The sequence below is a fragment of the Saccostrea cucullata genome, unplaced genomic scaffold (genome assembly GCF_032062105.1).
Source record: "Saccostrea cucullata isolate Sc308-1 unplaced genomic scaffold, CSIRO_AGI_Scuc_v1 ctg754, whole genome shotgun sequence".
In the NCBI taxonomy this organism is placed as follows: Eukaryota; Metazoa; Mollusca; class Bivalvia; order Ostreida; family Ostreidae; genus Saccostrea; species Saccostrea cuccullata.
Window position 1 is genome coordinate 81353 of NW_026927699.1, and position 72089 is coordinate 153441.

Here is a 72089-nt window from a genome sequence, read left to right on the forward strand (position 1 = left end):
ATAACACTACTGAAAGCAAGCGTTTTTATAACTGTATAAATACAGGTACGGGGTCAAGAGGTCATAGATGTTCGTATGGATAAACGTTCGACGTAATTTCTCTGTGACGTCATAAAGGGTCGACGCGCGGTCAGTGGATTAAGTACATGCCGTTGGGTTTGAAAAATAATGCATTTCACATGTTTTAAAAGTCACAATCAGGCAAGTTTAAAGTATGAATAAGTCACAAATGTAAATATAAGTAATAAGGTATCATTTTTTGAGTGTTATTGGGATGTAAAACGGGTTGGCACATGATCAAATCTTCCATAAAGCCCTTCGGGCTTTATGGGATTTGATCACGTGACCAACCCGTTTTACATCCCAATAACACTCAAAAAATGATACCTTATTTCTTAATTAAATTCAAGACACGTGGTTTAGGTTGATCTATTAAAAGGTTATAGGGTAGAACCGGTTTTATAAATAAAATTGGCAGTAAACATGATAATGTTATAGCCTGTTTCTTTTGAAAACATGTCCTGTAATAAATGTTTCCAGACCTTTCTGAAAGACTTTCATGATTTTCAACTGACAAATGGTGGCTAAAGGAGGGGGTGTTAAAAAACAATATATCTTATACTTTTCGGCGAAAATTAGAGCTCACTAGTGACCGATTCGCTGGTAAAAAAAAATGTGCATTATCATCTACACTGACAAACCTTTGTTTGCCTTATATGGCTATTGTTCTAAATGCGCATTGAGGATCTTAACACGAGCAACTGATCGTTGAATGAATAGCAACGTTTATGCCAATAGATGTTTACATTTTACTTCGAACACGTAGTTCAGGTCAATCGACGATCATGTTAATGGACTGCAAAATAAAAAAAAGTGTTCTTACGAACAAAATTCAAAAGATAAGAAACTATAAAATATGTTACGAGCGTTTTTAACTTGTTGTTAAATGGAAAAAAAGTTAAATAAAATGTAGTTTGTGTCTAATTGAGAACATCAGCGGTTCAAGGATAAGGAAAACGAGCAGCATTTAACAGGTCTGGACGATTTCTAAATATGGAAGTCAAGAACGATAACTAAAAGTTGCTATAAATATACATCAAGTACACGTAAATATTTTTCTGTCCAATCAGACAGCAGCATTTTTACACACCCCAAAACATATTTTCAAAGAACAAAGAGATAACACGTGCTTTTGTTTTTTTCCTCAAACAAATTTTTTAACAGAAAACCTTTAGATGTAAGATAAACACTTTTGAGGAATACGGTATTCCCCACATATTTACCGTGAACAACATTAACATTTTTATCTCGATAACGAAATAAAAAATAATGCATGATACAATGTAATTGTTTACGGAGGAATAAATCACACTAGCAAGTTCTTATCAAGTTCAATTATAAAATTTACCAGAATAAACTATATGTTGGAATATAATTTTGCTTAGCCGTCCGATTTTCATCGATGATGCTTGAATTCCATGTCTATAGATCCACTTGACACTTGTAAGTGTTTATCGTATGGACTACACATACGGTAGTTTAAAAATATCACGGGTTTCATGAGCGCCGAATGTTTATTAAGCTATGCAGCCTTACGGCACCCATAAGGAAAGACGTAAAACATGGAGGAAAGAGAATAATTATACATGAACGCGACTTATCCCAATATCTTACCTCGCATATGAGAAACTGCATATGGACGATTTTGTAATAAACACTCAAAAAAAAATTAAGACAATCATCCATTCAATAAGATGTTTATGTCAGGCTAAAAAAACTGTAAAATTTCCGTATTTATATCAAATTTTTAACGTTAGATTAACTTTTGGGATTCCTATCTCCTTTAGTGACAGATTTTTAATAACACCTAAAACGTATTCTAAGCTTTAGAGTCGTGTTTGTTCACGGTAGAATTGTCATAAATATAATATCATTCTTAAATGTGCATAAATTTTACAAAGAGTTTGTTCTAAAAAAAATCTTTTGAGCAAAAAACTTTAAAACCACGTGTTTTTTTTTTTTTTAATTTTTTCATGGGTTTGTTTAAATGCTGTTATTTGATTGGTCAGAAGGACTAGCACCTTGTTTACTCTGTGTATTTATAGCAGTTCACGGTTATCGCTCTTGACTTCCTTATTTAGAAATCGTCCAGACCTGTTTAAATGGACAAAACTTTGTTTACGTTCTCGTGATCATGTGTTCGGCCAGGAAATTCACTTGGCAATTGTATTCACCGATAGTACAACAAAGGATTAATACAGACACAAATCGCTTTTGCAGTATGACTTTCAGAAACCTAGACTTCCGCCGTTTATTTAACAAATAAATTGTTTGTCGTTATGAACATGAAAATAATATTTTTAAAAATGCTTTTCATTTACCGTAAGATTTTCTTTGTTTTAAAGCGTAAAATTCCTGTAGTATTTGTAGTAACCCATAATGCAATACTCATTCAGCTGATTGGTCAGTTAAAATCATGCTGGTGCATCATTTGCTAATCTGACGCCAAAAAATATAGTCCCGGTTCCCTTGCAAAAAAATTTGTCCAAAAAAGAAATTTTAATTCATGATTGCAGAAATGTGTATCATAGAGAATACTTATTTAAGTTTGAACGAATGTAAAAGAGACCGATTGATTGAAGTACATTTCTGCAGACATTATAAGCTGATTCTAGGGTGGTGAAAACTGAAACGCAACATAACTTTTCTGTTTACCATGCCCCCACGTGCTAGTCACTTCCTAGCCACATTTCCGTGAATAATTTACCCTATCTCGCTGAAGTCTCTCTAACTCTCGCCAGAGCCACTGCCAGAGCTACTCTGAACTCATCGGGTTTTATAATTTGCAGAACATCGAAAAATAAAAGGTTTCGAACACATTAGTAGGGATGTACAGGGGGTTGAATATTATTAAACCATCTGAAAAGAATAGGCAAAGATAAAATAAGATAATGATGCAAAAATGTCAATAACGAAGTTCTGATATTGAAATTTTGGGAAGTGTTCGTATTTCTTTAAAAAAAAAAAACTACTGTGTTTTTTAAGCATACAAGATAATCTAAAATCCAAGGGCGAGGGAGCTTTCAAATGTTCACATCTCAAGAATTTGTTAGTTAATTTTTCTGCTTGTGTCAAATCATCCAATACATCTACTTTGATTAGTCAATATAAAGAGTCGGCCGTTTTTTGTGAGTGTGAATAGGTTCGAAAAGTTAGTTGTACTAAACTTTTTCATTGAGTTCAGGATAATAATATGCTAACGACTATTTCCATAACTTTTTTTTATATCGGCCAAGTATCACAAACATTAGATTTTTACTTTTAGAGAGTTGTAGTGCGGGAGCTAAGCTTTAAACTGTTACCTTTCTGCTCTATCAATTAAACAAAAATTGTTCTTTTGTGTCCAAATATTGTAGAACATCTATGTTTAAAACTATGAAGAAAATGCATATTACAGAATGTATTAAATGACCTTGTGTTTTTTTTTTAATCTTTGCAAATCAGCATTTACTGATTTTATAATTTTTATCTGACATTGCAATATTGAATCCTTTAATAATTTTAAAAAAATATCAGCATTTTTTGGAGAGGTGGAATTATCTTCGAAAATCTAAATAGTTTTATGTAATAAATCGTAATTGTACACCTATCTTTGATGAATATATAATTTCATAGAACAATAATATAAAAATAACAAACATTAACATGTAAATTGAAAGCAAAGCAAAATCAAATTTACAAAAACGTACCCTCATTTTTTGGACCATGAGTAATGGCAAACAAATGCTAAATCATTAGGGATATTTTCAGAGCTAAAAGCATTAATTGTCGTATAACAATTTCCATATCAATGATGACATAGGGATTTAAATCTAGAAATAAAAAAGATTAAGGAGACTAAATTGAATGCTCATCTCAATCTTTGTTTCAAATGTTCTAATTTGATAAAAATTGGCTTTTTTACATATAAAAGCAGTTTCAATTGTATGAAATTCCACGTCTCTTTTATAATTCAGAGCATCATAATGAGAAGGTTAACTAAATCGTCCAAGTTTTTTGATATCTTGCATTGTCTTCTTCTTTCAAGTGTAGAGCTCTTTCTGCATCAATCGGTGAGTTCTGATGCATACACGTACATGTTTTATTTTTTTCGAGAACTGTCTTTCATTAATGGATTGCCTAAAATGTCTGTAATATGAGAGAACAAAGTAAAAAACTTTAATTTTTTTAATGCCAACAGTCAGCAAATAATTTATGCACGAAAATATTTCTTTCAGTATTCAAATTAAATTTTATTTGAGTATAATATAACTATAGATGTTAACTACTGTAAATCACTTAATTTTCGCGACACCTTATTTTTGCGAGATAATCATTGACACTTAATAAGCGAGACAAAATTTTCACGAATTGTAGTTATTGCTCTACACAATTTTAAGTATTACTAATATACACAAGAATTAAATTTTCGCGAGCAAACTGTCTCGCGTAATTACGCGTAAATAAAGTTCTCGCGAATAAAAAGTGATTTACAGTATTTAAAAATGAAGCCATTCGCACCAGAAGAAGCAAGACCTTTAAGTTAAAACTGAATGGCACATACCTTTCAGTGACATTTCAGTTGCTTTTCAGTCAAATTTCAGGTACTTTAAAGTCACTATCCAGCGGACACGTTTCCGTAAACTTTCAGTCACCTTTCCGTCGACTTTCAGTGACTTTTCTGCCGTCTTTCATCGGTCTTTCCGTCACTTCTCAGTGACATTTTAGTCTGTGACCTTTATGCTAGAAATAGCTTTTTTGTTTGCAAACTTTAACCTTCGCCAAAACTTTTGAACCATGAAAGATATAGACCTCATATTTAGGATGCGTACTCCACTATATAAGCTCTTTCAAATGACATCAAGATCAATGATTTTGTGCCCTTGACTGTAACCTATATGCTTAAAATAGATTTTTGCCATGACTTTTGAATCATCAGAGATAGAGACTTTATATTTGGCATGCCTACTCCATTAATCAAAATCTATCAAATGACACCAATGTCAATGACCTTGTGACCTTGACTGTGACCTATAAGATAAAAATAGCCTTTTGTCGAATTTGGTGCCTTCGGGCGCATAGTGTTTCACAAAAAACATCTTGTTTTATCATGAGTTAACATTATGTTAAAAGAGAAAGGTTCATTTTGTATATAAAATTGCCTTATGCATCACCATTTTATTGAATATGATCCTTTGTCATATGTCCATCACCAAGATAAAATAACGACTTAGGGTATTCATTTCCTGCAGTTTCGACTTGAAAAATAGTTAATGAATTTTTTAAACAAATAAAAGAAATTTTGGTTTCTTTATTCGCCCGGATCGATAGATCTACATCTTTGGTGTGCTTACTCACTAATTAAATTCTTTCAAATGTTACCAAATTCAATTACCTTGTGACCTTTACTGTGACCTATATGCTAAAAATAACTTTTTCAAACTTTCGCCATAAAATTTAAACCGTAAAAAATCGAGACTATATATTTGATGTGCATACTCCACTAATTAGTTCTTTTAAATGTCAGCAAGGTGAATGACTTTGTGAACTTGGCTGTGGCCTACATGCATTTTCTAAAAAAAATAGCTTTTTCGAACTGTGTTGCCGCCGGGCGCATAGTGTTTCACAAACACATCTTGTTAATTCTCAAAAGGAAGACCTCATTTTTATGTATGTTTTTTAATTGTTATGTGTATATTGTTTTTGTCATGTATATTTGTCTGTTTGTCTGTTTATCTGTTTGTCTGTCTGTCTGCTGTCAACTTTAACCAACTTTTGAACCATAAAAGATAGAGACTTCATATTTGGTATGCATACTCCACTAAAAAAGTTCTTTCAAATGACATCAAGGTCAATGACCTTGTGACCTTGAGTGTGACCTATATGCTAAAAATAGCTTTTTTCAACTGTTTGTCATAACTTGTGAACCATATAAGATAGAGATTTCATATTTATTATGCATACTCCACGAATAAACTTCTTTCAAATGACATCAAGGTCAATGACCTTGTGACCTTTACTGTTACCTATATGCTAAAAATAGCTTTTTTAACTTTTTGCCATAACTTTTGAACCATAGGAGATAGGGACTTCATATTTAGTATGCATACTCCACTAATAAAGTTCTTTCAAACAACACCAAGGTCAATAACCTTGTGACCTTGTCTGTGACCTATATACTAAAAATATCTTTTTCAAACTTTGTTGACGCGGGGCGCATAGTGTTTCACAAACACATCTTGTTCTATATTCTTTCATATTTCTATATATTTTTAAATATGAAACCTGCTTTGAAAATTTTTGTATAAAACACACATATCTTTGGCATAAAATGATATTTAGAAAATAAATTCCAATCTTAAATTACTTCAGTTACAAAGAGAGGAACACTTGGTGACATTTCATCTTTCCCTATCATTCAGAATGAGTTTTATAGTAGATTTGAAATATAAAAAAATGTAATTGAAATTTCTCCCGTACTAATTTAAATCAACACATTATCAATCTTAGTAATTTGATCAAATTGTCACTGACAGGTCTGAATTAGTCACTAATTTGCATCGTTATGCCCTTTAGCCCCCTTTCAGAAAATATTTAAGCTTTCAATTAACTGAATAGCCTAGTAAAGATTCATTATTTACTTAAATATTGTAATTGTTTTCTTAAGAGCTTAAAGGTCTTAGTGCACCTGTTTCCTGCTTATTTAAAATAAAAGACAACGTAACAGAACGTTTACTAAACATTTTCTGTTCAATTGTTATGCACGTATTTAATTTTTACCGCAAGAAATTAAAACGGTTGGTTGAGCCGCTTAATAGACCTGCATTTGCCTCAAACAAGCTTGATCTACTTCCTTGCAACAGTTTTGTTAATAATTTGCCCAATCCATGCCTAGCAAACATAATATTAGTTTACTTAGGTCTCGTTTAGTTTTAAATAAACCAATCAACTATTATTTATGATAATTTAGGACATGTAACTTTTTAAACATATTCTAATGAGTGCAAGGGCAGTATAACATTTCAGTAAGTGTTTACCCATGTACATATTTTTTGTCATGTGAAGGGTATGCATTTTCTTTAATCTTAAGTTGTTTGTTTGAACGGTTTTCCATAACAAGGGACTGTTGCCTTATTCGTTCGCACAAAAAAAAATTAAAAGTCAGCGACTGTTCAAACAAGGAAAAATTTTTTCAGATACCGACCTTGAGAATTTTAATTACATTTCTATCTTTACTTAATTTATCTTCAAAATAGGTTCGAGGATAACCAGTTACGCTTGGCTTAAGTAAATGTGTTTCTGTTCATAGATTATATATAGGAAAATACACTGTATTAACCGACATTTTGAAATCAAACATTTATTTTTGGCCTTATTTTGGATGACTGCAAAACGTATGCAAATCCAAATATATATTTTATTATGATTAAGACTGTTTCAGATTTAGTTTCGCAAAACAAAACTTTTATTATTATACGATAATAAAATAAATCATACAATGATATAAACATAAATCTTTTGGTTTTGAAGGTTTTTTTAATTACGAAAATTAAGACTATGTTTAGAGGCTACATAAAGCAATTTCTAGCATTTTATCTGTATCAGGTCATGCTTGAGTATGAGTTTTTAATGAATAAGTCTTACATTTTTCCTCATTTAAGTAATATATCTTTGCTAGTACACACTGAGTTTTAAAAATAGGTTAACTTGAAATCATAAATCGACAATTAGTAAAATGAAAAAAATCTTGTAAGGGAAGTTTACAGGTTTGAGGAAAAAAATATTGATTTGCGGGGATTTGACTTAGCGGTTGAAGAATGTTTGGTAGTGATCTGGCAAAAATAAATTCTGTGGTTTCTCCATGCCTCGATAAGAACGAAAATTAAACCCCTAGGAAAATAAGTTAATTGTCAGTCATCGATCGAAAATCTTTGAAAACTCTTAAAGTAACAGCTAACATACAAATGCATCTAAATTAATTATACTTAGGAGATTGGTAATGTGAGCTAAAATTAAAATTATAATTTTGAATAGAAAATTTTAGTTATTAACATCTATATATTAAAGAAAGACCAATCAATTTTTAGAAATATAAAATAATCCTAAATAAATACTGGTATGCGTATATTATATGAAACAAGAAGATACTCTTTATCATTAAATTATATTCTGAAACCTACCTGATGCATAAATTACTCCAGTTGCTAAAAGAAACCAACCCGAACGCGTGGGAGCCATCAAAGTATAATGTTACACATGTATGACTCGTTTCCTTGTCGTTTTTTAACGGAATCAAAAGTGCTAAAAAACACTGTATTTTATCAGATTTGATAGCTCAGTGATAAGAGGACTGATTATGCAAATTAGCCATTACATATAGCTGTTGAGGTAAAATTATTAATATACAGAGAAGTTTTAATTCATTTCCGTACATACATTCACTTGAAAAAAAGTGAAAAAAACATGGAGGCCAGTCGAGTGTGATCATTTGTAGGAAAGTCTTAAACAACTCTAACAACATGGGGATGAACAAGCTGAAAAATAACTAACGCAACGTAAAGATGTATGAGCTCATGCATATAAGAGGACCACTGATGTAAAAGAAGATGACCATCTCGCTAATCGAAGTCTCTTAAACTTCATTCTTTCTTCTTTAATTTTTATAATGAATGAAGCGAAAATGTTTGATTTTTGCAGTTTTTCATTCTTGATAAGATTGAAATATATATATATATTTTTTTATTTTCAATACAAATTATTTGTATTTTAATGATACTTCAACATTTGGAGCTTTGGAAATCTTTTGAATAGAAATTTAAAAAAAAAATAGCATTAGCATTAAATATCTTGGCGTTCCATTAAACGTAGAGTTTTCGTGACGAATATGAATTTTCACGAACATTCCGAATTAAGAATTTAAATGAATTGATTGGATATGTTCTTGCAGAAGATAAAATGAATTATTGAACTTATATCAGTGAATGTTGGCAAATGTTGGCTGAAAAAAATATTTCTCGCAAGCTCGTGCATTTAAACAGCAAACTCATACAAATATTCCGCGATATACATGCACGGTAATAAAATCTACAGTATAATAAATTGGATACATAATTAATCATGTTACTTTTTGTAAATTAAAAAAAAAAGATTTTTATGTCTGAAAATCCTGAGAAAATAAATAAGTAATCTATTGAAATTCATATGTACCACACAAATAATTTGTGCAAGAATAATTTTGACTCGGGATAAAAAAAAAAACAACAAAATAATAGATTGGCATGAGCAATGGGCAGACCTTTGACGATGGACATGGACAAGAAGGTAATTGTGTGAAAATTAAAAAAAACAAAGTTAGAAAAATAAAAGTCAATGCAACCAATTACATAGCTTCATATAAAACAAGAGGCCCAGGGGCCCATCGCTCACCTGAGCAATTGGCTAGGAAAAAGCACATATCAGATCAGAACTGAAAGTTTACTGAGGGGGGGGGCTTGAATTTTAACCCCCAAGGGGGTCCTGATTTGAACAAAATAGTATTTATACTACCTGAGGATGATTCCCTATGAATATCACGAGGCATGGCTTTGAAGTACTTGAAAAGAAGATTTTTAAAGGTTTCTCTAATCCCTATATATTCCTATGTAAAACTTTTATCGGCCATTTGGCCCCACCCTACCCGTAGGGGTCATGATTTGAACAAACTTGAATCTGCACTACCCAGGGATGATTCTACAGGAGTTTCGTCTTTCCTGTCTCAATGGTTCTTAAGAAGAAGATTTTTCCTATATATTTCTTTTTTAAAACTTTGATCGGCCATTTTGGCCCCATCCTAATCCTCGGGGGTCATGATTTGAACAAATTTGAATCTACACTACCTGAGGATGATTCCACATGAGTTTCATCTTTCCTGGCCCAGTGGTTCTCGAGAAGAAGATTTTTAAAGATTTTTCCTATATATTCCTATGTAAAACTTTGATCGGCCATTTTAGCCCCACCCTACCCCGGGGGTCATGATTTGAACAAACTTGAATCTAAACTACCAGAGGATGATTCCACATGACTTTCACCTTTCCTGGCCTAGTTTTTTGAGTTGATTATTTTTAATTTTTTTCCCTATATATTCCTATGTAAAACTTTGATCGGCCATTTTGGCCCCACCCTACCCCCAGGGGCCATGATTTGAACAAACTTGTATCTACACTACCTGAGGATGATTCCACATGACTTTCATCTTTTCTGGCCTAGTGGTTCTTGATAAGAAGATTTTTTAAAAATGCCATTAATTTTTCTCTAATTCATAATTATCTCCCCTTGGAAAAGGGCGTGGCTTTTCATTTGAACAAACTTGAATCCCCTTTTCCCAAGGATACTGTGTAGTTTGGTTGAAATTGGCCCAGTGGTTCTTGAGAAGAAGGTGAAAATGTGAAAAGTTTACAACGACAACGACGACGACGACGACAACGACAAACAACGGACAAATTTCGATCAGAAAAGCTCACTTTCGATCAGAAAAGCTCACTTTTTTAGCTCACTTTGGCTCAGGTGAGCTAAAAAAACGAAAGTTAAGCAGGATCTGTGATAATACAATGAAGAAAAAAAAATTAAATCCTTATTGAACTTTTGGTTGTACAAAATATCCTAGCAGAAAGAATGTTTACATTTTAGATGCTGCCAGTTTCTTCATTGAAATATTTATATATCTTTTCACTTCCATGCAACTTATTTTAGTTCCTATTGAACAAATCAGAAGCAACGTCTTGTGTGAGGTAGTTAAGTATTGGCATAAACATTGTTCATATTCAGAAAATCACAAACAGCTCTTGAACAAAACTCATACTCCGCCTGAAAATAAAGACAAAACAACGGCATTGTAATGTAAATTGGAGTATATTATCCTTAGCAATATCTTGTTATATCGTTATTCAAACAGATGTTTATACAATTTAATATAATGATTAAAATGTATTTCATTCCATACAGTATGTACCAAAATATGTTGTTCATTTTATACCTGAATCCTTTTGAAAACAAAACTAACCGATTAAGCTATTTTAAGTTCTTGTCTTTATTGAAATATAATTAAATCCTCAAATGGAAATATTTTTTTCAAAAAATGGAAACATAAGTCTATACCTTGGTGGCAATCATTTCCGGTCTACGGCATTGTATCTGTTGTACAATGGAACAGAGATCTATCTCATCATCTTGTTGTAGCTGTTCTATTGCGTTATACACAGCAATAAATACTCCACAGCAGGTAGCTCCGTCCCTGTAGTGAGAAGTCATAAAATCAGGTATCATGGACATACAATATAAAGATACGAGTGTTATTCTTTCTGAAATAGATAAAAATTATGGTTCATTATTTGATAAGAGAAAAATCACATTGTTTTAATCTAAAGAAGTATTTGTTAACGTCGTTAATTTTTTAAAAGAAATAATAAAGTATCTTTTTTTATTTTTGTCAAATTAGACACAATATAAATTGAACTCAATATGAAAGAACTTTGTACCACTAATTGTAAATTATTGTTTTTCACCCTGTGATATTTTATATAGAAACAAGAGGCCGAGGGGCACCATCAATCACCTGAGCACATTAATCAGATCAAAACTGAAAAGTTACTGAGATTGGGATATGGGTAGGGAGGGGGCTTGAATATTCTAATACTACTTGAGAATGTCTCCACATCAATACTGCATATAACTTCTTGAGAAAAAAATTATTTTATTCAACATTTTGTGTGGATATATCACTTTGTAATAAATTGAATTAGACTCTCCATTGCTTCCCTCCCTACACCAAAGGGTACTCATGATTTGAACAAATTTAAATACATGTATTCAATGCATGAGGATGCTTACATGTCAATATGACTAGACATAGCTTTTTCTGTTATGGGGATTTTCCCCCATATTTTCCTATGTAAAACTTTGATTTGCCATTGAGACCCTTCTTTACCCTTGGAATTTATGATTTGAACAAATTTAATTCCATACTCTCTGAGGATACTTCCAAATGGATATCACTAACCATGGCATTGCTATTCTATACAAAAAGATTTTTAAAAAAATATATTTTAATGTAAAACTTGGACCCCCATTGTAGCCCCACCTTATCCCTTGGGGTTGTGATTTGAACAAACTAGAATCTACAGTACCTGAGAATGCTTCCTTATTAACATCACTATACATGGCTTTGCATAATTGAGAAGAAATCTTTTCAAGATTTCCCTATATATTCCTATATAATAATCTAATCAGCTATTGTGATCCAACCCTACCCCCTGGGGTCATGATTGAACAAACTTGAATCTACACTACCTGAGATTTCAACATGAGTTTCATCTTTCCTGTCTCATTTGTTCTAGAGAAGAATATTTTAAAGATTTCTCCTATATATTCCTTGGTAAAACTTTGATCGGTCATTGTGGCCACACCCAACCCCCGGGGTATTGATTTGAACAAACTTGAATGATCAGTATCCAAGGATGATTCAACATGAGTTTCATCTTTTCTGTCCCTATTGTTCTTGAGAAGATTTTACAGATTTTTCGTATATATTCTCATTTAAAACTTTGATCGGCCATTGTGGCCCCACCCTACCACAGGGGGTAATGATTTGAACAAACTTGAATCTACACTACATATTTACCTGGGGGTGATTTCACATGAGTTTCATCTTTCCTGGCCCAGTGGTTCCTAAGAAGATTTTTTAAAAAATGCCATTGATTTTTCTCTAATTCATAATTATCTCCCCTTGGAAAACGGCGTTGCCCTTCATTTGAACAAATTTAAATTCCCTTAAACCAAGGATACTTTGGAGCAAGTTTGGTTGAAATTGGTCCAATGGTTCTTGAGAAGAGGATGGAAATGTAAAAAGTTTACAACAACGCTACCGACGCCAACGACGACGACGACTACGACGACGACGACGACAACGACGAACAGACAACAGACAGATTTTGATCAGAAAAGCTCACGACTTCAGCTCAGGTGAGCTTTAAAAGCAAAAACAGACGTTCGTGCCTTCAGATTGACACGTCACCAATTTGAAATGCCGCACCAAGCAAAATGTTTGTTAGTTATCATTATATTGAATCATATACGTACTTCGAAATAACTGTCACCGGTCCATCTGGTTCCGATTTGCGGTCAGAACTAAACTGCTTGATTAAATTAATCAACGAGGATGTATCAGCAGGAAGTACGTTATCCGGGCTCCAATCAAGGCATTCAAATATATGTACTTCATGGGATAATTTTTCCTTTGAAGACAAAAATTTTTTTCAGTGAAATTTATTTAAATATACATGTATAAAGCTAGATAAAAAATAATGTAAACATAAATGATTGTATTATTTAACATTCGTACGTGAGTTTGAAGTACAAGTATGATCAATTACAATAAATTGCCAGTGTTTAAAAGTAGTCTATTCAATACCTTTACTTCGATGTTAAGAGTTGTCTTTCTTATCCCATTTAACGTTGACTGAGCGCTTTTGTTAATTTCGTATGGTTCCAGCAGGATTTGCTTTACATTTTCATCAACCCATTTTTTCATCTGTGCAGGAAACAATGCAAAATAATTTTCAGTTAACTTGGGTATATATTCAAACCATGCAAACGATACATTTGATCTATATTGAAATTGAGTATCCTTTACATGTCACTTGGCGTATAAATTATTTCTAAAATATATGTAAATACAAATACACGCATTTCTCGAATATTATATACAAAAGATTTTCAGAGATACAATACTACTTACCTCATCGATGTTTGCTAAAGGGTTTAAAGAAATAAGGAAATTAGACTCTTGATCAACTAGCAGGCGAACCAAATCAATGGCAGCACCAGTTACCGGAAGTTGTGCAGAAATGAACTCCTCTGCTTGGGTGAAAGACTGCATGTATTTTGAAAAAAAAGTAGTATTAGCTGTTCTATACATGTAGTAAATCGAAAGGATGACATTGTAGCAAAAGAAAATGTTATTCCCCCCTCCCCCTAAAGTCTTAAAGAATGAGTATCCTTATAACTACGCATTCATCATTTTATTGTTTAGTTGAAAAGATCGAAGCTTTATGAAAATAACATCAAGGTAATAAATTTGTTTCGACAACACGTTCAAATTATGCAATTAGGGTAAAAAAAGCAAGATAATTTCTTGAGTTTTAATCTCAAAAACGCAATTATTTGTTAAAATGTCGTCGTAAAAATAAATTAGTAATAATATATATCATAAAGAATTTAGATCAAATTTCATTGAGTTTGGTAAGTGCATTTTCAGGTCTACTGTGACGCTTTGGTACTTAGAATTTGAACATGTCACTAAGACTTTTATGCTTCCATTTATAAGCTACAACTAAAAAATGATACTTTATTTCTCAAATAAAATATAGTGTCATTTTCACATAGAGTCTCAAGCATTTAGAAATACAAATATTATAAGGTAGGACCCGATAGATACGCCAACGTTTTCTTAAAATTAAATTTTTCTGAAACTTTGATATTTTGTTCTAGGATACAAAATCTCTCTTTATATAAAACTATGAAAGAAATTCAACCAAAATATTCTTGCCCACATAGTTTGACCCCTGTTAGAAGATTGTGAAATATAGCATTCAACATGCTTAAAATTACCAAATGATCTATTGCAAATCGTTTAATACTGTTTAAAAAAGATAACCTTTTTGTTACTTAAACTCAGTAAGTTATATTGATACTAATATAATATATGAGTAAACAATTACATGAAAAAAGAACATAAATAGCGTCAGAATTGACAAATTGAATTTACATGAAAATGTCCTACACTTGTTGTAAAATAAATATGTGATTATAATTAGTTAATTATAATATTTATTTATTGTTTGGCCTGTTATCACACCGCCGAAACACTAAATTACCGTCGGATCTAAGTGAAAACAGGGTTTGTGGCTTGATGGGAGTCAATTTTTAACAACAAAAAAATTTACAAAAAAATAAAATTATTACAGAATAAAATGTTTAAAAAAAGAGAAATTGAACCAGTGGTTTCAGAAATTTAGGCAATTGAAAAAATTGTATGTCATGGCCAAAAAAAAAAACTTCAGATATTTAGTAGATTATGTCACAATATTTGACCTTTGACCTCTTGATATGCCCTTAACCTTTATAGTATAGAAAGAATGGAGACTCCTTATACATGTAACTATATATTTTCAAATATAAGCATTCTACTATTTATGGAACACAGGTTACACTACATTTAATAAAAGGCTATTACATGCTTTTTTATTGCATTTAGTTAGCGTAAACACGTTCTAAAATGTAAGCTCCCCAAGTACTTGTAAATAGGATTCTCTGATATATTTCCACAAAATATGACGAAAAGATGCAAAAACATTTTATTTTTCTTATAGGGAACATTCATTGATTTCAATATTAGTCTTTTTTCTCAAGTAGTTTTTAAGAAAATGAGTTTAAAACAATCCACAGGTATTTCGTTCACCATTAAATCAAGTTGGTTTGAAATCTTTCTAAATAAAATTATGGTTGATTTAAGAAAAAAAAAATAGAGAATAAGTGTAAATATACCGAAACAGTTACTGCATTATAGTAAGCATCTCTCCCCGAAACGTGTGAACTCAAAGACACCAAATACTGCTCCACTGCATAAAAAAATCGATTATAATTATACTATTATTTTAAAATTAACCGTTTCATAAATTATCAAATTCTTTTTACGCACATATTAGTGTGGCTTACCCGGTAGTACTGACTGAGTTTTGTTCAGATGAAGATGATTTATACCAGTCGTAAAATCTTCCGAATCATAGACTGGCTTTAGTGTGGAAAGTTCCTAATAAAACGGTTAAAAAATCGTAATTTACCAGTCTTTTTGTTATAAAATAAAAGACAGATATATGAACTCACTCACTCTACATATAAATATAAATGTTGCTTACATTGAATTCATTTGTTATTTCCTTCATTGTTTCTCGATTCGCACTACCACAACAGACATTCAAAAAACCTTCTCGTTTTATTATTCTGCCTTGGCGCCTGAAGAACTCAAACAACGCATGGTGCAGGAAAATGTATTGCTCCTACAAATATATTAGCATTTAAATTTTTGTGCTTGAACTGCAAATGAAAATACAACTTATTGTTAACAGAAACAAAAATCGTCCCGTTTAATGTTTGCCCTATTCGTCCTACTCACCGGGGGGCAAATTAAATTAAGACGGGGCAAATCAAAAACCACAGTATGATTTCTTTTAAAAAATCTGTAACTGGACGGATTTAAAACGGGACAAAATATTTTCTAACAAAGGAAGAAAAAATATCTGCCTTCAGTATTCAAAATGTCTTGCATTATGAAGAAAAAAGTTTTATTTCTGCAGGTAAACACACATACATACCTCACCCCCCCCCCCCCCCCCCCCCCCCCCCCCCCCCCCCCCCCCCCCCCCCCCCCCCCCCCACAAACACACACAATTACAAAAATAGGACACATACAAACGAACACACAAACCACATCCAGAAAGAGATAAAGAGAGAGAGGTTTCAATGATAATCCTGACCATTTTCAACAAAAAAAACATACTACATTTTGTATCATTGTCATCCTGTCTTTACGCATGGTCTTGACATACTCTATGACATTGACCTTGCCGTTGTCCTTCCCATACCTTGACAGAACGTCAAGGCCAATAAAGGTACCTGTTCTTCCTACTCCAGCACTGAAATATTATGTTATGGGTACACTATAGAATAGATATTTAAAACAGATAAAGAACAATGAACAAGTAGAAGCAAATTGAATGATGTTTTCATGTATGTACTATTCCTAACTTTTTTTAGGGAAAAACAGGCGTAAAAGTACGCAGATGAGGAAATGTGGAATCAGAAATCAACTCTCTAATTCGAAAAGTTGTTTTTTAAAAGTTGAATAAAAGTCAGTATCAGATTGAAAGAGCAAATGTGGACCGATGATCTTGTATGAACATGATAAAATCTAAACTGTGATAAGTAAGGAAACATTTCCAAAGACGGAAAATCTGCTGAAGAACTTTCTTTATATTGATGACTTTCACAATTAAAAATTGTTCCTCTTTTTCTCTCTCTATAATTGGTTTCATTAGTGCTTAACACCTGCAACCGGGCATATATTTAATGTGCTCATAGTTAACCCCCCCCTTTTTTAAAAATTATTTTCATATTCTCTGTTTTACCTGCAATGCACGAGAATCGGACGCTGAGTTGGGTTCACCTTGTGTCTAAAATGTCTGTGAAAAATGACAAGATCTAGTGGATTAGGAGTACCATGATCTGGCCATCTAGTATAATGAAACTGCAAGACCCTCCTTGACCCAGTTACCTAGTGAGTACATAAGAAAAGTATGTTGTCAAACACTTACCTTGTCTAAAAATATCCTTGTCCTCTTTGATATCATATTAAACAAACTAGTATAATATAAAATAGGGAGTCGGGATAAAATTGACTTTTTCTGCTGCTCACTCCCATTCACTTTTATTTGTGAATAAAATTTTGTGTAAAAAGAAAAGAATCTACTATAAGACGTGTACTTTATTTTTACTTTGAAATCTGAAGGAAAGAGCTGTTTTTCTACTTAATATAATAATTATATAAATATAATTTATTAAAATTAAATTGGGCAGGTGTAATTAATTAGTACAAATACAATAAAGAAGAAATGAAGGAAACAGTTTAATTTAAAAAAAATGTAAGAGTACAAGTATATAGCACCACATATAAAACATGTACTTACTTCCCTTTTCTTTAAATTCAGAATTCTGATTACGTAATATGCATACACCTTTTCCTCAATTAGGGTAACAGAGAATGGATCTAGTTCTAATTCTTCGTCTTCATTTGACCAATACCGATGACATTTTTTCTGTGAACAAATTGAATTTGATATTTTCTATTTTCGATGGCTCAAAAAATAAATGAAAAATGATAATTAAGATAAGAAAAAAAATAGATAATAAACACCGTATAGAAATAAACAAATATTTACATAAATCAACTCTGCAAATTGTTTCATAATTTTGATAAATTATAAAAATGTCAGACTGCAATTTATAACTGATACGGGGAAAGAATAAACAGAATGCTTCATTTTATTATATACCTAATGTGTATCGCTCAATTTTACTGATGATTTTATGCGATCACGTGACGTCGTTATCCGACTTTCAGGATCACCATACGGTGGTTTTCTGAATCCATATCACCACTTTCAGAAACTGAAGACGTTGTACGCAGAAATATAACGTTATTTTTCTTGCGCGTTAAAAAGTCCCTTGTTATTATGCTTTGTTTAATGGATTAATATTATTAAATTAATGTCTACAGGTTAATTTCAATATATTTAACTAGTTATAAGATGGTATATAATAAATTAAATATCATAACAGTAACTTGATCCGAAGGGTTGTATCACGTCGAATTGACAGGCGCGGATCATCAGATCAAACTCGAAGCTAAGCGTCTCATTTAATTCCATGATCAGCGCCTGTCAATTCGACGTGATACGACCCTTCGGAGCAAGCTACTGTTATAATAATACATGTATATTTTGTTTCTGATTCATTCATAAAAAAAAAGGAATTTAAAAAATCAAACCTTTGGTCCCTCAATAAGATTCGTCAGCATGACAATGTATTCAATATTCTCTTGCCATATCATTCTCCAATGGTCTATCAAAGTCTTTTCTTTCGGTCCTGTATGTACATTAGTCAAATCAAAGTTATAAATAAATACAGAAATGGTTTCCTGATTTATATAAGATACATTAAAATAAATATGCAGTCGTTTGAATAATCCAAAAATTTCCCCCTTTAGAACATCTTATTGGGACATTGATTTCTAAATATTTCTGAACACGAGTTTTAGTCTTCTAAATGCCTGAATAATGTAGACAATTTGCTTGAGAACTTAAGCGTTTAAATGATAAAGATTGACTATTATCTGACCTTGACTTGCAATGTATTCAAGTTTTCGGTCCAAATTCTGAAATAAATACGACAACATGCATTTTTTATGCATATTGAATTTAAATTGCCTTATATATATATATATAATTATAATGGCCGATAGAGCGGAGATTATTATTTTAAATTACAATACGATTCTGTATGTGAAATGGAGAAAGCAATGTCAAGTCTTTCCTGATTATTCATGCTAAGTATACGTGATAAACGTAAATGGTTACTACTTTGAGTCTTTTTTTTTTCAAATTTCAGGTCAACTATCAACAATTATCAGTACTTACTTCTATGTAATTTGCATTTATATAATCAGACGTAAAACCATCTTCTAAAGATAATTTGACTCTAGAATGGTCATCTGAAATATTATAAAAAAAATCATCAAAATGCATCAAATTATAACAAATTTTAAAATTTTCTTTGTTCATTGTACATGTATTTTTAATGGATAACCTTATATTTATTCTTATGAATGTAACAACAGAAGTTCTTTTGAAAATTAATAATTGAATATTAAACCATTTTTTCTTTAATCTAAGGAGGCTGGGGGTCAACAAATTAATATCAAATTAACCACCAAGTACAAGTTAAATTTTTAGATATGATATCTTTAGCTGTCAAGTATCATTTGACTTAAAAAAAATTCATACATATTAGTTTTAAAATTTGATAATTGTTTTATATCTTTAGCGCTTCTTCTAAAGGAGATCGAAATAGTCTAAAAATGGCCACGACCACCCAGCCCCTTAAAAAAAGTCTCTTACAAGGAAAGGTTGATTTATATCTATTTTTGGGTTTATTCTCTTGCAGTCTACCAACTCTGCAGCTAAATGCTTCTCCTTGAGGAAGACTCTGATAAATTAAAAACAAAAATCAATTTTCTTTCATTAAAATGATTTTAAAGAAATAATGAAAATATATTTCCCCGTTTTTAACATTTTTTATTCAAACTTTATTATTTATTTATTTAACTAATATGACCTTAAATTCCTCCATGAAACTTTTATTCCGACTTGCTTCGTTGTCTTTGATCACACGTAATAGGTCAGTTACGGTAATGTCCTTAACAAACGAATTATTCCTAAATACAGATACATCTGGAATTTCTACTTCCGGTTCATGTTTTTGATCCCCAAGTGCTACGATAAGGATAGATAATAAACAATCTAATGAAAATTAGATGTTTGATCTGCTCGTATACTCGCTACACTAACATCTAACAACATCCCATTGAGGGTCACGTCAAACTTTATCAACCATTCAAATCGTCGCCTGCAAAATCAACGTACATGTATATTGTTGAAGCGAATGAGTCTATAGTTGTTCCGAATTTTACCTCTGACGTGACCCTGTATGGGATGTTGTTAGATGTAGCGAGTATACGAGCGGATCAAACATTTAATTTTAATTAGATAGGGTAATAAAAGATCAGTTCTTTAGCTAGACATTTTTTATTTGACATAAAATGACTATTGCAATTAAATTCATGATTAGAATTCTTTTCAAAATGTTTTTATGTAAATTACATTTGTATGAGCTCAGTAAATCAATTTACTAGTCTTATTTTGCTTATTTGTAGTAAACAAAAGAAAGTCATGGTCAACATGTACATTTCTTTTTACGCAAGTTGCTTTGTTGCATTTCTAATTCAAAAATAAGATTTGAGACTTAAATATAGAGAATTTCTCAATGATTAAACCTTGCACCTTTTAAATCTCTCTTTGAAACTTTGACATCAACAATCATTGTAGAGTTCGATTGCTTTTTTCTTCTCAACCTTGAATTAAATATAATGACACATTAAAAAATCGTTTTCTGCATGCTTCTTCATGTACGAACCGAGACTTAAGTATGTGCTCTTCTAAATACTTTGCTCATTGCTGTTCTTTGATATAATATTCCAATAAAACGTGTTAATGGAGCATATATCGTTCAATGACAAGCTCGAAACATTGATGAAATAATCCTTTAATACGTATAATGAAGCTAGATTGAGCAAGGTACAATACTTGTTTTTGTATGGAAACGAAGTAAAAATTACTAATTTCACGTCGTTTTTGTAATGTACAATGTTTTTTATTTCAAATGGAAATCTTATCAATAATGGTTGGACATGTATTTCAGAAAATCAGATATCAAAGAAGCATGCAGAAAAAAACTAGGAATGACTATTGTTCACTTGGTAATTAGGAATCCTAATTCGAATATTGACTTTGCCATTAAATCAATGATACAATACAGTGCAACAACTCGTAGATATGAAATAGTGATTTTGTTGTTTCTTATAATGAGCCAACATCAGTCAACGTCTTTCATCATCAAAGAACATAGGTATGAAGTTGAAAAACTATAAAAGCTAACGGTGCATCCAAAAACCGTTATAAATGTTATTATAATTTGTAATGATGATTGCAAGTTAATGTTCCTGATACATATGATTTTTTTACACAAACCTGTGAACAGCAATTGCACCAATAAGCACAAATATTAGAAGCAGGAATACCCCGATGCCAACTCCAATATATGGCGCTTTATTTGTTTCTTCATGTGACTTGGTCATTAAATGATACTCTAGGATTAGAAAAAAATACATTTTGACATATTTAGACGTGAATGAATGCAGGATGCTTTATTTAAAAAAAAATCAAATATCAGAATACAAAAATAAAAAGGAAAAGAATAATATACCTTATATGGTACCATCATTTAGTAAACAGAAATATTATGATTTCAAATTACATTGTAAATGTAAGAAGGAGGTGAGGCAAAAACATTTCTTTTTTCTTAATTTTTGAAAATTCAACATTTCTAAAAACAATAAATATGAAAAGAATCCCTCCTTAAGTAAAAGTATGCATTGTTCATTTTCTATGTTCATATTGACTTTCAATGCAAGTGTACTTTGTGAAATGTTTAGATAGCTAAACATCATTTACTTCCTTTTAACTGTTATTGCAGATACTGATTTTAAGTCATGTAAAAATGGACAATATCGTCTTTCTTGAATAATTTACCACATACCTGAATTGCATTTTGGGTAAACAAAGTTTTCGACACACCCTAATGAACACGTGCCATTGTTTGCAAAGCAAGTGTTATTTATGCAGCCTTGACCACAAGATTCTTTGCAATTTTCTCCATAATGGAAGGCATCACAAACTTAAATGTTTGAAAGAAATAAAAGTACAACAAAGGCTTATTTTTACATTCTATGTTAAAAAGCTTAAGTTATAATATTTCGATAAATGTTATACAATTATTTAATATTTTCTGACGTAGAAACAATATCCACCCAGGTAATAATCATCATAACTGTTGTCCCAGAAAGAAAATGAAAAAAAAATCGTATTTATATGCACAGACGTATAACACATACTGCTAACATGAATAAATAACAGGCCTGATAAACTGATTACAAAAGAGAATTACGTTATAGTATAGGTATCTAGAAAAACTTCTTCAAATGTAGTGTTGTGTTGCTCATGCAATTGATTTCTGAAACATATTTTTAAAATATAGATCATTTCAGATCGAGATTATCGCAACACAAGTGTAAAACAAATTTTATTTAGAACGAATAGATTTAGAACAATAAAATTAATTATCTACATTTTATGTCTATCAAGACATTATCAGAGAAAATGTATTTTAAACATACCTTCACATTTTTCTCCATCAAAATTCCCTTTGCAGCCATTTACACAACTACCATTTTTAATCTCACAGACATCATCTGCACAATTGGTACTGCACGTCAAATTACAAAAAATACCCCACGTTCCATTTCTGCAGCCAAAATCACAACTTCCCGTGGTTCTATTACATATGCCTCCATTGCAATGATCAGGACAGGATTGAATACAGTTCTCTCCCCAAAGATTTGTATTGCATTCAGCACAATATCCGGTCGTTTCACATTCTCCATTGCAGTTAATGCTGCAACCTATTATGTATTAATTTCTTTAATGGTTATGCTATGAATGCGCATTTGAACGTTTGACATGATTGTTGCTTCATGCATATGTCGATTGGAGAAAAGATCTTTATAATTCATTCTTACCAAATATCTCGATTTCACAGATTTCAAGAATTGGTCCTGTTGAATGTGTGTCATTACCAAAATAATCATTCTGTACAATGACATATCTCGCAACGAATGGACAAGTTATATTGATTATGCTTGGAGGTAAATCGGGGACCGTTGTATTGTCCTGGTAACATCTTTTCCTATCAGTGGTTGTTGACCCATTTACAGAAGAATTGGACAAATCAAGGTAAAAATATCGAAAGCGATATGGCCTCCAATAACCTTCTCCTAAAATTGAAAAAAAAAACTTTTATTTTAGAGCTATGTGTACTGTCGTGTTTTCACCCGCAGGTAAAAAAAAAATATATATATATATATATATATATATATATATATATATATATATATATATATATATATATATATATATATATATATATATAGAAAAAATATGGCCATTTGTATTCTGGGTGTGGAATTAGGATAGATGCATTCTCTTATAAATAATGTTTTCATGTTCGTCAACTTCTTTTTTAATTGTTTAAAGAATAAAACCAAATTGGAAATATTTTATAGACATATACAAAAATGAACTTTTTCACCGTTGAAATTTTGGGCCTTAACCAACACACAGTGAATCAATCAGCTATATATCGATCGAAGTTTTAACTGTAGTTTATCGAAGTATTTTTAGTATGAATTTCAAATTGCTCTGATTCATGTTTATCAATTAATATTATCATACATTTTTGAACATAAATTGATACATGTACGTAAATAGTATGAGAGTTATTGAAAAAAAAAATACACAGACTATGTTTCTCCTCATATTATTTTTAGAAGAATATTAAAGATCAACCCATTTTCATACATGTATGTAAAAAAAATTAGTGTGTCAATACGTGAATGCTATTTGGCTAAATGAAATTTGTGTTTGCAACAAGATGTGTTTGTGAAACACTGATGCCCCCGTATGGCAACATAGCAAAGATTAAGCTTTTCTTAAATACAAATTTAATTAAATGGTACCAAGAGTAGGTTATTCTCACTGGAAAACAATTGTGAAATTTGAAAGTAAGCCAATGTTAAAGTTTTTTAATAAGTACAAAAATCTCCAAGGTCAAGGTCAAAAGGTCATGTAATTAGTATCAAATGAAGGTCTTGCCACATAGAATACTTATGTAGAGCATGAAAGCCCTAGCACTAAATGTTCAGAAGTTATGACCAACGTTAATTTTTTTTTTAAAAGAAGGTCAAACTCCAAGGTCAGAGGTCTTAGCCAACTCCTGAAGGCTCAAGTGAGCTTTTCTAATCAAAATGTGTTTGTTGTATGTCATTGGCGTTTTAGTCGTTGAACATTGTTGTCATCGTAAACTTTTCACATTTTCATTTTCTTTTAAGAACCACTGGGCCAATTCCAATAAAGTATCCGTTGGTAAAGGGGATTCAAGTTTCTTCAAATGAAGGCCACCCTTTCTTCCAAGAGGAGATAATTGAACTAGAAAATAATGAATAGCTTCTTTTGAAAATACTCTTCTCAAAAACCACAGGGCAGGAAAGATAAAGGGGTCAAAGTTCTTGTTATCAAATGAAAGGTCATGTCATAAGGATCAAATATGTAAAGTATGAAAGTACTAGCCCTAACTCTTTAAAAGTTATTGTCAAGGTTTGTTTTTTTTTAAGTAGGTCATTCTCAAAGGTCAAGGTCAAAGGGTCAAAGTTCTTGGTATTCAATGAAGGGTCGTCTCACAAGGATTACATATATGGAGGATGAAAGCCCTATCCCTATCCCTTACCGTTCAAAAGGTATGGCCAAGGTTAAATATTTTTCCACAAGTACGGAAATCTACAAACTCAAGGTCAAAGGGTCAAGATTGTTGGTATCTGATGAAGAATCGTTCAACAAAGATTACATATGTGAAGTATGAATGTCCTTGTGTCTACTGTTCAAAAGATATGGCCAAAGTAAAAGTTTAAAATTTTCATTTAAAAGTGGATCAAACTCCAAGGTCAAGGTCAAAAGGTCAAATTTGGTGATACCCAAAGAAAGGTCTTGCCACAAGAAATACACATATGAAATATGAAAGTCATAGCTCAACTAAATCAAAAGTTATGGGCAAGGTTAAAGTTTTTGCGGACAAACAGACAAACAGAGAGACAGACAGACAGACACCACAAAAACTACATAACCCCGAAACTTCGTTTATGGGGGCATAAAAAAATTTAAAAGCAACCTGTATTGTGACAACGGAGCAAGGTTAGCAACATTGTAACGTCAAAAAAAACAATGTCAAGAAAGTTTTTTCAAAATTACTCTTCTTTTCATTTTATACATGGTTTGAGGCGACTGCTCCATTTATTAAATCATATCTATAAAATTGACATCTAGTTTGCTAATACTTGTTGCGTAGCGTAAGATTAATTAAGCTAACGCGCGTTATTCAATTTGTTTGCACACACCGTTGCAGTTATGAGACTATATCTTTCAAAAAATAATGATTCATTCATTGCTTATATTTACATTTTTGAACTTTCTACCTTAACTGCAAAAAATGTGATTTCTATTTAAATACATATGTATTATCGTTCGTGTTAGCTTCAGTGAATGGATCAGCCAATGTAACAGCTTCTTGTCAATTTGAGCGTTATTTTTCGATTTTCGCTTGTGACGTTGCACTTCCTCGGCGTTCAACGATTATGAAGTTAAACTAAAACACATGCTTTTACCTCTTGGCACCCTGTCTGTGCTATTGTGTTTTGAATGCAATAGATTTCACTTTATATGCAAAAAACATATGTAATGTTAATATTTATCAATGTTTTCAAATTCTTTCCAGCTTATTCCTGCTTTCTGTAGTTCCGCAACATTGACGTGCACATCACATTTCATGACGTCACTAACTCTTTTGATAAGACTTTAAATTATAATCCTTTTTTTCCGGAGACCGTCCCCGTCTGATTTAAAATATCCACCACGGCTCATTTTTTCAAAAGGTATATGTAGAGGTTTCCCGAAAACAAAACATTTTTTTTTGTAACTCGCTACCCCATGACATCATTGTTTTTGACTCTTTTTAATCAAGTCAATCTTTAGAAACTGATATCTTTTAAATGCATATAGCTACCTTTTAGATTCTGATGAAATAGATCAGTGATAAATATAAAGATTTGAATTTTATTTAATTTAAGCGCAAATCACATGTATTTAAAGTATTGCTATATACCTTATAAAGTTTATAATTAGTAAATAACCCAAGTTTGATCCTGCTCAGTTATCCCATTTTTGCCATCTTAAATATCTGATACTTTTTATAAATATCGAGACATAATCCAATTTTTTACTCAAATCATTTGAATCTGTTGTTAAAATGTGTGTCCCAAATTTTGTTGCAATATGACATTAAATAAAAAAAGTTTTGACAAAAGTCTACGAATTTTTGCATGACCCTCATACATATACATATTTTTTTTTCCGAAATACATAATCATTGTCGAATTTTAACAGTAATAAGCTTTGATTTTAAAATTTCTTTAATCTCATAGTTAACCATAGAAATAAATATATTAAGTTTAACAATTACAATAACTATAAGAAACTGTAGTAAATTTTTCTAATTATTTGCAAGGATTTGACATCAAAATCAATAAAAGCATTAAATCGACCTGAAATTCCTATTTAAAATCTCAATGAAGAAGTTTCGTTTGGAAATAAAACGGTTTCAAACAGACAGATTTTATTTATTTATTAAGTTAGCCTTTGAATTTATGTGCTTTTAAAAGAAGTCTCTTTCAAACCCATTAGAAAAAATGATATAAAATGTCATCTAACAAGTATAGTTAACTTAGTAGTAAACGTTAAATGTATTTTTACAGGGAATATTTGAATCTCTCTCAGCTACATATATGTTACGTTTATTCCATGTTTAAACAAATTAAATTTTAATAATCTGATAGTGATGTAATGAATTTATTTTATTTCATCATTTATAGAAAGGGTTCAAACCGCAAACCTGAACTTTCTTCAGCATTTTTCATTTATGAGCATGCCCAGATACGTATAGGTCAACCATAGCTATTAATTTAAAAAAATATATATATAATGGTCGTTAAATTAAAATTTTAAATAAACCAATTCTTTCTGATTGAGAGTGCCTAAACTGAATCTCGAAAATAGATGTCTCATGCCCTAATCATTATATCCCGAAAAAGAAACTCATAATACTTTATACAAACCCGGAAACTGTAGATGTTTTCTAATACCATACACTTCGAATGGCACTGAAGAACGGAAATATGACATTTTTTCAAAAATTAAAACTAAGAGTTAAGATAACTCCTCACGTATCCTTGAAATTTCATAATTTCTTCGCCAGGTAAAAGAAACTTTTAAAAGAGTCAATTTTTTTAACGCACAACCTATGCTGTCTTCCTGCACATAGTTGGAGTGACATGCGCGACCATAGTAATCATACAATCATACAAATCCACATAACAAATCTTGTGAATTGTACTTCTTTATAATGTATGCAGTTGTAGTAAGTAGTCTGGACCTTGCTTCCTCTCACTGATCTCTTATATCACGTTCCCAGTATTTTAAGTCACATGCAAACATTTGTTTTTGCATAGAAAACATTTTTAAATGTAAATATCATCATGGTGTTATTGACTATGCTCGACTTAAATTAATGATGCACAACAGACCAAAGGGTTGTAGAAGTAGTAGTAGTAATGCTAGTGGCTGTGGTGGTAGTTATGGACGAAGAAGAAGAAGAAGAAGAAGTAGAAGAAGAAGAAGAAGAAATAGAGGTAGTGAAAGTTGTAGTACTAGCAGATTACTGCTTGCAAAAGCAAACTTTCTTGTTTTTAATTCTATTGATTTTATATAACATTACCTTCATCTCTGTAAACTATCCTTATGGTTTTAAGACTAAAAGGTTCTCCTAAATCAACTTGAAACCAAGCCTCCGATTGGTTAACAGCTGTGTGGGCACAGAAATATTCCGTTTGTGTTGTGATCCCGTCTATTCCATATTTAGCAGTTTGATTTCTATAGTCCGAACTCTGTGACACGGATGTCGCATTTCTTCGACTTAAGTTTTCTGTCAAGAAATCATATATTATTCAAATTGTGTACTGAGTCAATTGTTTCTCTCTCTCTCTCTCTCTCTCTCTCTCTCTCTCTCTCTCTCTTACAAAACTCTTGTTATTGTGTCCTTGATAACATTTTTTCTAGCCTTTAGAAACGCAGTCATTAATGATAATGGTAACAATAATCTTTAGTAAAAATTCATTGAAACAAAACGAATCATGTGCAGAGCAAAAAAGAAAAATAAAGTGCCATAGACGAGAAAATATCAACGCCATTTTTATAAATTCATGCAGAGAGTGTAAATGATCGAAGAATGAATGTTGATCTAAAAGAGAAAGATTCTCTAGTCTATATTCTGGTCATGCATATTTAAAATAAATTAAATCATTCAACTTGCATATACTAATAGATCGTAATGCTCTTTGAATAAAAACGATGTATGAATATATAAGTTTTGTTTGCAATTGAAATTGAGTATAACGTTCTGATTTTGTTTCTACGACCGCCGAAACATGGCTGACAAATTGCCGATTCGGCGTTAAACAACTTTCAATCAATCAATCAATCTACAAAAAGACCATTTTTTTATATTAATGAATAGATTATGAATAATTTATAAAACCAAATGAATTAATAAAATTAATTTACACAAAAAATCTTAGATAAAGCAAACATTTTTGGAATTGTGAATTTACTTTGTTTTATTCGCACTCCAGTAATATCCATAAAACAAATGTGATACATTAGTATATTATCCAATTTTATACATACATTCATTTATCTAATTGATGGTTTTGTATTTACTATAATAACGTAACACACTTGATTGTCCAGAAAGTGCGGGATGGAAACAATAGCTGTATTGTTTAACTTAATGGACAGTGTCAGGTAAAGTTAGATTTAAATGATAGCTCACTTGATTAATGACCATGTAAAGCTTCCTGAATTAAGATGTTCTCATCAGATTGAGTAAGAAATACATATTTTAAATACAGGCCAAAGGGTGGATAATATTCCAAAGTACATGTAGGTAAGCACAAGCAAAAGCCTGTAGATATGCTGATTCTGAAGTTAGTGTTCAAGTTTTACAAAAAATATCGCAAAATTTTGTGAACAGATAGGATTTAAGGGACGCTTTACGAAACATTTTTTTTAGAACAACAGCAGCGACCCGCTTGTATGAAGCTGAGATTTGGGAACAGCTAATTACAGAGAAAAGGGGGCTGTGTGCTCATTGTCATGATCAGGAAATAACGGAAAAAATCCGTCGTCAATTCAGTGTATAAATAATGGACTAAAAATTGGTATGAAAAAAGTCAGTCAGCACTTGACTCAGTGATAAATTGTATTTGCTGACAAGGTCATTGTATCGACCATTGAACTTACGAAATGATGACTTTAAACGAAACTGCTGATATTCTTGTTTCATCAACTTGTTTGTCAATAATTTACCTCGTTTTAGAAATTATTCATACGTAGAGCATGATCTTGCGTATCGAATCAACTGAGATATATACTCCGTATGCAGGTGATGAAGGTATATTGCTGCATAAGTAAGGGAAGTTCAGGATAGAAAAGTTAAAGTCATCGTGGGTGTTCTATGATATACTGTTGAACGTTTCATATATGAATGATTGATATTTATGGATATTTGTGTATATAAAATTTTTAAAAAGTCATTTGCCTGTTTTTATAACTGTTGAATTTCAGAAAAAATTTTGCATTTTATCTATCTTTTTCAACATTTAAATACTGTTCTTAAGTTACATGTAATTATACATTAAGTTGACAAAAAGCTGTCGATTGAGTTAAGAATTGAGAGTTTTGTTAACTTTATGTACGGTTACAGGTGACTTTAAAGATTTTAAATATCCAATTTTTTTTAAACTATATAATGATCTAAAGCACAAAGGATTACATAACAAAAATGTTTTAATTTTAAATACTTACCATGCCCTCTGATGATGTTTACAATGTGCAACAAATACACCCAATACATCCAAGAATTCAACGTCATTTTCACAAATGAATCAGAAAAAAAATACTTCTAGCAACAAGTAGATTCGGCAATTCAGATTTTTTGTCGCATATTGTAAAATTTACGCTCAACAAAATAAAAAATTAAATTCTAAAAATATACGCAAAACACCATAATTTAAAGTTCATGCTATTAATGAAAACGGAAGCAGGAAAAAAACCAAATTAGTTCAAATAAAGTAGCAATGAACTCCGCTTCCTGTGCCTGCATATATCTGTAACAAATCTCCCTCATACTTTCCTTTTCGTCCGCCTTTGATTTTTGGGCTTAAGCATATTCATCTGATTGTACATAAGGAAAAAGGACAGCTACTTAAAGACCCAATTTTTTTACCGTACGGTTACCTGAGAAGGGGGAGTGGTCTTAGTAGTACTAATGTTATTTACCTGGAGACCCCCAATACTCAAGATGTCAAAAATCTATATACACGTAGCATTACACAGGAAGTCTGTGTCTGGTGATCAGGGTGAACATTCCGTGTTTAGTGTCTTAATTTGAATGAAACTATTTGAAATAATTGAAATATTTCAATATAAAATTTATTTATTTATACTTTCAGCGATATCTAATGAAGAAAATAAAATTATAAAGAAATATCGTTTTAAGGATGTCCGATCCTCAGCCAGGAAGGATAACTCAAAAAACTCATATTTAATTTAAAATACATCAAAACGAAGGTTAAAAAATGATTTTTTTCATGCAATAATTTTCATTTTATTCATCTTAATAAGATTCAAGGTTTTTGGAAGTCTTAGAAAGGGTCTGATAAAAGTTGACATTTGTACCCTGTACAAGGAAAAAATAATACAGTTCTAGAAAAATGTTTTCTTTTATCCAGCCTTAGATACCAATGCTTATTAGCAAGATATGAAATAAGAAGTGATTTGTGGTGTCTTGCAATGCTAGCAAAAGCCTTTTACACTATGTATTAGAGAATACATGAAGGAAATAGAGGACAAAAATACCATTAAGTGAAAAAAATCATGACAATTTCTCTGTTGCCTTGATACCTATTGATTTTTAACCTAAAATATATTTGTTGATCAATTTGCAATAAGAAAATGCATTGCTTATATTCCTATTCGCTTTCTCTGCAAAAATATTGGAGATTTGATAATTTTTCCTATAAAATATGATTAACATTAATTTTTAACTTTCAAGAAATACTGTGAATAAATTTTTATACCTTTGTGGATTCAGGGATACTTTTATGAGTATTTTTGATTACATAGCTGCTTATTTTATAAACCTGAGGATCGGACTACCTTAATATAAAAAAAAAGAAAGTAAAATTAAAGATAAGAACACAGAGTAAAACTACAGGGTATTTTTAATTAAACTTGTGTAAATATCAAAATTAAAAAATAAAAATTCCGTTTATAGGTCTATCCGTCGTGTGAACATAAACAATGAACCGCGATAGGAATTGCCTACGTCTGACCAACAATAGTGTCGAAAATATTCACCATTTCCGGATGTTCGCATGTTTAAATTTTTTTTTATTGTTTGCAAGATTTCTTTTATACTTTTAAGAATTGATCTTATACTTTATATATTCACTTTTTAATTTCGAATATTGGGTATTGACAGACGTTAGGAAATTCGAACTAAAAGTTACAATCTCGAAACTCATGTTTCTGACATTTCAGAACATGAAATTTTTTCTCCATGCCGTTTGTGCAATAAATATCTTTTCTTATTTATCATATTCCAATTTTAATCGGCAAATAGCGCTTCTGTGCACGGACCGGTCTAAATTCCACAGCAGAATTGGACGACATTTATCGCCTAAAATACAAAATAGCTGTTGAGATTGAAAGCAAATATTTTATGAAGTCATGTTTTAATTTTCTACTCTCAATTGTTTTTGAAATAAAATTTTACCAAGTTTTTTTTGACCCCCGTGTATACAAGGCGGCTACATGAAAGTGTTTGACGCGTGACCAGGCAATCGTTTTCAAAACACACAAACTCAGACTATCAGGTAGCACGGGTACCTGGCCTGTCAATCAAATCAGGAGCTATTGTTTTTTTAATGATTGACAGGCGGTAAATGATTGATCTTGAACCAGGTAGATTTTGGGGGCGTTAACATAAAATTGGCTGTTTAAAATTAAAATGAAGAAATAAATATATGTTTTTGTTTTTGTTAATATTACCACATATTGTATGAATAACTGGGCTATGTGGCCGTAAATTATTAAAACTGGTAAGATGTGTATTTTGATGACTTTGCACTAATATCGCTGGTCAAAACTACTAAACCATGAAATTTAAGGCGCCGCATGGAAAAAGTGATAAAAAACGCGTGCACATTGATGATGACAATTTTGTGAAGAAGCATAAATATTTCGGAGAGCTGATGTATCAATTATTTTAAACAAGTAATGTTTGACATTGATTGGAAGAAAAAAGGCGTTTCTTTTGAAAAGCTGTTTAGAGCTTAAGTACCCATTCTCTTATTTTGTAAATGTTCAAACGATTTGTGCTTGATGTAACATGAACATACTCAAATACAGTATATTTTATTGACTCTTTTGAATTACATGAAATGTGACATCAATATTTTCCTACATTGATCTAACAAGCTGTCATGAAATACATCTAAATGTACATGTATTCAAAAAGCAAATAACAAAAGAAAAATAATAAAACCAGAGATTAACTATCAAATGATTTCTGCTTTATTTGAGTATATGCCAAGTGTAAGTTTTTTTTATATGTAAAAATGGAAATATCTGTTTAAACAGACTGTAAATAAGAAGGTGCATATTGACATAATATGATAAAGATTCTGTGAAAGTCACATTATTTGTAACTCAGTATCAATAGTGTAAAAGGAGATATTAGTAGAAAATGGACGCTTATAATGATTTGTTTGTTGTTTAACGTCCTTTTCGAGATCTATTCACTTTTATGGAGACGCCATCACTGGAAGGTGGAGAACTGGAAGTTTGACATATACTCGGCGCTCAGAGTTACGGAGCGGTAAGGGATCTTTCTCTTGAAATCACCTTCAGCTACTCTGAATCTTGGATTATAAGGTATCATCCAAAGGACAAGTATTAATGTCCTATAGTGGGATCCGAACAAACGAAGTACGGATTAATTACTATCCGTGCGGCACTAGAGCAGATGTTTTTACATGAACCATTGCGACAATCCGGTAAACCAACAGTATTGTAAAACAATGGCGGTAATTATGTTTTGTTAGGTCAAACGCTTTGTCTTTTCTGATTGATATATGTTTCACAAAAATTCTTTGAAAATCCCATTAAATTCTAGTTGGGGCATAGAAAGAGTAATATTAAAGATAAAAGATAACGGATATTAGGGTTGACGACACATCCATATGTGTTTTTCTATGGAAAGCCCAAAAAATTTGTTCAACGAACATATAAGCAAAAGCTACAAAATAGTTTTAAATAAAGAGCTTTTGTGATTTAAATTTTATTTAATGGAGAAAGACAAGACGGATACCGACATACTTTACAAAGTAAAGCTATACCCAGAATTAACTCGGATACCCCATATAACTGTTCCTGCATCGAAATATAAAAAAAAGTTCACAATAAAACGATGTCTAAATGATTCTGTGAAATTATCACTAAATTTTCACTCTCTGTAGAAGAAACAGAAAATATATACACGCAAGTTCCTTCAATTGAACAGAAGGTTTGGTGGGAAATAACCATTTTTGCTTAACCCTTCCACGCCTCTCAAGTGGGAAAGTAGAAAAAATAAACAAATAATAAATTTATGCGACATGAAAATTGTTATATAAGCCTTAGTTTTAACTGAGTAAGAAATACTTATTTACAATTATCATAATTATGTCTACATTTCAAGGAAACAACTATACCAGGTACATGTATTCTAAGTAAGTCGACTTGGCATTTCACAATAGATGAGTATTTGCGAGTTTTAGGTATTTGCGTACACACTGTCCATATTCAGATAATCACATACAGCTTTGAAACAGAACTCATACTCTTCCTGAAAGAAGAAATACACGTACTTAATTGGTCGCTTGTGATAAATTTGTTTTGATTTTTTAAAAAATATGTATGCAAAAATTTCTTCCTTACATTTTTTTTCTAAGAGCTGTTTATAAACACTTTACACTCTCAATTGTTTATTTATTTATTTAAGCTTTGCTTCTGTATATAGTTTAATGATAATCGAATTGAAATGACGCATTTTTAAGATAAATTAGTGAATATTGTCTTGAAACCATGAATTTCAAATGATACAGTACAATTTTTATAACCAAAACATCACTGTTTCTAAGGTAAATTACCGGATTAGATAAAGGTACAGATGAGACCAGGTACAGATGAGACAGATTTTAAAGAATCAATTTCACTGCATGGGGTTTTATGTTTATATAGAATTAAAAAAGACTTCGCAATAAACACGATCCATATAAGAGAAGATTGGCTGAACAAATCAAGGTCGTAACCTTTGTTGATATCATTTCCGGTCTCCGTATCTGCAGCTGTTGCACGATGGAAGGAATGTCAACTTCACCGTCCATCTTTAGTTGTTCTATTGCGTTATATACAGCAATGAAAACACCACAACAAGTGGCGCCATCTCTTTTTTGAAAAAAAAAGAAAATAAAAGAATGAACAAATATTGCTATATAAATCATATGGAGAAGGATTTATTGACAAACTTGTATCTGAGATTAGTTACACATTTGGTGTAGCCTTCATTTTTAAATAAACAATAGATACTTCTTTTCATATGTCAACTAGATTTATTCCAGTGAGCTTGAAAATAAAGATATCCAAGAGTCTGACGCTTCCGTTTCATTTGGATACTGTACTAGAAAAGACATTAATGGTAACCTAACAATTCATCTTTATGATAAAGGTGATGACTTCAATGTTTCAAGAGCTACCCTTATTTATGCAGTATTCTATTGTCACATGTAGGATTTATGTCTCTAAATTGATTCGATACGCAGGACATACTATATGTATGGCCATTGCTTGAAAAAAGACAAGCAAGTTGAAGAAACATTAATGTCAACGAAGAAGGTGATGAAACATGGATGTCAACCGTTTTGTTTGAAGTCAACATTTTGCAAGTTTTCTGGTCGATACGATTACCTTGTCGGATAATAAAACCAATCAAAGAGACTACTGACTTGAAGTTTTCTTCTTTTTCAAACCTATTTTCCATTATATGCACTGAATTGTCTGAGGATTTTTTTTTCGTTTGTTCCTTATCATAACAAAATGAGCATGGTTGGTGAGACCGGTCTGTATGGGATACTTTCTTCTCCATGGTACCTGAACCCACCTCTGATTGTTACAAGGTCCGCGTTTTCTCTGCTACTGATTTGTACTTTAAGCTTGAGAACTCTCCATAAAATTACTTAATAGAGAAGTTTTATTTGTCATAAGCAATATGAATAAAATTAATGCTGTGAAAATGTTTGATTTGTATGTTTGTTGAATACAGAAACTTAAAAGGGTAGTGGAAGGGAAAAATGATATTTTGTTTGCCATCATTTTTTATATGCGTTATGAGGTGAATTAGTATCAAACATGATTCTTACTTCGATATGACGGTTATTGGTCCACCAGTGTCAGATTTACGATCAAGGCTGAATTGTTTGATTAAATCTGTCAATATGGACGGTTGAGGTGGAAATTTGTCAGTGGTCTTCCAGTTGAGACATTCAAAGATTTGCAGTTTATGGGTCTTTGAGTTTTTCTGAAAATGAACAAATAAAAATGCAATCTATTCTATTAATTATTAGTGTTAATATACATGTTCACTTTACTTTAAACATTCCAATGGATATGTAAGCGATTAAACTGGTTATGGAGATATGTAGTAAAGATATATACCTCTTGTCTTTGAATCTGCACGGTAGTTTTTCGCATTTCTTTAGAAATTGTTCTCTGCTCAATCTTTGCGATATCATATGGATTTAGTTTTAAAGTTTTGATATCTGCTGACACCCAGTCTTTAAGCTTAGAAGGCAAAATAATCATGGAAATAATTCTTATATGTAAAAATTTTGTTTATTAGATACCTTATGCAATGAATATTATTTTCATTTTTTTCAATTTTTACAGTATAAGATGCATAAAATTCTTGAAAAAAAAAAACTTTCTGAATTACCTCATCAATATCAGCTAAAGGATTTAATGAAATCAGGAACGCTGATTCCTGATCGAGCAAGAGTCTAACAAGATCAATTGCAGCACCAGATACCGGATGTTGCGCAGAAATAAACTCCTCGGCTCGACTAAAGGACTTGTTTTTAATTTTAAAAAAATGAAAATAGACAAATTGAATTTTTACTTTCAATTAAATGACATCTGTAAAGTTTTTAGACTTGTGTAAACAGGTAAAAAAAGTGAGAAATCACAAATTTCTTTTAAAAAAATAATTGTTGAGAAAAATGTCTACAAATTATGAAAAAAATGTGCATGTACAGAGTAAATATAAGTACCTGGTATATCACAAAAATACGTACTGATAGAGATACTGCATTATAGTAAGGTTCTCGTCCATGAATATGGGAAGTCAAATACACAAGATATTGCTCAACTGCAAGACATAAATATTCAGAAAATTTATTTCCAAAATATTTCTTGTCTTGAAGAATTTTTTTTATTTTCTTTTTCAAATATATATATTTTGTTATAATTTTGATGGCATACTGCATATTATAAAATGCGTGTATTGAATAGTTAATGTTAAAAAAAACAAAACATTTTCATCTCTTAACACCCAACTCCACAATACCCCCTCCGACCCCCGAAAAAAATTCAAACCTGGTAAAACTGCCTTCACTATGTTCAGGTTTTGATTTTTCTTGCCTGTTTTAAAATCATTCTCATTGTAATTTGGTCTCAAAAGTGTCAGTTCCTGAAAAATACAGTATAACTATGTTTCATGTTGATTGTTTTACAATCAAATGGTGTTAAGCCCGTCAATTGAAATGTTCAACGGTATCCGATAAGTCTTACGGTATTGTTTTTTTTTTTTGGGGGGGGGGGTTACTTTCTGAGTCTAATATGGAAAAAAACATAAATGAGCACTTTTCTGATAAAAAAAAATAGACTAAGTATTACCAAACAAGTTCCTACATTGTACGCTTGTTTGTATTTCATTGCATTGACAATTTATTGTAATATGTAATGAAATTTCGTAAAAGTTATTTTGCTCTTAATAAAATTTCTTGAAAAAGTTTCCTCAATAAAATGATAATATCTCTTAAAGAGAAATTAAAATGTTTGTAATAATCTTAGTGGTTACAAAAAATAAATATATATATATATATATATATATATATATATATATATATATATATATATATATATATATATATATATATATATACCGTATAAGTAGAATTTTTAGCGAGGATTTAATTTTGGCATTATTAGCGAGGGTGCCGAGATCGCTAAAAATTAATTGCAAAACTACGCAATCCAAATTCAGGGAAAATCTCTTTAAATACTAAAATGTAGTTCAGGAAAAGTTGGGATGTGGACGACATGGTTAACATAAATTATATTCATAAATATAAGTACATTTATATGTCTTTTTGAAATATAAAATAGAAGATGCTAAAGGCCAATCTGCAGTTAAGATTTTCTCAGATTTGATTAAAAATTATTATAGAAGAGTTATAGAAATGGGAAAATTATCAAATTTAACAATCGGTTAAAATTATTTTCATTTTTATATAAAATTCGTACATTGAACTCATCTGTAAATCGTTTTCTTGTTTCCTGTTTTTCCATATCTCCATATAGCTGAACGAAATCACCTTCTCCTACAAATTTCCCTTTTCGACGGAAGAACTCGTACAAGGCATGATAAAGGAAGGCATATTGTTCCTACAATCATGATATTGCTAAGTCTCATGATTATTACATATTGTTATGCATGTTCTAATTACAATTATCATATGAAAATATGTACATGTATTTGTGCTTTTTCAGGAGAGTATCATCATTATGACATACTGAAATTGGAATATAAATAACTAAGAAATTTAAATTTTCCAAACACTTGTTGATTATTGTTTTGCAGATGAACTACTCACTGCATTTTGAATCATTGTCATTCGGTCTTTTCGCATAGCTTTAACGAACTCCACAACGTTGATTTTTCCTTTCTTCTCACCATATCTTGACAACACGTCCAGAGCTATAAATGTACCTGTCCTACCAATCCCCGCACTGAAATAATTAAAAATGACATATTTCCTCACAGACTTTGAAAACAAACCCAACCTTCACCTCTCTTGAAAGTATTTTTCTTCAAAAAAAATTTTAAAAATCAATTTTTAATCCATTGGTCACAATTTATCAGAAACAAAAGCCCCGTGGTGTACGAGTTACACATTTTCCGCGGACCCCCTTGCTTGTCGTAAAAGGCGACTAAATATAAATGATAGGTATATAGGCCCCGTGTCAGAGCAGCTGTGGCATGAAAAAGATCTCTACCTGCTCAAAGGCCGTAAGTGACGAGCATAGGCCTAAATTTGCAGCCCTTCATCGGCAATGGTGACGTCTCTATGTCAGTGAAATATTCTGGAGAGGGACGTTAAACAGCATACATTCAATCAATCATTCAAACAGAAACAAAATGATGCCAACATGAAAATTGCTACAGTTAAAACATTATTTGATTTGAAAACTTATATTATACCTGCAGTGTACAAGAATAGGGTGGTTTGAAGGTTTTATTTTATGTCGGAACTGTCTGTGGAAAACAACCAGATCTAATGGGTTAGGGGTTCCGTGATCCGGCCATCTTGTGTAGTGAAACTGTACGACCGTCCTTGACCCTGTGACCTAAATAATCTTGACATATTATTATCTTGACATGAAATTCTAAGATTATCATGCAGATCCCTAGACCTACCGATGTTCTTTGTTAGAAATTTGTTTTAAAAGTTTGTCTCCTATATTTAATTTGTACATTTACCTTTGATGAGGATATCTTAAAGTTACAAGTTTTCTATAATTTTTACACAAATGTCAGATTAACAAAATATTGAGTAATAATAATATGATACATACTCTCTTTTTTCGCAATGACATTCTTCTAATCACAAAATATGCGTAAACTTTTTCCTCAACAAGAGTTACAGAAAATGGATTAACATCAAGTTCTTTGTTTTCATCTGGCCAGTACTGGTGGCATTTTACCTATAAAAAGAATGTCCATGTATATTTGAATATCTTAACTTTTGGGTCTATTTCATGGAAAACAAAATTATACATAAAGTTATCAACTATAGACGCCACACAGCATAAATTAGATCATTTCTTTTCTCACAGTGTTTTGTTGACTTAGATGTCTTAAATATTATATAATGCCCTTTATTCTATTACATTTCACTATATATACGTTTTGGTCATTGTTGAATTCATAACTACATTGAGATCATGTAATAAGACAAACCACCAGGAAAATAATATTGAAAAGAATATGAATTTTTAAAAGATACAAAAAAAGGTTTGAATTAATGTCTGGTATTCAATATTCTGATTAAATTGGAAATGATTTTTACAATGACTTTTGAATAATATTTGAAACATAGTTCAGTTTAATTTATTAACTTTCTTTTTTTTTCTCAGTTTAGTTTCATATTATGAATATACAATAAATAAATAAAATGACAATCTTACATAGAAAACGCTTATCCTTATATGATTATTACATCATATCATCAAATCATTTCATATCATTCAGAAATATGGTACCCCCCAAAAAAGATAAACTTTAAATCTGTCTGGGTAAGTTCAAAATTTAAATCATTCTTTTTTCAGGAGATAATCAGAAAATTTTATATATACTTGAAAATTTGGACTTGCTTTTTGTAATAAACAAACAAACAAAAAAAAAAAAAAAAAAACGAGGTGCCACATAAAACTCATACTACTTTACAATATCCACATTAAAATCTAAACGGTATTACCGACTTATCGACACACAGACTGATGTATAGCAACTTAACGTAAAAAGAGTTAAGATAAATATAGGGAAATAAAAATGATTCTTGCAAATTTTAAAACAAACCTTTGGTCCTTCTATAAGATTTGTAAGCATCACGATATACTCAATGTTTTCCTGCCAGATCATTCTCCAGTGATCAACAACAGTGTTGACACGAGGGCCTGAAATGGTTAAAAAGAATTATAAAATACATGTACAGAGTTAATTTTCAACCAAAAAGTGGTATAATCGTTGGTCTATGTATACCCTATGTCCACAGCAATTTTAATTTTTTTCCTTTCATTTTATTCATGTTAAAAATGAAAAGTTAAATCATTTTGTTTTGTCGAAAATAATACTGCTTGTTTGCTACGAAATTTTACATTTATCCTCATTAAAAATAGTGTTTACCTTGGCATGCGATATATTCACGGTGACCTTCAGAGTTCTACAAAGGAAAAATATATTATATTTTTCACAAACTATATGATTTAAACTCACATGACATGCTTAATACATCGGCTTTATACCCCAATATAGTTCGCATTGATGTAGTCTGATGAAAAGTCGTCACTTGTTTCCAAAACAACCCTTGAGTGATCATCTGAATAAAAAAATGAATTCAAAAGCAATTTATAAATTTATTTTATTGAATGTTTTATGAATTAGATTTAAGAAAGAAAACAAAACAACAACAAAGAAACAATTCCTGTGCGTATAAAATGCAAACACAATTCAAGCATCAATACTTCTTACGATTTCCTTTTTTAAAAGTCTCATGGCGTTTTAAATATTCGGACATATCTTAATTACTGATCTTTTGTCTAGTCCTTTAGACTTTTTTTTATACATAAAATGCATTCAATTCATAAGTGTGTGCACCCTGTAAGATTTAAAGTATATTCCTATCATTAAAAAAAAACTCACATGGAAAAGTTGTTTTAAACCTGTTCTTCGGCATATTCTCCGCCAGTTTGGCCGTGTGGCAATCAAACCTTTCTCCGTACGGAAGCGTCTGTATAAAAGATGCTTCATTTATAACAACTCCATGAACAAAACTATAAATCATTTTAGTGAAATACACATGTACATTGCTTGAGCATCTAAAGACAGGTTAAATTGCAACACTTGTTCATAAAATGCAGAAAATATGTTTTCTTTTTATGTATTTTGTGTATTTATGTAAGCAAAAAGCTATTTAAGAGAATCTGCATTACCGCTAAAAGAAGAAAGAAAATGTTTTGACCAGGGGGTAGAGTGGTTGAAGGGATACTTTAACAAGGGTGGGAGGGCCATACTGAGCTATGATATAAAATTTGATTTAAAAAACCCAAAAGCATAATGAAATATCTTGTGTAAATGAAAGTTTTGAAAACTCACAGAATGTTTTAAAAAACGACCTTGACCTTTGACCTTTTGACCTCAGAATAAATAGGGGTCTTCCTTATCATTAGGCTATAGATGATTCTGTGTAAACTTCATTGCAAAAAGTCATAAACTTCTCGAGATATTGCTTTGAAACAGACAAACAGAACTACAGACGGATAGCAAGACAAAATAACAGATAGATCAAAATGAATACCCCCCCCCCTTTTCAGAAGGAAAAAAGAGAACCTTGAATTCTTTGATAAATCCTTCATTTTCATTGGCTTCTTTGTGTTTTATGATGCTGTGGAGGTCAGACACTAATATGATATTGCATATACATTTTTATATGTAGAAATCTGAAGTAAAATTGTCATACCATTATTGCCTTGTCTGTATGCAACGTTTTGATGATGATTTTCTTCTTTAGTTCGTCGAACCCTTATTACAATAAGAAAGAAATTCTTCAGATTTTCAGATAAACATTAAAACTTCTGAATAAAAAAATGCCTGAAATTTGATTTATTTATGCAATGCCTCATTACCTAAACATCACTACGACGATGATTACAATAAGAGCAACGACCACAACACTACCAACTCCTGCACCAATCATAATTGTAGTAGAATCCTCTTCTTTTAACGGGTCAACATCTGACTTCTCAGAGACTTTTAAGTATACGTATGTGTGTGTTTAATAATAAGAGTTTTTTAATCATTTTTATTCTGTAGATTATTCTTTTTCATTTTATAGTGAAAGATAAAATATCTAGATTTTACAGGATGTATATTTTCAGTGTGAAAAAATTAAATTGTGATGCTTGTTTCAACAGAATCTAAATAAGTTTAATATAGTTTGCACCAGACACATTAATTTCAATATTCAGACTTGTTTCACATTTTCCACCACGTTAAAGAATATACGACCAATCAATCACTCATTTTCCACCAATAGCTAACAATGAATAAGGGATTAATAAATTTGAGATTTAAAATAAAATTATTACTAGTATCTGAATTTATTTGCTGGGTTTAAAGTTATGTTATTCTTCGAAAGTCTTTTAACGCAGTTATGATAAGGCTGCCCGAAGGCTTAAAATGCCTAAAAAATATACATTTTTTAAAACCTAGATTTTAATTTCAATGTGTAATCCTTGATTGAAACTGCAGTGAACTTAAGATAATAGTTTAATCAGGTATTATAATATAGCATTTTTGTGATGTCACATGACTCTGTTGATCACGTGACTGACATTTAAGATATTCTTAAATGTTACACAAAAATCTCTTCGGCAGAAGTGCAAAACAAATTAATTTATTGTGCAAATTTTGTTGCATAGATCAATTCATCGTGATCTCTGGTACATAGAAAGTGCTGGGGGCAGGTTTAATTTTTTTTAGTAAGAAAATATTTTACGAGAAATTAAACTTACCAACATAATAAGGGGTATTTTCCATTCTTTATCGCGGTTTAACAAAACTGGATAAACTACACACAATCCCCCAGCAAAATTCAGTTAGAGGACTAATTTCTCTTGTAGATTCACACCGAATATCTTCAATTTATCCTTGTTTATCACTTGTGCCAGTCGAATGTAAACACGATTCGTAAAATCTAACTCCGTCCACAGACGTGTAAGGGGAACGTTTCACATATAATTTTAGCTATTATTTAAATTTGTCATATCGTACAAGCGAAAGGAACAGGGATATCTAATTTACAATTGTTCAACATCAAAACAGCAGACTGGAGCTTAAAATACAATCCCAATACTTAAATTAAACAACAACGCCCCAAAAAATCAACATGCCATGTAAAAATTATGATACTTTCCCTGTCATGTAAGCTCAAGTATGCAGGGACTTGACGTCATATTCTATTATGACGTCATATCTTGGAAGTTCAGGGAAGTTAGTACAGTTTGATTGGTTTGATATTTTACGGACAGCCTTATCCTAGCCGCGAATGTCCATACTTTGGTCCGTTTATATTATTAGAGAGGTTATATCAAAGTTCACTTTTTAAATGTTTGCAAACGAACTAATGTCCATAAGCAGTAAACATTTACTAAACATACATTTAAGCTTATTCAAGTACAACAACCTCTTATATCACATGTAGTTCGCCATAAATGGGAAAAAATGTTTCATTTTTAAAGCAAAATTAATTAGATTAATGAAATTTTAAATGATGTTGTGAAAAAGTTAAGATTTTCTGTTGGAAGATAATAAAAGGATGGATATCTAGTTAAAAATATATTAAACATATACATTATTTGATATTACTTACTCGATAATTTTTTGTCATTATAACAAATACGTAAAACATATTTCGAAGATAAAAAAATAAAAACTTTACCATTACAGTATGGCCCTTTCCATCTAGCAACACATTCCTTCTCACACGTCCCGTTCAGTTGATGACAAGTGTTGCTTGAACAGTAAGCTGATATTAGGCAGGGCATCTCACATTTATTTCCAAAATACCCGCTCTGACATCCTTCTGTGCAGATCCCTCTGTCTTTATCACAAATGTGATTTTTACAGTTCGGAGGACAAGGTTGGGTACAATCATTGCCATAGAACTTAACAATACAACCATCGTTGCAGCCTCCATCTTCACGAGAACAGGACTTTCCAAAACAATTAAAGCAGGTCCTATTACATTTTTCTCCGTAATACCCTACTTCACACCCTTGATCATCACAATCTCCAGTACCGTAAAGACACTGTTTATTAACGCAATGAGGACTGCACGATATATTACAAAATGTTCCATAAAAACCATTTTTGCATCCACTGATACAGCTTCCATTTTGACGGCAAGTTGCATCAAGACAATTTGTATTGCATTTTATACCACACATTTTCCCATAAAACCCCTTTTTGCATCCTTGGTCACATGAACCGTCGTTCCCATTACATGTGTTGCCGAGGCAATTTTTACTGCATTGAATGCAGGAGGAAGGTGAACCATAATATCCATTTGGACAAACTATTGTGTGAAACAATGATTAGGGATAAATCTATTCTATGAGAATAAAAGTAAAATAAAATACGTGAAATCATTATTGAAAAAAAAATTAATGTTGTTCATGTAGATCCTGCAGTATCTACACATTCAACAGGACTATTGAAATACATACATGTAACTCAGTATGATAATACACATTCAGTATTTCTCTGCAGTCTACGTATGTGCTACTAAGCACACGTTATGAGAATATTCCCTGATTTCGATATCTTGAGGTAAAAAAAAAATGTTTCAAGATAAGGCATTCTGGTGTTAAAAAGTTGAAAACTTACAACATCCAAGTTCAATATTGCAGAATTTGCAGTTCCCACATGATCGACAATCAGGACCAAAATGATGAAGTGGACATCCTGAAATGAAAGATTGAGTTTTATAGGACTAAAATTTATTTTATTTTAAAATAACCCGAAAAATGCACTTTGCGAATAAACATCCTCCACAAATTGTTGTTACGCTATTCAGTTTAGCTCCAACGTATAATAAATCTTCTTACCGTAAACTTCAATTTCACATATTTCCAAAATAGCTCCAATTTCTGTATCATTAGGATAATCATAAATGGTTTCCACGATTACATACTTTGCCACCTGATTGCATGGAATGTCAACGACCGTTGGAGGTATTTCATTACTTGGAGTTTTATCCTGATGACATTGATATCTGTCTGTAGTTCCATGTAATGAGTTTGCTGCAGATATGTTTGCAACATCTAGATAAAAATTCCGGAATCTATAAGGTCTCCATGTATCTGGCCCTAAAATTATAATTTCTTATCATTTTACTAGCGCAAATAAAGGTAATTTCATCATCAAAACATCTTAAAATTCAGAAGCTAGTGTATATAAGCTAGTGTATATAAAAAAAATTTATTAATATCATGTCATTCATTATTTTCTTATCTCAACTAAAGACAAGATAAATTGAACAAGAATCAGATCATTATAAAACAAATCTTGCAAAAGTAGATAAAAAATAAATAATGTGTATTTTGAAAATATTTTTTTTAAAATCATTTAATCATACATTTTCTTCGATCATGCAGATGAATTTAATTATTATTTTAAAAAGGTAAAATGACTGTTTTTCTGTAACAAGATTGTTTACATATACACGTCACTAATTCTTATTATGAAGTGTCTTGCAATATTTGTTTTTTTTGGTTATAAACAATGTAATCAACTCATACATTCATCTCGGTATGTAATTGTGATCCATTTTAAGCTATAGAGCGCGTCCAATTCGACTTGAAACCATGCTTTTTCGTGTCCTGGAGATGTATGAGCACAATCCGCTTCTTTTGTTCCGTTAAACTCGTCGTTTGCTTTCTCTGCAACTCGATACACATGCAGGCCATTCTTCGTAAAATTGTATGTAGAGCTCTGCGAAACGATAGTAGCATTTCTTACACTCAAATTCTCTGTAAAGAGAAAAAAATCAACAGAAATTCTATAAAGCCACTTTTCAGAGGAAGCGCTTTGTCATATTTTAAGATTAATCGATCAAATTGATTTGAGAAAACTGAGAATGAAAATCTGACAAAGTTAATGTCATTTTCAGAGACAAATCCATATTGAAAGTTGGTGTGTTTGCTCCTCTGTCGTCCACTTTTGGAATATTTAATGCTACAAGACTAGCCGTATCAATGCGCATTGAAATGAAAATAACCCATTCTACACGTAGAATATACAAAAAGAAAAAGAAAAAAACAAGTATTTTTATCAAACTCGTTAAACCTGTTTAGGATATCGTTAAAGAAGGAAGTAAATCACTTTAAAAAAATTTCAGCATTTTCTGTCTATTCCTTTATTATTTCTGCGCTGTAGAGTTCTAAAATTTTTATCATAGACCCTCTTGAGAATTATTACAATGTACTACATTATTTGTACAAAGTCTCAATCAAAATATTTTGTAAAAATATAACCGACGATTTGTTTTCACCAATTATAGCAGTTGGAATTTATTTGTAATGTTATTTGTAAATAAAAGTGCACGTTTAAAAAAGTATAGAATAAGCTGAAGTTAATAATAAAAGAAACAGTTACACACCATAGCAAAGATTACATTTAAATACAAGAATCCAACAAATCCACCAGAGTAGATCCATTTTGAAAGAGGAAGTAGAATAACTCCTTCAGAAAATATTGAACCTTAAAAAACCGGAAAGCAAGGGTATTTAAAAATTCTGAATGTCTATAGACCTTAATAAAAAAAGCACCACAGCGTTTACATTCCTTTTAAATGTAAGGACGAACACGTAAGATATTCAAGCCATGACCTGAAAAAAATCATCAGCTTATTGCAATTAAATTAACCTCGTAATTCTCGTATCTGCAGTTTAAAAAAAAATCTTTTTTCAAATGTTGCCTTAGAAAAAGTTAAACGTCATTGATATTTTTTTTATTTCGAAACATAGTATTTTATTAAATCTGTTTTAACAAGAGTTAAAGGATAGTGGAATGTTGATTACTAGAAATATAAAGGTCCAAATTAGAGATTTCTGATGTCTTTGTGAGAGGATAGCTTAGCCAATTTCAATATCAAACAATGTTTTTTTTTTTTTTTTTAAAGATAGGAGATATATGTAATGCTTTTAAACAAATCGGCACAGTGCCTAGTTCATAAGAACATTTTCTAAATTATCCAATTTGGTTACAATAAATATAAAAAAAAAATTCTTGCTTTTTGATATTATTTGCCAGATCAAGGGAAAACTGTTCAAACAGATGGTATGCAACTTTATTACATACAGGCAGAATCATGTATATTGGCATGTATGTTATGCTAACTTACTAGTAGTTCAGATGAAGTTTCTTAAGTTGATATTAAAGCACACTCAGTATATAGCCATATACAGTATATATGATATTGTATAAATAACAAAAAAATAACTAACAATGCAATAAAGATCCAAGATTTAATACATTTCCGAATACAACATGTGAAGTAAATTGGATGTATCTTACATATGTACCTGGAGGCGACTTTAACTCTAGGACAAATGGTCTACTTAATACATTTCTAAACTCCAAAAGATAAAGCTTGACGTATTACGTAATCAAAATAAAATTTTGAAATGGTACATATGTAAATTGTAGCTTACTTTAATTCATTTTTTAGTAATACCTCTGATTTACTAAATTTTTGTCTTACTTTATTCCTGATATCTAATTCTTTAAAGAGCATTTTTCTGAAACGTAAAATCTTATGATACAAATTATATGAACTTTTCCGATTGGCAGAAAGCTTTCTATATATTAATAGTACTGTGTATAATAATGGTACAAAATAAATTTCTACGATAATAGAAATGAACATAATATTATTGTCTCTTCAACTATTTCCTCCTTAAACTCTATATGTCATCAAAATTACGCAGCGGAAAGAGCGTCTGCTCTTGAGTCAAAATTAAGTTGATCCTCACGTTGCAAGATCGAATCCGCCGCGGGACGTGGAGACCGGTGTCTCATTTTGAGTAAAAAAAATCTTAAGAGGTACGTTAAACAGCAGACAACAAATTCTGCAAGTCAATTTTGCATCTTGATAAGAATTATGGGGACAATGAAAACATCTAAGACAAAGGAGAGAATTGATTCAATGTTTCAAGACCCGTGGGCAAGTCATATGCTTAAAGCCATAATCCATACATAGATCTTCTACTTTCAAGGGTTCATTCCGTGATCCGAATGTCGTGGATTAAAACCTGGCTGCTACGTACTTAATTCGATGAAACATAAGTAGCAAATGATCCTTCAGAGCTTGTCCCTTTGAAATGAATGTTGTGGTCTTTCTGATGAGACCTTAAAGGCTTTGGTCCTTTTTCACAAATTAAAAGATCACTCACTCCCAAATGGCTCTGAGTGCCGAGTTAAGGTCAAAATTTGAAGCCCATAGCCCATAAACTGCTGATAAATATATGTGAGGATAAAATATCGAATGCGATGTAAAACAACATACAACCAACCAAGCAATCCACTTCACTAGAACAACTACAGTTTACACCTTGAATTAAAGCTTTATTGTAAATGTATGTCCAAAAGGACATATAGAATGAGAGCCCCAAGAAATAAAAATAATAAAAGCAAATTAATTTATTGATGAAAGAAATTAAAGCATAAATACTAATAAAACAGAGCATGAACAAAGATAATTAAAAGCTCACAACAAGAAAACTGAATGTTAAACATATCGGAAATAGAAAAATGTAATTTTTTCAAAATATATAACTAGTTATACAATGCATAAAAAAATTTTTCTCTGATTTTCAAAACCATAATTGTAGAGATTCAAAGTAAAGTATCACAACATAGGGTATTCAGAGATTTTAAAAAATCAAAGAAATAAAAAAAAAAAAAATGAATAAAAACAGAAAAATAAAACAGACAATATGGATACAAAAAAATTTAGAGATGATTGATATTAGTTCCATAGAATTTGATCAAAATATTGTACAAAATGTGACAAGAACTTTTCATTTCTACGAAAGCCCAGAAGGCTCATTCGAGATTCAAGTTTCGAAATGCGATATTCGAAATTTGAGATTCGAAATATATATATATATATATATATATCAAAAGTGGGTTCAATATATATATATATATATTTTTATATATATTATGAATATATTTACAACAAATCTATCATTTGCTTAAATGATAATGCAAGAAAAAATGTTTTATGTATTAAAACGAAATAAAGTTAAATTTGGATTACAATTTGAAAAATACATATATAATCTTATTTTTCTCATTTAACAAAATAGTAAATACGTATATATTTAATATTATATGGTCTTATCGTTGACTTGCGGAACAAGTAGGTGAACTAATTTTATTTCATCAGATAATTGCTGATGGAGAATGTTGTAATTGATTTAAATCAGATATGAAATATTATGAATCGTATCTACACTGCACAATAATTCAAGGGTATATATTTCATTACATTTATAAAGGGTACATTTGTGCAGTGAGACTTGACTGCGGAATCGAACTGTAGCGTAATAGAAGGTTTTATAAGAGTATATTTTAGTCTCTGGCCATAAAGCTATGGTCAGAGACTAAAATATAACACCATAACGCTATATAGTTCTGAATCTAATTTAGACTCATCTACTATTTGATATAAGATAAAAAAAATACGCCGCATTTGTTTTAATTCATATTACCAAGCTGTATTGTAGATATAATTTTTAATTAATTCAAAAAACCAATTCCTTAGATGAAGAAAATTAATTAAATACTTAATCATTATGTATTTCCTCTATCAGGAAAACGAACGCGATTTTTCTTTAGTCAATACTACGTCGTCTTTCAAGTTTCAAGCCTTTCAGTGTGTTTGGAAAAATGGGCAGGCGGGTGGGTAGGGGTGGGGTTATTGTTAATCTGTAGACCTTGACACGCATTCATAACTTTATTTATATGCCATCAACCCCGTAAACAAAGTTGACAGTACAAAAATATATATATTTCTGATAAATGTATTCTATTTAACATTTAAGAAGCCATAATATGAATTGAAGTATATCTTGCTGATCAAAAGTCAAATGATTATATAAATTTCCTTCAAATATATATAACACTTTTTCTTGCATTCAATTTAATTAAATGACTTATTTGTTATTTATATATTAAAAGATTTCTTGATAGTAAAATCAAAATAAAGGGGAGTAATCAAATCTTGAATCTGCTTTTGATTGGTTAATCTAGATCTTGAATCTCGAAATTCGAATCTCGTATTTCGAACCTTGAATCTCGAGTGAGCCTTTTGGGAGCTTTTGATTGGTTAATCTGGATCTTGAATCTTGAAACTCGAGTTTCGAATCTCAAATATCGAATCTCTTATTTCGAACCTTGAATCTCGAATGAGCCTTCTGGGCTTTCGTACATTTCTCACTAATATATTTTTAACCTTGATATACATAATTATATATTACATTGTTATTTAAATTCCAGCTTAGATAACACACCATTTAATTTTATTACTTGTGCCATAAAATGAAAAAAACATACAAGTAGCAACAGATATTGTCATTCAACAAACAATAAAACATTTCTCTTTTACTTCTTAATTTCAGTTTTTACGCTTTTAGATGAACAATTAATTAGACTAAAGACTCGCATGTACCATTTACATGTACCTAATGTTGAAATTACCCCAGTCATAATGTACCCCCGTCTCTTTAAAAATAAATATTTCAAAATTATACGACCACTTCCTCCAGCAAAAATTATGTTCAATAGATCAGTTACCGTCTTTATTAAAACGTATTCAAAGAGTTTTTTGTTAAATTGGAAACATATTCTCATTTCACTTGTAATATGTAAAATAACACACATCAAGAATTGATACGTACACATTAATAACGTGAAATAATTGAAATGTCACTTTAATTAATTCTTGATGTTACTAGTAATAAAATTTTCTGACAAAGAATCAATGAACAAAAATCAACATGGTCAAGCTAACGCTAAATGCGAACTTTAAGTCTGATTAAAACATACTCCTATAATACCTTATTTATAAAAAAAAAAAAACCCAGGAAACTAGGATAATCAGTTAGCTTTTGATAAACTATAAAATATACATGAATATGCTTGGATACAATGATTAAAAAAGGAAAACATAAATCAAAATGCTGTATAATAAGAAAATGCACAGCTCAGTAATTATAAATAAAAGGAAAATCTAACACATAATATTATCCTTTAGACTAGTTTTATTGGTTACCGTAAATCGTATGAATAACTTTCTTACAAGTCAAAAAAGACCAAGCTGTTTCAGGTGTTGGCGTAAACACTGTCTGTATTCAGAAAATCTGAAACTGCTTTGTAACAAAATTCGTACTCTTCCTGAAATAAGAAATAAGACAAATTATATCCTAATTTTCATCATGGATTCAATTCCATGATACATTATAAAAAAAAATTATATAGAGTTTGTGTGAGAGAAAAAAAAAATAAGTCCACAGATTAATGCGAAAGGTTTTTCTTCCGCTTTGAATTTAAACAATATTTATTCAGTAAACTGAATAGATTTCTTCCGCTTTGCTTCAAATTACGATTTTCTGAATGGCCAGCGCATCTCATTTTATGTACATTAACATTTCCACATTGAACGATAAGTTTACCGTTGTAAACAAAACCGTATTTTTGAAAAACTGAAACAATGGAAAAATGAGTACCGTGACGACTCATAGGTCAGAAGTGCCCCATTTATTGTAGGAAAACGAAAAAAAAGTGTTCAAAACCCAGCCCATGACAAAGGAGGAAAAGTCAAGAAAAAATTGAAACCCTTTGAAATTGATAAAAATTAACGCAATCTTGATTCACAAATTATGTCATTGTATATGCACCATGGCAGAAATGTCAATCAATAAATATTCCCATTTTATGAGTTAAGTGTAAAAATTGTTTTCTTTGCATTTGCCATTATTTATTAACTGGACAATTCGTACTTTCGTAATCATATATATGATATGTTAGATGAATTTTTGAAAGGATGTCATTCTATATGTAGGGTAATTCCAAAATATGAATGAGAGCAATTTTTAGACCATTGGTGAAATTGAAAAAAAAAATCTTTGAGAAAAAATACAAATATTACACAATCATCTGTTAGTACCTTTGTATATACCATCTCTGGTCTTCTACACTGTAGCTGTTGCACTGTGGTAGATATATCAACCTCATCATCCTGTTGTAGCTGTTCTATAGCGTTATACACCCCAATAAATACTCCACAGCAGGTCGCACCGTCCCTTTTAAAAAGAGGAAGGCAATATGTAACAAAGACTCCGATAAATATATATACCCAGAACTAATATAAAGAAAAGAATATCGTAAAAAATGAAAAAAACAAGTTCTGAATGGACGTGTCTTCTTTAAATTCAAGTTACAAGTGTTATATGTCAAATCAGAGAAATGGCTTAAAACACGTGTAAAAATGGATTTCTTTTATATAAATTACATTGCAGAACACATTAATCCTTAATGCATATGACTCCTTCATTCTCGCTAATAATCAGTTACATGGGTAAAATGGTATGCAAGCGTTTGTAAAGAACACATCTATTCATGCAAGACGTAGTGTCAATCTTAAGGGAGCTGGTGATGCCAGATAGAATTTTTTTTTACCTGGCACCAACCGGTTTCAGTAAATAATCTTAATTGGACAAATCATTAAATGCTTCTCAACACATACACATGAATTGTATAAGAAAACTTGTTTATATGAGAATACAGTACATACTTCGACATAATAGTTATAGGTCCGTTTGCGTGAGACTTGCGATCGAGGCTGAACTGTTTTAGAAGGTTTGTCAAAGAAAACGTTTCTGCTGGAAGAACATCATTGGAACTCCAATTCATGCATTCAAATATCTGTACTGCATGGGCCTTGTTGTTTAACTGCAGATAAAATAAGAGCAAATTTGACAGTTATAGAGAAATCTGTATGCTTTAAATTTTATAAACCATTTTAATGCAAGTAATTCCTTCCGATAAAAAAGTATTGTATTGCAATTCAGAAAAAAAATAAAGTAAATACATTGATATTAATGTCTACAATATCTGAAATCTATATGGAAAATACTTTGATTTTCAGTAGTAAAAAGTTTTTTTAGTTAGGTTTCAACTACTTTTCAGTTAGATAAATAGTTGTTATTCATCCTTCCCATATAGAAACATTTCAGTATGACAATAAGATAAATAGGATTATCAGTTCAATATGCTTACCCCTTTCTTAGATATTTTTATGTTTGTCTTTCTGATCTCGTCGGACAGCGTTGTCTGTTTCTCTCGGACAATTGTGTAAGGATTGAGCTTAACATTGCCCGCTTTTCCTTCAACCCAATTTTGTAGCTGAAACAATGACGGTCACCATAAAGATAACAAACAAGCGATATTCACTGAAGGATCAATAGCATTTACCAATCCATGGTTATAGAAACACAAAAGCAGAATTTTTCTGAAATATGATTTATAAAAGAAAATATTGCTTCTTAACGTTTTTTCTCCCATGCTAATATTTCTTTGATTTGAATAATTTTAACTTGTAAGTGTCCAAACACTTTTCGATAAGACTGGAATGAGAAGGACATATATCAATCAAAAAAATTTGAATTAATAAAAATGCATTTGTTTAAAATGAATTGATTTTTTATGCCCCCGTAAACGAAGTTTTTGTCGTGTCTGTCCGTCTGTCTGTTTCTCTGTTTGTCTGTTTGTCCGCAAAAACTTTAACCTTGCCCATAACTTTTGATTTAGTGGAGCTATGACTTTCATATTTCATATGTGTAATCCTTTTGTCAAGACCTTTCTTTTGGTACCACCAAATTTGACCTTTTGACCTTGACCTTGGAGTTACCCACTTTTACATGAAAATTTTAAAATTTTACTTTGGCCATATCTTTTGAACAGTAGACACCAGGACATTTGTACTTCACATATTTAATGTTTGTTAAAAGACCTTTCACTGGATACCAACAACTTTGACCCTTTGACCTTGACCTTGTAGATTTCCATACTTGTGAAAAAACTTTAACCTTGGCCATAACTTTTGTACAGTCAAAGATGGGGCTTTCATACTTCATACAAGTAATCCTTGTGAAAAGACACTTCATTGGATACCAAAAACATTGACCCTTTGACCTTGACCTTTGAGATTGACCTACTTTAAAAAGCAAACCTTGACCATAAGTTTTAAAGAGTTACAGTAGGGCCAGTGCTTTTATACTTTACATATTTGATCCTTATGACAAGACCTTTCTTTGGGTACCACCAAATTTGACCTTTTGACCGTGACCTTGGAGTTTGACCCACTTTAACATGAAAATTTTAAAATTTTACTTTGGCCATATCTTTTGAACGGTAGACAACAGGACATTTATACGTCACATATATAATGTTTGTTAAAAGACCTTTCACTGGATACCAACAATTTTGACCCTTTGACCTTGACCTTGTAGATTTCCTTTCTTGTGAAAAAACTTTAACCTTGGCCATAACTTTTGAACGGGAAGGGATAGGGCTTTCTTACTTCATACATTTAATCCTTGTGAGAAGACCCTTCATTGAATACCAAGAACTTTGACCCTTTGACCTTGAACCTTGAGATTGACCTACTTTAAAAAAGCAAACCTTGACCATAACTTTTAAAGAGTCAGGGATAGTGCTTTCATACTTTACGTATTTGATCATTATGACAAAACCTTGCATTTGATAACAATAACTTTGACCCTATGACCTTGACCTTGGAGTTTGACCTACTTTTTAAGGAATTGAACGTTGACCATAACTTCTAAACGGTTAGGGCTAGGGCTTTCATGCTCTACAAAAGTATTTTATGTGGCAAGACCTTTCATTTGATACTAATTACATGGATCTTTTGAACTTGACCTTGGAGATTTTTGTAATTATTAAAAATCTTTCACATTAGCTTACTTTCAAAGTTCACAATTGTTTTCCAGTGAGAATACCCTACTTTTGGTACCAATTAATTAAATTTGCATTTTAGAAAAGCTTAATCTTTGCAATGTTGCCATACGGGGGCATCAGTGTTTTACAAACACATCTTGTTTTACCTCTTTCACCTCTGATAATGGATTCATTGAAATAAGGAATGCAGACTCATGATCTACAAGCAGACGAACAAGATCTATGGCCGCACCAGACACAGGAAATTGTGCAGATATAAACTCCTCAGCTCGAGTGAAGGACTATGTGTAAAGATATGTATAACAAATGTTGAAGTAAAGAATTTGGAACAATTTGAAAAGTTTAAGGGCGTCTGTATAGGAGAATTTGTTGATTTACTATTCTAAGCATTTTCTATATATATTTTTTAACGAACCAAACATCTATACATACAGAAACATGAACTGCATTGTAGTAAGGTTCTCTGCTAGATACATGAGAAGTCAGATAGACCAGATTTTGTTCAACTGCATAAGTAAATAATCAAACAGACATGTATAAGACAAACATCCTCATTTAAACGTACACTCTACGTATAGAAGTTTCTTTAAAAATAGCATATACATGTATCATAGTCATGCATTTGAATTTCTCAAATACACTATCCATCATCAGTCGAAAAAGAAATAATAGGAAAAATGACAAAATTAACATAGATAAAAAATACAGACCTGGTAAAATGGATTTGGTGAAGTTAAGCTGTGAATACTTTTTTCCACTCTTAAAGTCACGTGCTTCATACCTTGGTTTTACATTTACCAATTCCTAAAAAGCCAATTATGATAAAAAAAATTGACCTGTTTAGACATATAATTTGACAAAAAGTCAATTTCAATTTTTTTGTGTTTCAATATATGACCCGTCGAATTGCTTTAATTTAGAATGTACAAATTTATGTGTAAGTCAGAGAAATAAACAAGCATTAAGTCGTTATAAATATCTTTAAAATCCTATAGATTCTCACATTAAATTCATTTGTGAGTTGTTTCTGTGAATTTATTTTGTATGTATCTCCATACAGACCGCGAAATTCGTCTTTCTTCCTATACTGTCCTTTTCGTCTGAAGAACTCGTACAAAGCATGGTACAGAAAGACGTACTGGTCCAGAAATATTATTTAAAATATATCTACATTTTGTATTTTTTTTTTTTTGAATGATTTACTGAATTTCAGATTGTTTCAATACATGTCGATTGAAACCTTATTCCCAGTAATTTACAAAAAGGAACCCACTTCTTTTTCTCTATTTACATCTCTTTCTTACAATTTCACTTTCTCCTTTCTTTCTGAGTTCAAACTTTTTTTTCCCTTAACCTACATTTTCCTGTTAAATAAACATTACTTCAGGTATTGTAAATTTTAACCGAATACAATCTCTCAAAATATTCCTATTTTCTACTTGCCTGTATTATAAGAAACATCTCTCCCCCCCCCCCCCAATCCCCTTTGCAGATTAATTTCTATATCTCTTTAACTCTCCAATTCCAATATTTTGCATTAAAAAATAATAGTAAATTAAAATACATGTAAGTAAGGTTCGTTTATTTGTCTTATTTACCACATTCTGTATCATCGTCATCCTGTCTTTACGCATCGCCTTGACACACTCTATGACATTGACCTTGCCCTTGTCCTTGCCATATCTGGACAAAACGTCAAGGGCAATGAATGTTCCGGTTCTTCCTATTCCGGCACTGTAACAAATTTAGAAAAAAATATATTGTTTTAGTAATACAACTTAAACACGTGTTTTATCGTATCAGTAAGGAAATAGAAAATTAATTGATTGATTGATTGTACATGTATACTGTTTAACGTCCCTCTCGAGAAATTTTTCACTCATATGGAGACGCCACCGTATGCCGGTGAAGGGCTTCAAATTTTGACCTTTACTCGGCACTTAGGGCCATTGAGCAGTGAGGGATCTTTATCGTCCCAACACCTGCCGCTGACACGGGGCCTCGGTTTTTAAGGTCTCATCCGAAGGACCCGCAACTTTCACTTCAAAGTGTCGAGCGCATGGCGAAGGAACAGTCGCTACCTATTTTAACGACTAGGTCAGTCGCGGTCGAGATACGAACTCACGTCTTCCCGATCTCGGAGCGAGCGCTCTACCGACTTAGCTACCGTGAACAGTAATAGCAAATTGAAGGAGCTTCTACAGTGATGCACTAATAATGAAAAGATATATCTCTTGAATTACTTTTCCCTTTACTGTCTTTTTAATCTGAATGCTTTACTTCTCTCAAATCATTTTCATAATAAGAAATGAAATCAATGCTACAATCTAATATAATATACTTAATTAACAGATAAAAAAAATTCCCATTCCGAAAACTATTATCTGTTTTGTTTAAGTTTAAATAAACATCTTTAAAATCTCACTTTAATGAAGTAACAATCTTTAGTGGTAATCCAAATCCCAATAATTTACTTTGTATATCGTTTTGTTATTACCTGCAATGGACAATAACTGGGTGTTGGGAAGGCTTGATCTTGTGTCTAAAGTGTCGATGGAAGACTACCAAATTCAGAGGATTTGGAGTCCCATGATCGGGCCAACGGGTGTAATGATATTGCACGACCGTCCTTGACCCAGTGACCTAGTTTGTAAACAAACGCTGCAATCAGCATACAAATGACAACAATCATATCCTTTCCTACTTATTTAAATAAATAATAAAGTTTCTCAAATATCAAAGCTATATGTATATCTATTTAAGTACCCTCTTTTTCCGCACTGTCATTTTCCTCTCGACAAAATAAGCATATGCTTTTTCTTCCACTAAGGTTATAGAAAATGGATTAATGTCCAGTTCTTTTCCTTCATCTGGCCAGTATTGATGACATTTGACCTACAAATTAAATGGAAGCATTAATCAAACTACTCGAGATCTGAAAAATGGATTTCTTATTTTCTTCTAAATTACAGTTTAAATTTTGCCTGGATGATATATGTATATGCATTTACATGTAGGTGTCATTATGATCCAAAATGAAAAAAAAATCTTTAGTAAAGAAGTGCAATATCAAAATTCTAATTTTAGTTTTCATGAAAAACCATTTCTTAAGATCCCAAAGTACAAGGATCACGTAGGGCTGTTTTTGGCCTTGTGTATACATATGAAAGATGCCTTATTGAGTTGTAGTTTATATAACATCAATTGTAATTTTAATCTTTGGAACTTGCATCTATCAAAAATGTCGTTAAATCTCCTGCCTTCTTGATGGAAATTGACATCATTAATAGCGTCATTTACCACATACCCTTAGGATTTCTAAAAAGGCATTTATTAACATTTAGAGCTATTTTTCGATATTTCATATTCACGCAATTTGAAATATATGAAATGTGCGACTTTAAAATGATACAACAACTTTTTGAGGAGAAAAAAAAACAATTTTTGTATTTTAGTTTAAAGAGTGCACTCATATTTTTTTTCTTCTTTGATAATATACTGTTACCCTAAAAGAGCATTTCTATTTCATAAAGCCAGTTTTCCATACTTGAACTTTCAGGGAAAATGATCAATGGAAATTAAAACATTTGGCATCTATATGTTCTTTATGTTGATGTAGAACATAGAGCGTTTGTCAAAATATTGGTAAAGTCTATAGTTACACGACCGTTTTATGCATCAAGTAAACATAGCTCTTTCATCCGGGTTTTTATAGCATTAAAAATCTTGAACTGAACAAACCGGCATTTATACATATGAAGACGTTAACAACATAAAAGAGTTTTGTACATTTACTTACCTTCTACTCGTTAAATAAAGAACATATACATATCATATTTAGCACCCATTTTCCTCATTTTATCATCATATAAAATAAATAGTCATTTTTTTTATTAAACAGAAAATAGCAATAAAATTACAGAGTAAAATAAGGTACGGTTTCAATACCAATATTGCTCTGTTCCATTCTCTGATTTTCTTAAAAACTGGTTAAAAAGTGAAAACTTGTGCTTTCTGAGTCATTGAATTTCATTGCAAAAAAAAAAAAGACATGTTACTCTCACATTACCCTGAAATGGGTTATTATACCCCCCGCTTGAAAAATGAGAGGGTGTATAGTAATCGGTATGTCCGTCCGTCTGTCTAGCTGTACGTTCGTCCGTCCGTCAGTCTGTTACGCTTTGGGGTACCCATCTCTTATCCGCAACTCCTCTCAAACAATGTACCACTGTAGGAAGTTTGATGAAACTTTCACAGAATCTTTATTAAAAATTGCCATTGTGCACTTCCTATTTTACTTTTTGATCTGACATATATTTTGGATTTTCCAGAGCAAAACATTGGTACTGCCATTATATTCATATGGGAGGCGGGGGTATTATTTAGTGAGCTCATTGCTCACGGTACCTCTAATTTTGAGATTTTTTTGTTTAAATAGAGAAATACATCAAATTAATGATGTCATAATTTCGAAATGGTACTTTTTTTAGGCCATAATCTTTCCTGTCTTATCATGGTCATAAACTCAACTCATATTTAAGCCAGTTTAAAAAAGAAATTGAAGACATTAGTCATTTAGGGTGCAAATCAAAATATACCTTCTTCTTTGCGTTTATAAGCATAACAGGTATGGTATTTTTGCACAATATAAAATTATCCTTTCAAGAAGTGTTTCTGTCAAACTGTAAAAAACATAAGAAAGTGGTCTGGAAATTTAGCAAGAAATATTTCAAAAGGATCTAGATGAACACCTATTTCATTTTGAACAGCTATACGTATAAAACAGTTTTTTGGAATGTGTGGCTCAAAACGTGCAAAATATCCGAAAAAAAAACACATTTGGATGCTTTAAATTTTGAAACATATATGCAACTGATGTGATCCATACAACACATGTATTAACTAACCTTTGGTCCCTCCGTCAGGTTTGTCAGCATCACGATATATTCTACATGTTCCTGTCAAATCATTCTCCAATGGTCAACAATAGTGTTTTTGACTGAGCCTGGAAAAAGCATTATTTTATTTTAAGTTAGTTCTTAAAGTATTCTAGCGTAGTCTGTTCCTTATAAATATAAAGTTTGAAAATACGTCCATGATTTATGCAGATTCATGTACAATTTAATTTTAAATTTTTTGGCACTGGTCAGGATCATGTGCAAACGTTTATTGTTGAAACGTACTCTTAGGTCGATATAAAATAGATGTTTGATTTTCTGATTGACAAAATATATTTACTCTTTTGAGACGAGGTCCTCTAACCATTTTTCCGAATTACCATGGCGCCATTTACACTAATTAATTAACAAACCTACATTTTGTTTTCATATGAGGAATGTACATATGTAATTAATTAAATGGTCTTCTACACGAAAAGAATGAAATCTTTTCCTACACCAATCAACTCGTATTTAGATACATACGAGGGTTGCTAGACAAGTTTGCGGACAAGTTCTATTGTGGGCGCGCTATTTCCATGAAACCGGTTAAACTTTCAAGATAAAATCTTCACCTATTTACCAATAAACATACAAAAATTTGGTGTTCTGTGGTGATCTTTGCAAAATATACAGCTATTTTGTTTTGATAAAAAGTGCTTCACAAAGCATGCTATTTTTTCGAACGTTAACATTACAGTACTCTTTCTTAAAATTAAAAATTGCGTGATTGTAGCGCAAAAAGATTTGTTATTTGACCTGTAGCTCAAGTATTCATAAAATGTCACTTGGAAAAATTTTGAATTAAATTGGAGGGTATTCATCTGTTTTATAGCCATTTATAAATGATCAACGCGTAAAAATAAAGCCGAAAATCAGAACGTAATTGAACGTCATGGAGCATCAAACAACTAAATTTATGTGTGCAGACAGGATAATGTCTAAATAGAGACTAGAATGCTTCAAGATGCTGCTGAGAATTCCCTACAGGGGAAAAGGGCAAAAGTTTTCAAATGGTAGAAGCTTTATAAGAATAGAAAGATTTACATTTTGAATGCTAAACTCCATCGATACCTCAATACCCCACTTATCGCAGGGACGTTGGGACTGTATGATTTTGCATAGTTTCCATGCCTGATTGGTAAACTGCATTGACAATTATTTTAAGATCTCAATAATATCCCAAACTGCACAAAAGACATAATTGAAGACAAGTAAGATTTCTTAATATGGATGTACAAATTTTAAGCATAAAAAATACAAGAAAAGTCAAAAGAAATGAAAGATTTTTAGAACTGTGAATAAGCTTAAATGTTTGAAAATCTGCTTGTTACGTCATTTAACGTCAAGTGATTGTTCCTTGAATCCTATGATCGCATTGTAAAAATCGTTGTAATTTTTTTAAATTTTAGCACATGTACCTAATTTTGTAAAGTAATACTTCAAATAACACAATAGATTTTTCTTTAACTCAATACGTACGAGAACTTTTATAACAACCCTTGTACATGTAGATGTACTTGAAGCTAAAATAAACAATGGTCATTTTCATTAATATATAGAGATGAGCTATCTCAGTGAGTGAAATACAGAATATCCCAAAGTCTGAAATATCTTATTTTTGGTTATTTTACTTAAAAAGACATAAATTTTTAACAAACATGAATGATTCAAATGTGATGTCTTCAACTTTTTCAGCCGTAAACTTCCTTACTTATTGAACAATAGCCTTATCACCAGTTAACGAGATTGATGTGATTCAGATAATTCGACACAGAAGTATTATGCTATATGCACGAAAACTTCTTATTTGAGGCAAACGTCTGACAATCAAGTTCACGAAAAAAGAATATAGACTGGTTTGCTTACAGTCATTATCTTTAAACCACTACCTTGTCCGCAAACATAGCTCAGGGCAATTTTTAAAGTTCAGATGGTTTTTTGCACAAATTAATGTCAAAATTGTTATAAAGTATAAATTATCGAACTTCAGTATGAGTATATAACCCTAAAATGTATTTCATACATATATTGTATCATGTGAAGGGTAAATAGCCCTTAATTGAATTTTACATTTTATTGAAATATACCACTAAAAATGAACAAGCTGCAAAAAGAAATCATTCCAAAAGGAAGGGTTTTATATAGTTAACCTTTTTAATAACATTAGATATGAGAAAAGCTCCTTAACATAAATATTGCATTGGGACAGATTTATCATGGTGCTAAATTTTATAAAGTTCCTCTACGAAATATGACATTTCTTTTACATACAAAATGGTAGAATATATGAGAAATAGTGGCAACATATTGCTCTTTAGAGTCAGAAGATAAAAAATACTATCAACAAGAACTACACTGTGCTTGTATGTACATTTCTGCAAAAAGCTAGACTAAGTGCTTTCAAAAACCATAGGACTTTTGGAAAGTTTTATAACTTATCAAATCAAGAGTCCATCAAAATCCTTCAAATTATTTTGCGTAAATAACGTTTGATTTTTAGGTAATGCAAAAAGCCAATAATGTTAACATGCAGTTTATTTGCTTGAAATCAGGTAAGCCTAAATAGTGTACAATTTAATCATTATGTAAATCGTTGATGAACCTTTTTAAGCTATTATATTCACATTAGATTCCTCGCATATTTTCCAATAATTAGGGAATAACTATCTCCTAATTTGGTATTTGTGACCATTAATGCTGATTTAACGGTCGCAAACTGAGTTTTACCGGCGACGTGTAACCGTTGCCGGTAAAACGGACCATTAAAACGGACCGTTAAATCAGCATTAACGGACGCAAATACCAAATTAGAAGATTAGTTATTCCCATTCTTTAAGAAATCCATGCATTTTGCTTGTTGTTTACGTCTCATTCTGTTGAATGTTATAACATGAAATACGTCACGGAGCATTGTGTTTTTGCGTCGCTCTATTATGACGTCACAATGAAAAAGCTTTCATGCTCGTTAATGCTCGTTTTACTGCTTCAAATTCAGTGCATTAGCCAAGCAAAAAGTGTTTTACAAAATAATTTCATTAAAATTCTAAATTAGAAGATGTGACTGACCAATAAACGACAATGTTTATGCTTGCATGACACTTAAAGTCACTTTAGATCTATTATATTCATGTTGATTTGTAAAGTGATGACCTTACCTTGACAAGCAATGAAATCCCGCTTTCCTTCTATATTCTAAAACATCATTTAATTCAAAACATGAGTATCTAATATAAAACATATAAAAGCACAAACTTTGATAAACGGTAGTAATAATGATATTTTACCTCAATGAAGTTAGCATTGATATAGTCAGAAGTAAACCCCTTCATTTCTAAAATAACGCGTGAATGGTCATCTGTAATAAAAAAAAAAATAAACGTGAAATTCTTTTTACTCTAAAGCACTTTTATAATTTTTTTTTTCAAAGTAAATAATATCAATTTTTTTAATGGTAATGCAGTGTTTTGAACAATTAAAATATTTGTCAAAAAATAATTTAATTGTCTTTAAAATACATTGTACATTATACATTGAATAATCAATATTGTACACATGTACAAAAAGATAAATCATACTACATGTATACAAAAATGCTTTACAAAATTTATAAGAATATTAAAATGGTTTTAATTACATGGAAAAGTTGTTTTAAATCTATTTTTTGACATATTTTCTGTTGTTTTAGCTGTTTTGCAGGCAAATCTTTCTCCATAAGGAAGAGACTGAAAAAGAAAGGAAGATACTCTGCAGTCATTCCAATTATAGAAGGGCTTGAACTTTTTTACAAGTTATTCACCACGCTGCTTTTGGACTTAAACATGTATAAACAGTCACCTTGAATTCTTTTTGAAATCTTTCTTTTTCCATGGCTTCCTTTTGTGTTATAATTGTCAGGAGGTCTGATACAGCGATATCCTTAGCTACAGACAGATCATTATAATACACAGCCTCCTCGGGGTTTTCTATCTGTGGTTCCTCTTCTGGATCCTCGATCATAACAGAGACATTTCCTATGTTTCTGCATGCCCCGTTTTCTTCTTCAAGAATAAAAACGAGAAAAACTTTTTTTTTTAATCATGCCGTATACAAACACAAGGAAAGGAGATGATGAAGTGAAAGATTCGATTTTCCTCATGAATAAAAAGAAGTACAATAATCCAGAAATGAATATAGAATATGTACCAGAAATTGAAGTGTTTTTCTTCTGAAAGAGCACCGTCTCTGATTTGGACTTGAAATACTTTCGTTGTCTGCGCCTACGGTGAAATTAAAAGACTTAATAATCTTGTAATATAATTAAAATAGTATATCCATTAGGCTTTAGTTTGGCAATTATTTATATTGTCATTGAAATTGATATTTAATATATATACTCATAGACATACCTAAACTGAAAAATGATGACAATGACTATGATAATAACCAATACAAGAGAGCCTGATCCCAATCCAGCACTTAAAGCTGTAGTCGTTAAAGAAGTCGAATCTTCCAAATTAAGAGCTGAAGAAAAGAAATGCATTTTAAAATATGTAAATTTTTATGTATTCAATTTTTCCCGTTTTATACTCAAAGATTTTCCATTAACATAATGCCTTTTTATTTATAATCTAGATCTTACATTTGAATTTTGTTTTCTCGTAATTTTCTTTTCAATTAATTTATTTTCCCATTGAAATGCGAGGGACTTATTTTATTGATAACTTAACATTTTCATTCCTACAGATGGCAAAAAATATGTAATGCCTTCAATGACTTCGACAAATTATCTCCCACAAATAAAAGTAATGTATACACATGTGTCCTCATAAAAATATAACTATCAATTTATGACATGCTCACTATAACATATTACATATAAAAGATAATATATTTTATATATAATGGAATTTTCATAATTTTTTTGTTGAACTTCTCAGAAAATCTTCTAAAATTGAATTGTCATAATGATTAATACACTGAACATTTCAGAATTGGTGAGTCTTGTTGTTGCATGTCCCTCTTTCATACTTTTAATTCCCACTTTTCATCCTATAACATTGCTAATAACACGGCAATTTTCATTTCCTGTGTGTAATTTTAAGCTGATTAAATTAGTCTCCTTCAAGTCTCCAATCACATTTTCAAATCACTTTCAAACTCACCTCTTGAACATTTTTCATCAATGAAGTTGCCTCTGCATCCCCCTATACACGAACCGTTGCTTCTGAGACAGGATCCATTTAGACAGTTTGAGCTGCATTGTTGATCACAGTCATGACCAAAATAATCCGACCTACATTCTATATACATGTATAAATTATAAGAACCATTCAATTATCTGTAAGTACATGTAACTATTTTTAAGCAATGCTTTTTTTTTATTAAGGTAATGTTTGCGCCTCCCTCCAACTCATATTTTTTTAAATATGCACACATGCTATATATCAATTTATTCAGGGAGATTAGCTTCATCATTTAATATAATTTTCAAAGATATTGCCCGTCCCATTTTTTTAGTAAATAACGCCAAATTTAACGTATTTCATATTTCACCTTGAATATTATTTTCATTGAAAAAATTGATTTATTTTATATATTATCAAACTTTTATAATTAAAATGACCTGAATTAGTATCATTCATGCTTCTATCATTTAAACTTTTAATTTTCCGTTATCAAAAATGTGAAAATTTGGGTAAAAAAGAAGATTTTTCAATTTTTCTTCATAAAGTGAAACCGTTGCCATGGCAACAAAAATATAAAAATCAACGTTTTACATATCTACCGATTCCATCAAAATCCATGAAGTTATAAATTTGATCATTTTCATTAATTTGAACTAAAAAAAATGTATATGTCCCCAATATTATTTCCATGGAAACAGGGGCTATATTATGGGTTCGGAACATAAAAATCAGGCTTTTTCTACATTTTTAAAGACAACATTGATACATGTATCACCTTGTCATGGTGAATGTTAAAGACTAAATGTTATTTTTGATATTGTGTTTAGGCATAAATTGGCCAAAAATATTCAAAATAATACTCCTCCTGTGCTACATGATGGTCTAAAAATTTATTCCACGGAAGAACTCTAGTATTTATGGCAATCTTGGCATCTGAATATTCTGATGAAATTGTCCATAAATTATACTGCAACACCTTTAGAAGTACATATGTATATAAACATACTTCAGAACATGTTGCAACTAAACCAATTAAAAACCTATGAATCTGACCTCATGCTGATTTAGTTATTCCAACATGTAGTAACTTCTAGACATCTTTGTAGCAAAATATCTTTATTCAGTTATGGCTGGTGACGTACATGTATGCCATTTTTTGAGTGAAATGTTGTAAGCATTGCATCCACGAAGCTGATGTTTTTATAATTAAATGATTTCTTTACTTCGAAGAGTAGAAATGATATCTTTAAAGTAATGTTTGTTTGCCCTCCCTTGACTCAGGGTAAAATTATTGGGTCGGTAGGTGAGAAAATCTTCAAAAACATTTTTTTAAGGGGGATAAGTGGAATAAAAAGAAAAAATACAGCCCTGCATTGAAAAAAGTTTTCAGACTGGTCATTTTAGTCAGTCGGTCTGGAGAGGCCGACAACCAAACATTTTTTAAAGATGGCCTATTTCTACACTTCATGGACATTAGCTCAATCATTGGATTAGGTAGTCTGAGAATCTAAATTGAAATATCAGACAGAACACAATAAAGATGAATTCTAAGTGACATCAATTCACACTTTAATGAGTTTACAGAGTACTTCTGATTTCAGAGAAAAGGCAAATTCTGCAAAATGACATAACACTGTGATAAATATTTGTCAAGAACAGGGAAAAAGAAACAATGCTACAGTAATAGATATATCTCCTTGATATCCATGAAATAATAATTTAAATATAACAAAATTTTCTCCTTTTTAAAATCAAAATACAGAAAAAAAATTAAAAGATTATAAATGTAAACAATATTAAAACAAACTAAATGTATTTGTGAAAGATTTTAATTTTAGTAGATTACTAAACAGGACTTATCATTCCCACTAAATTAACAACCTTACAATTTCCAAGTGTCATGTTTTAAAGTGTTACAGTAGATATAATTATACATGTTTACTGCAGCTTTATGTACAAAACTCATCAGTTTTCAGAAATACTTATTTGAGCATATTAGGTCCTGGTAAGAACAAAATTTAATGAATAAAAATATAAATCTTAATTGTTCATGTATTAATTTCCTTGCAATTTTACAAACCCTTTTAAGAAACTTGTTACATGTAAGTATAGACAAAAGCAACCTTCATAATACCTATGATGTATACATTTATTTTACTGAAAACAAATTCAAAGATGGACAAACAGAGCATGCACTGCAATCATCACATACACATATTTTCTAAATATATGGAAAACAGCATGTATATACTAGATAGGATGTTGTTAAACATTAAATTTTCTTCTATAATCTATAGACGTATAACAATATGCATTGGGTATAACAAGTAAGAAGTTCTTCTCCAAATCTCCATTGATTTTGTCATGTCTGGTTCAACATCTTAGCTTGATCCATCCAACTTTCTTTAATATTCTTGAGCTGATAGGGGATGACCTCTACTTTGATTGATGGCACAGATCTTTTAAGGAAACACTGAAGTACTTTTTTTTGGTTCTTATCTATTCCAGTTAATGACCCATGATCTGGAATCATATGTGTTCATTTTTACAATAACATTTAAGGAATTGCATAAGGAATTGCACTGAGTTTCATTCACTCAATGAAATGAATAAATTTCCAATATAATCAATGAAGAATCAATATGAAATTATTGTAAAATTTACAGATTGAATTAGTGTCAAATGCAAATGCTTGATCAAGAAAATTAATGTTGAAGTCTTTTCATGCACAATCTGTATCTTTTTATTACTTAGAAAATGAGATATTAATTAAAATCAAACCTCATTTAAAAAGGTAACTTGAACAATTGAATACCTGTTCCAATGATGTTACAAATATTAGGCCTAAAAAGCTAGGATTTTATTTTTCATAATTTCTTGAATGAATGCATTTTTATTTTTTGGCAATGTTGGGATATTAGTCACATCCTTTATTCATCGTTTTTAAATCCGTAGTCAGTAGATCATTCATAACTTTCAGTAAAATGAATAGTTAAATAATTACCTGATGAAAATACAATCAACAATCAAACTGTCAACATCATCATTGGACATGGTCAAATGCACCGTGACTTTTCTTCCCTGTTCGGACTGCATATAGCATAATACTTTACAGGATACTCTCAGGTCTTTTCTTTTTTCTTTCCCATTCTCACTTAAATTTTAGTGTAGTGGTGAAGCGAGAAACACACAACAGCACAATGCGTCAATGACTTTCTTCTGATCGGAATGGCCGTGCAACTTGCCACGTTCCGTATCGAAAATAAACAAGTCCTCCTTTATTGGTTCATTCACATGCATCACACTAATCTTAAAGGCTTCTAAGATTCCTATGCTTTGATTTGTTATAAGACTTTCTCCTGAAAACGTCCTTTGTTTTTAGTCCTAACAATCAGTGACATCAAACATCAAGTATGACAGAGGAAATTCGTTACCGAGATGCTTAGCATCGTTGGTTTAAATTCGCCTGTTTCAAACGCTTTGGTGATTCGCAAGAGTTATCTCCCTGTAAACGCAAACCTTACCTTAATTGCCTATGAATTCCTTTGATCAACATTAGCCGGGTGATATTTATTTATCATAAAAAGCTAAATAATATGTTAAATGATCAACATTTTCATATTGTTAAACAGTTTAAAATTTGTTGATATATTTGTTGGTGTTCGACAGGGATGCAACCTCGAATTAACCATGAGTACTAAAATTTACATTTAGAAAGCCAGTGCATGAAATAAAATGAAATAAAGATGTAACATTTATATCAGTGATATCGGAAAGAATGCCTTTTGTAGACTCTTTGAACCAAATTCCAATTACCCTCGGCTGAATTGTCCCCGGAAAACATATCTGTTTTTGCGTCAGACAAAACGCATGTTCTTTCAAAACCTTAAGATAAGACAGGTCCTGTAGGTGTTGATAAGAAAAAAGATATCTCCTTGCTCAAAGGCCCTGAGTGCCGAGTAAAATTTGTAGCTCTCCACTGGCAAGTGGACTCGTCTCCATATGAGTGAAAAATTATCGAGAGGGACGTTCAACAACATGCAATCAATCAATAATATATAGTGTAGAGTACTTCTTGCTAATGTTTTCTAAAACATATCATTAAAATATATATCATTTCAGAAATTATCACAGTACTTATGTACTAATGTTAAACAAATTTCATTCAGAGCAAAACATATTCAGACTAATAAAATTAACTATTCACAAATGTATGTCCGTCAAGCTATTATCAGAGAAATATATATTAAACATACCTTCGCATTTTTCTCCATCGAAATTTCCTTTGCAGTCATTTATACAACCCCCATTTCTTATATCACAAACGTCATCTGCACAATTGGTACTGCACGTCATATTACAATAAATACCCCATGTTCCATTTTTACAGCCAAAGTCACAACTTCCTGTGGTTCTATTACATATGCCGCCATTGCAATGTTCTAGACAGGTATGATTACAGTTATCCCCCCAAAGATATGTATTGCACTCATCACAGTATCCGGTCGTCCCACATTCTCCATTACATTTGATGCTGCAACCTATAACATATCAATTTCTTTATAGATAATGCAATGCATACTCATTTGTACGTTTGATTTTTGCTTCATGCATATGTAAGTTGAAGAAAACCCCTTAACAATTCATACTTACCGAATATCTCGATTTCACAGATTTCTAGAATTGGTCCTGTTGATTTCGTTTCATTACCAAAATAATCATTCTGTAGAGTGACATATCTCGCAACAAATGGATAAGTTACATTAATTATGCTTGGAGGTATACTGGGGAGCGTTGTATTGTCCTTGTAACATCTGATCCTCTCAGTTTCTGACGATCCTTTTATAGAAGAATTGGATACATCAAGATAAAAATATCGAAATCGATATGGCCTCCAATTACCTATTCCTAATATTAAAGAAAAGGTATGTTTTATGTTAGAGATGTGGACACCCGTATTTTCAGCCGCAGGTAAAGAAAGAACAAAAATAAATAAATAAAAGGGTAAAATACGACCATTAGCATTTTGAATGTAAAATTACGATAGATGCATTTCCTTAAAAAATAATGTTTTCATCTTCAAAATGTTGTTTAATTGTTTACATAATTAAACCAAATTGGAAATATTTTTAAACATGTACAAACACGAGAATCTTCACAAGTGAAAGCTTGGAATGAGAAGTAAACCAACATACAATGAATCGATCAGCTATATATCGATCAAAGTTTTACCGAAGAATTTTAATTTGAATTCAAAATTGCTCGAATTTATGTTCTCCAGTTTATAATACCATACACATTTTTGAAACTCAAAACTGATAAATATCTAGTACGAGGGTCGTTAAAAAAATACTCGACAATTTTTTTTTCTCCTTACATAATTTTTACAAGGTTTTTAAAGATCAACACATTTTCATATGTAAAAAAAATTACCGTGTCAATACATGAAGTTTCATTCTATTTGATTAAATGGTGTTAGTGTTTGCAAAAGTGAAAAGCAACATGTTTTATTACCGCGGAGCACGGTTAATAACATTGTAACGTCAAAAAGGAATGTCAAGAAAGTTTTCAAAATCAATCTTCTCTTCTTTTCACTTGATACATGGTTTGTAGCGCCTTCCTCATTTATAAAAACGTAACAATAATATTGAAACGTAGTTTTCAAAAAAAATGTTCAAGTAGCTTAAGTCAGATTTTCAATGTTTTGAATTCTTCACAGCATATCTCTTCTTCCAGTAGTTCCGCAACAGTGACGCGCACATCACGTTTTATTACAAAACTTAACTATTTTGACAAGATTTTAAAATATAATCCGCTTTTTTCAGCGACAGTTCATCGTCCGATTCAAAATCTCTACCACTGAAACTTTGTTTATCAACATATATACAATGCACGCCTTTTTAGCAAGAATATATTGCCTGGTTCCTCCAGCATTTTAAGAGTTAAATTTAGAGGTTTTCCGAACGCAAAACAAATTATTTTGCTACTCACTGCTCCATGACTTCCTTGAGCATCATTGTTTTTTTTTCTCCTTTTAATCAAGTCTATCCATCTTTAGAAACTGACATATTTTAAATGCATTTAACTACCCTTTGGATTCGGGTAATATAGAACATTGGTAAATATAAAATTTGAGTTTTATTTAATTCATGCGCAAATCACATGTATTTAAAGTATTGCTATAAACCTTATAAAGTTTATAATTAGTAAATAACTCAATTTTGATCCTGCTCGTTGATTCCATTTTTCTATAAATATCTGATAATTTTTATAAATATCGAGAAATATTCCAATATTTTAAACTCAAAATTATTTGAATCTATTTTAAAATTTGTGTCCCAGATTTGGTTACAATATGACGTTGAATAAAAAAGTTATGACAAAAGTCTACGAATTTTTGGTATGACCCCTGTACATATGTATATTTTTGTTTTCGAAATACATAATGATATGAATCTTAAAAATAATAAGTTTTGATTTTAAAATTTCTTAAGTTTCATAATTAACCATAGAATTCAATAGATTAAGTTTAATCTACAATAAGAATCATATAGCTTGAATAAATTTAAGTATTCCCGAAAAAATACATTTCACGTTTACTCCATGTTCAAGGACGCTCTAAACACTGCACACTAAAGAGCTCTATTTATTGGGTAGTTTTATGCAGTTAGAGTGATCTGCCATTAGATGTAAAATTAAATAAAATTTTATTTACTGTTAATTACATAATTTATAATAGATTACAATATTTTTTGCATAATATAAGACCAAGAGTAAGAATTTCATTTAATTATTTTCATTAATTTTCCATATGTAAGTAAACAAGAGTGATTTCTGCTAACAAGTAATTTATTGTCTTTGAACATTTTTCCTGCGCAAATAAAGCACGTACATTGTACCCTATGTTTTTAAATGAATGAAAAAGTCTCAATATGCATATCTTTGTAGATATTTTTCTTTGAGTCCAAAAAAAAAC

The 72089-nt window shown here is 31.1% G+C and overlaps 5 protein-coding genes and 1 pseudogene across 5 annotated transcripts in view; all 6 read right to left on the reverse strand.

Annotated features, from left to right (window-relative positions):
* Positions 1–10657: 10657 nt before the first annotated feature.
* LOC134275284 (receptor-type tyrosine-protein phosphatase kappa-like) lies at positions 10658–18773 on the reverse strand. The gene is made up of 12 exons (XM_062757560.1): positions 18677–18773; positions 17817–17945; positions 17259–17404; positions 16631–16766; positions 15990–16130; positions 15790–15883; positions 15619–15692; positions 13811–13945; positions 13484–13603; positions 13153–13307; positions 11173–11308; positions 10658–10881 (listed from the first exon to the last, which is right to left on the reverse strand). Exons 1-12 carry the CDS (start codon positions 18737–18739, stop codon positions 10810–10812), a joined length of 1401 nt encoding a protein of 466 aa, XP_062613544.1. The 5' UTR covers positions 18740–18773; the 3' UTR covers positions 10658–10809.
* A 552-nt stretch (positions 18774–19325) lies between these two features.
* LOC134275285 (uncharacterized) lies at positions 19326–30191 on the reverse strand. Its single transcript, XM_062757561.1, has 8 exons — positions 30108–30191; positions 27961–28167; positions 23102–23350; positions 22700–22984; positions 22063–22200; positions 21495–21612; positions 19806–19893; positions 19326–19399 (listed from the first exon to the last, which is right to left on the reverse strand). The coding sequence occupies exons 1-8, from the start codon at positions 30172–30174 to the stop codon at positions 19370–19372; spliced, it is 1182 nt and encodes a 393-aa protein (XP_062613545.1). The 5' UTR covers positions 30175–30191; the 3' UTR covers positions 19326–19369.
* Positions 30192–32883: 2692 nt separating this feature from the next.
* LOC134275282 (receptor-type tyrosine-protein phosphatase mu-like) lies at positions 32884–41862 on the reverse strand. Its single transcript, XM_062757557.1, has 16 exons — positions 41791–41862; positions 41104–41191; positions 40707–40780; positions 40588–40624; positions 40261–40358; positions 39258–39386; positions 38884–39029; positions 38276–38411; positions 37926–38066; positions 36996–37089; positions 36695–36768; positions 36337–36471; positions 36060–36185; positions 35765–35922; positions 34658–34793; positions 32884–34191 (listed from the first exon to the last, which is right to left on the reverse strand). Exons 2-16 carry the CDS (start codon positions 41135–41137, stop codon positions 34120–34122), a joined length of 1590 nt encoding a protein of 529 aa, XP_062613541.1. The 5' UTR covers positions 41138–41191; positions 41791–41862; the 3' UTR covers positions 32884–34119.
* On the reverse strand, positions 41862–46689 carry LOC134275275 (multiple epidermal growth factor-like domains protein 6). The gene is made up of 7 exons (XM_062757549.1): positions 46622–46689; positions 45762–45992; positions 45069–45329; positions 44848–44925; positions 43901–44536; positions 42087–42210; positions 41862–41982 (listed from the first exon to the last, which is right to left on the reverse strand). The coding sequence occupies exons 1-7, from the start codon at positions 46677–46679 to the stop codon at positions 41862–41864; spliced, it is 1509 nt and encodes a 502-aa protein (XP_062613533.1). The 5' UTR covers positions 46680–46689.
* Positions 46690–51262: 4573 nt separating this feature from the next.
* Positions 51263–66171, reverse strand: LOC134275276 (receptor-type tyrosine-protein phosphatase kappa-like; annotated as a pseudogene).
* Positions 66172–69555: 3384 nt separating this feature from the next.
* LOC134275277 (uncharacterized) overlaps positions 69556–72089 on the reverse strand; it is a 4419-nt gene continuing 1885 nt past the window's right edge. The window contains exons 3-4 of the mRNA XM_062757551.1: positions 69876–70021; positions 69556–69654 (exon numbers count right to left, since the gene is read on the reverse strand). Of these exons, the coding sequence (XP_062613535.1) occupies positions 69556–69654; positions 69876–70021 (245 nt within the window). The remainder of the gene's footprint in view (positions 69655–69875; positions 70022–72089) is intronic.

Coding starts and splice junctions, on each gene's coding strand:
- LOC134275275 (XM_062757549.1), bottom strand. CDS start 46,679: ATGGATCTACTCTGGTGGATTTGTTGGATTCTTGTATTTAAATGTAAT. Junction 44,926..45,068: donor ATGTGAAATTGAAGTTTACG/GTAAGAAGATTT, acceptor CTTTCATTTCAG/GATGTCCACTTCATCATTTT. Junction 41,983..42,086: donor ATCGTCGTAGTGATGTTTAG/GTAATGAGGCAT, acceptor TATTGTAATAAG/GGTTCGACGAACTAAAGAAG.
- LOC134275284 (XM_062757560.1), bottom strand. CDS start 18,739: ATGATATGGCAAGAGAATATTGAATACATTGTCATGCTGACGAATCTT. Junction 15,693..15,789: donor AACTCAGTCAGTACTACCGG/GTAAGCCACACT, acceptor TTTTTTATGCAG/TGGAGCAGTATTTGGTGTCT. Junction 11,309..13,152: donor CCGGTGACAGTTATTTCGAA/GTACGTATATGA, acceptor TTCTCACTACAG/GGACGGAGCTACCTGCTGTG.
- LOC134275282 (XM_062757557.1), bottom strand. CDS start 41,137: ATGCCGAAGAACAGGTTTAAAACAACTTTTCCAT. Junction 38,412..38,883: donor CCTATTCTTGTACACTGCAG/GTATAATATAAG, acceptor TAATTATTTCAG/TGCGGGGATTGGTAGGACAG. Junction 34,794..35,764: donor CCAATAACCGTCATATCGAA/GTAAGAATCATG, acceptor TTTTCAAAAAAG/AGATGGCGCCACTTGTTGTG.
- LOC134275285 (XM_062757561.1), bottom strand. CDS start 30,174: ATGACGTTGAATTCTTGGATGTATTGGGTGTATTTGTTGCACATTGTA. Junction 22,201..22,699: donor TGATGGAGAAAAATGTGAAG/GTATGTTTAAAA, acceptor CAAACATTTAAG/TTTGTGATGCCTTCCATTAT. Junction 21,613..22,062: donor TTACCCAAAATGCAATTCAG/GTATGTGGTAAA, acceptor TTCTAATCCTAG/AGTATCATTTAATGACCAAG.